Genomic DNA, 71,871 nt, shown 5'->3' on the forward strand with positions numbered 1-71,871 from the left:
TAATATGCTAGAATCAGTAAGAATAGAATAGACTAGACTAGACTAGACTAGACTAGAATAGAATAGAATAGAATAGAATAGAATAATCCTTTAATTGTCCCATAAGAGGAAATTTGGTTGTCATAGCAGCAGAAGAAAAGCACATATACAAACAGAACAGGACACAGAGCAGACACAATCACACACAATCTTTACTGAAAAAAATATTTACATCTTGGACAATAACTGTACAGTTATTAAGATTAAAGTACAGTTTAAAAAAACAAACAAAAAAAACTTGGGTCTGTTAAAAGTATAAATAAATGTCAGCTTAATAATGTAGTTTTCAAAAGTATGACTTCTTAATTGATGTACATATATGAGGAAAAAAATGGGATCAAGTCATGAGCCCTGTGGAACGCCCAAAAATTGGGAACTGTGTAAGCAGGCTGTTCTTCATAATTAGTCAAAGCTATTGCAGTCTTTAATTAGCAAGCACATTTTTTTCATTTCATTTTCATTGTGAATCAAACATAAAATAAACTTTTCACATATTTTTACTTTTATTTTTTTACTTTTATTTGTGAAAATGTGTAAAACTATTAATTTGGATGATTCTGCTTTGAATATTTAAAGAAACTGAACTTCCAAAGAGTGTACTTTTTGTCTCAAAATTTGAAAAAAAAAATAAAATATATATATATTTAATTAAAATGATATCCATTTACACGTGATTTTTTACAGCCGTTTCTTTTCTAAACATGACAGGTCATCTCGTATATATTTCAGACATATCTCCTCAGACCATCAGGCAAAGTACATTTGTACTACCTCAGACTGCTCTCACGTTGCCAGTATGTTTTCACTGTGTGTTATCCACAGCCATGTGTCTCAGGCGTCCCTGCCCCCTCAGTCCGACTCAGGCAGCGTGTGTGGCATGTGTTTTGGATTCGTGCCCAAGGCCTATACAGAGCACGGGAACAAGGGCCCCCTGTGTGCTCTGTTTTTCCACATTCCTCAGCCCTGACATCAGCCCAGTTCCAGGAAGGACGCTGAAATGACTGTGTGCGGGAAGAGGCCCCCTTGACCTCTGCAGTCTGGCTAGCGTACCCCGGTTTGGTGGAGGCCCCTATCATCCCAGCCAAAGCCCCCACAACAATGGAATCAAAGGGATGCTTTACATACCACATGTTGTTTTGCAGCAGAAGTTATATGGGTAGCCAGTGATCGTTAAGATGGATTATCCCCCCTTAGACTGCCATATGGAAATTTAGGACACATGCTGAATGTAAATATTATGCTTCACTAAAATGAAATATCAAACTAACTGAAAACTCATGGCTTGTTTTGTGTTTTAGTTTTTGGTAGTTTTGGCAATATTTTTCTTGGGTAGATACTATTGCCACTCTATCAGTGTCTGAGTTTCTTTTAATGTGAACAAATATGCATGCATACTGTAATATATCGGTTTGTTTTCTCAGCTGTTGTTCTTCTCATCGTAATCCTGCCCCTTTTTTGTGTATCCAATGAATGATCTTCACCTGTGGGGTTGTTAGCATCTCATTGGCTGATTTAAACTCCAGTTAGCTGCTAGAGGCCTCTTCAGAGGAGACAAAGAATGATGCTCTTTGTCCCCTTTTCACCAAAGGAGTGTTTTTTTGTATTTCTGCATTACTTGATGGAGTTTAAGCTTTTATTTGGAATGTATTTACAGAAATGTGAGATTACTTTAGCATAAGATTTGTTGAATGACCATTATTTAATTAAACAGTCATTTTGACCTATCCTTCCAGTATTTACTTCTCTCTGTCTCTTAAATATGCAGGACAAATACACAGACTGTAAATGACATTATTATTTCTTGAAATAAATATTTTTTGACAGTGCAAGATAAAAAGCATTATGATAATTCTTTTAAACTTGACCTTATGTTTGAAAAGTGTGAGATTTAAATAAAGTTTTGCTGGCACAGTTATTTTAATAGCCTTTTGACATCCTCCAACCTTTTAAGGTCGAATCACAGGTGAAAACATTTTTCAGCGTTAAACCCTTGTGATGAATTTAGAGGTTGTAGGTTTTAGACAGTTTATTATGCTGGTTTAGAGGTAGAAAGAAACGCTGCATGACTGTTGGCTTAGTGTATCTTTTACTGATGTTTAGTCATGGAAGAAAATAGTTCAAAAATCAGAGCTGATATCATTGCTAATTTGAGATATTTCCTATTGTCTGGCACTCCTTTATGTCTCATTCTACTGAAAAACTGACTTCACAATGAACAACTCACATCAAAGCTTTATAATGACAACATGAGTGGACAGAGACGTGATAGTATGGCTCAATATTCATATAACAAATAAGACAGAATTTATGTGTCCACAAGTGTAAATGGCTTTAAAGTCTTTTTTATATTAAAATGATATTGGCGAGTTGCCAGTACTACCTCTTAGTCTCCTAGTAGATACATCTACGGTATAGGGCTGCCACGATTAGTCGACTAGTCACGATTACGTCGACTATCAAAATCGTCGACGACTGATTTAATAGTCGACGCATCATTTGAAGCTTTGTAAGATCCCAAAAGATGCAGGAATAAGTAGTAGGATTTAAGAGTTTAATAACGGACTGAAACAGAAGATGGCAGCACTGCATGTACAAGGATGCCAGCTGCTGTTAAACCCCGAAGAAGAAGAAGTAGCTCTGTCTCAGAATTCATAGCGCAGCCCAGTTCAGTTTCCAACAATGGCGTCAGCTAGTTAGTTTTAATATTACTCTTATTATTCTTTCTGGGTCACAAAATAAACGTTTAACATATTTTCAGGCGAGAATGTAGCTGTGTAAACCTCAAATATCTGCTCAGTTTATCAAGACGCCACATATTTTCAAAAGTGCTCCGACGTTTTCGGAGTCGTCTGTTACCCACTAGCTCGATAGCTAGCCGGGGGCAAGGCTCAATAGAGCCCGTGAGAGCACAGGACTCCCGGCAAATCGTTTTCAAACCCACCGCCGTCTTTCGCTACTCAGGTTAAACATATATAAGTCACTTGATAACTTAAAAATGTTATTGTTTGGCTTTTTTCAGTATTTTATTTGTTCCTGAGTAAATCGGTTTGGCTGAGATTAAAGTTATAGTTTTTCACAGCTGAATAAACGTCAAGCAGACAACTGATTATCAGAAATGTGAGATGCTGAGAATATACTCCGGTGTCCTGTTATATTTTAGATAGCAAGGAGTTTATTAAACTTCACCGAAACAATCTGCAAATGTCATTAAAATTGAATAAACTATCATCTTGTCTTTATTTTTAGTTAGCACATACCTTAAACACTTAAAGCTGTAAGCTAATGATAGTTATATAAGAGCAGATGCTGCTGGTGCAATAAGCTGTACGTTTTACGTCCAATGGATGCACGATCTGACTAGTCGACTATCAAAATAATCGTTTGTGGCAGCCCTACTACGGTATCAGTTTCAAAATCCTACATCACCTCATTCTCAAATGATCACATTCATAATCATGCATGTCCACCTGCCCAGCCTTGTGACGACAACACCGGATCAGCCGTTTATAGCTGAGCACGTAAAAACACAGGCTCAGGTAAAACATAAAAAGGCATTTGTGTCTTCCTGTCCAGAGACATTTAGTGATCAAATTACACTCCCCCCTCGAACCTGCTCATACCGGTTTGTGGTAGTTCTTTCCTAGAGCCAGTATACTCTGGAAAATGGAAGGATTTAGATTTACTCGAGGTTTTTTCCATGAGCTCACAAAATGGCTCAGATGGGTTTAGTTTGGATAATGGTTATTTTGTTCCACAGTACACTGAGAATGAAATATTAACTCCAGAACCAAACTGTATGAAAAACAAAGTCATTGTTTAAAAAAGAATCGGTTAATTGTGCCAATAAACAGGACACAAAGTTCTTTCAGTACACAGTTTTCAGCACACATAATGTTTTATCTGAGGACAGGAAATGTAAAAGCATTCTGTAATCGGGCACAGAATGCTTTCAGTTCTGTTATTTATTTCTGGACTCAAAGCCAATGGCGTCGTCAGCTTCAAGTTTCCTGTCTGCTGTATTTCATCTCGACTGCTTCATACATGAAGTCATTCGATGAGGTTTTCGGGCTCACGGCCAGCTTCACCCACCAGATGCAGCCTTGTGTCGGGTTTCACATAAGCATAAGGCACAAGCATGTGAGTGAGTGAGTGTGTGTTCATGTTCATGTGTGTGGGTGCCTCAACAGAAAGGAGGGTGGAAGCTTGGGAGGAGGAGACATCAAAGCCTCGGGAAATCGGATCCCCTCTTTCAACATAGCAGGCCATGGGGTTTGGAGACAAAGGAAACGCGATCTGCCATGTGACTGTGAACGCCATGCATGCCTCCCCCAGTCTGGCTCCATTCAGCTTTTCACCCATTCAACTTTATCAGGCCCCACCACCACAGCGAGCATTTGGAACAAACTAAATTAAACTTTAGAGTAATGTTGTGGTTTGCATGTTTCTTTCTTTTGCTTTTTTTTGTTGTTTTTTTTAGCGAGAGCTTGGGTGCTTCTTTTTTTTTTTTTATCTTGGGAGGTTCTTTTGTTTGATGTGGCTACTACTTTTGCTTTCATTGTTACTCATGTAGAAGCATATTTGTTTACACTCACACCGTGGGGGCTTCCCACCCTTTTGGGGGGGAGGGGGGAAAGCAAGCCCCGTTATATAAAATTGAAGTTTATGTTTAATTATTTGTTTCAGGTTGGCATGATTAAAGCATGTCTTTTTTCATGTTTTTAAGCACGTGTTAGTAAACTTGAACAATAATTACTTACAACTACCGCACTGCGACACATTTCATAACAATTTACTTTCATCCATATTCATAAAACTACTCAATGCTTTCTGCTAAAGATTTTCAGCTTTCATGCTGTAGTCTCTCAGTCCAACAACTACAGTATTCCCTGCTATCTGTTCTTATGATTTTGTATTAACACAGACATGTCGTAAGTAGGGATGAACCAGTCCAGCTTTTCTAGTTTTGTTCTAATACAGATAACTTGGCTTCAGTTAAGATCAGTATCAGCTTGTGGGTGGGGGGGTATGACAAAGTCAAACATCAGAACTTCATTTGTTTCAGCATGTCTTGTATGACATGTCAACCAGCTGACTGCATTCTTAAAAGCCACTTTACCTTCAGAGTACAGGCTCACGCCCTTACCTCAGGTATTGTTAACATGTTCACAGGTGCTTGAGTAATACAGGAATTTGTTCCTCCTTGACTAATGTCTGGATGTTAGCTTGGTGTGCTCTCCTGCAGATCATTCCTTCCAAAACAGCACAGCAACATAATAAAGTGCTGGTGAGCAACTGCATTTGCAAAACGACAATATAAATAATTGCATTTCATTTAAAAATGAAGAAAAATCGGACTCATAAACTGTTGCAAAGAGCAAGTACCATCAGGAATGGAAAGGATTCATGACATGCAATGATGGGATTTTATTAAAAACGACTGCAAAAACATTAAATCTGTTTCGCTTTTATGGTAACTATTTCCACAGTGGTGAACCTTTTACTGAAAAGTCGACTAAGACCGAAAATTGTATAGGGATCTGAAAAACTCAACACCTATGTGTGTATTTTGGTGTGTCAGCGGCGCTTGAACAATCTTTATGTTTGCTTAATATGTCACCTGTATTTATGCAAAGTGTGATAAAGAACATCCGGACTGCATCCTTTGAACCCTGTGGGTCATAACTGCCACACCTCAAATGACACAGCATGTTCTCTGTTTAACCCCTTAAGTCTGTGTTGTTTCTCCTGACCCAAATGTAACTGAAAGAAAATACCCAAACTTAATCAGTAACAGCTCCTCAACTGTATAACCATTCTTGGAAAACAGACACTTGGGATACCAAATATTAAGAGATGGCCTAGTCTGACACTCAGGGTTTGTAGGGAAGGTCTGCTTAGAACAAGTAAACAGTGCTTAAAAGTATTCTGTTCCAGATTTACTAAAGAGGACCTTTCGATTCAGATAAATGTAAAAGCTTTTACATTACAACCATTTTCTTACAGCTATTGCTAACAAATGTGTAACATTTATTAATGGTGTACTTTCGTAAAAGTCATGTCATGCATGACAAAAAGTTCCTGGTTTGCTTTAAAAAAAGAACAATGATAAAAGCCAATATAAAAAACACTAACAGCAAGTGTTTGCTTTGAGTCAAAGTGAAAAAAAGAAAAGAGAAAAAAAAGGACCATATTATCCAAAGACTTCCCGACTTCACGCTATTGTTGAAGAGGCATTTCCGGCTCTGGTCAGTTTTCCTTATCAGTTTCCTTGCCCTTATTTGGAAGTTCCGGAAATTTCAACTTGTTCCCAACAGTTGATGTATAAATAAATTTTGTAAGAAGATGTAATAATCTACAATCTCTTTGTAGATTATTGTAGATTAGACAATAGAGTGATCAATACAGAGCATTACTGATCATAAAGCTGGTAGATATAGTCTACTCTGAAACAGCAACAGTACAAACATGATGACTACAGGTCTACATATAGATCCTATACTGTGTATATATTGTATAATGCTGTAAAAGGGATAACGAAGGCGAAGATGGGATGTTTTGGAAATAAGAAGAGAACCGAAAGTACATTTGAAAAGCATTTAAAAGCTGAGAAGAGCTAAAGACAAAAAGAAAACTAAAGTTAAACAACCCAATGTGGGCTAGGCTTTCACATTCCACATAATTACTATACAATCCTGAGTCCCTTTCAGTCATGTGGAGTGCTCGGCCTCACCCAATGCTTTATCTAATCTTTTTCCAACTTATATTATAATAGAGTTTAACCATTAACTCGTTTACATTATTTAGGTAGCTTTTAAGCAGATGCACAGATACTATTGCATAACATTTTATTTCTGCACAACAAAACAGCAGAGAATGTAACTCTCTAACTGCCTGGTATGGCTGAGATTGAATCAGTCTTAGTAGATGTTCTAGAGATCCTCGTGCAGTTTGGCGTTGCCTACGTGAAAAGCATGCAACACTGTTGTCAACAGCCTATGTATCTTTCCAGCTCCTGTGAGCATGCTCTGCACGTAGCACACTCACACAAGAGAGACTGGAGGCGGGGCGACAACACAGAAGAGCCTCTTTGTTTCACTGCACACGTGTCATTACGCCATCTAGTGGTGAAAAACACTGTATTTGCAGGAATCTGAGGTACGCGTATCCTCTTTTAAGTAAAAGAGGAACGAGGCATACTGTAGTTCTCGTCCTGTTTCCACTACCTGGCTGGCTATGAGAAGAAATCATTTAGACGTGTGAATGAGAGCAGAGCACACACAGGGAAATAACAGAGCGACGGATATTTGCAAGAGTTGGGAGCTGTGGCAGAAAGAAGGAAGAAAGTAAAAATGAAAGAAAAAACCCCTTTGTTGTTGAAAGTGAATGTCAAGGGGGAGCCCCTGCCTCTTCCTGTCAACGCGGGGCAACCCCCGCCTCTTTCACGTCTCCTAAAATTCAAATTAAATTCAGATTTAGTGACATGATGCAAATACAGTGTATCAATAGCAGGCTTCAAAAAGTCTATGTAAAATGTATAATTCACGAAGAAGTGTCTCACTTGTGTCATTTATTGCGAAGTAAAAGGTGCACATTCACTTAAAGGACAAGGTTAAAGTATTTTAGAAGCATAAAAAGCTTATTTCCCAAACTCTAGAAACATTTTTAGCTCAAAGTAGCAGCAAGCATCACTGCATTTGTTGGCACATGTAAAGCTTAGTATTATTAACTAAGAGTATAAACCTTAAAGCGGGGTAATATCAAAATTTCATACAAACTTGAGAACTGAGGTGTCATGAAACGAGTCATGTTTGATTTTGGAAAAAACAAACAACACCAAGGTTGATTTGGCTAATCCACGTGAGCTGCAGTTCCTGTTACTCAGAGCCCAGTAAGATTCCAGCGTCTCACACCTAATTTCACTTTTCCTGGTAAAACCCCAGCTGGTAAATCTTTGACTTCTGCCAAAATGTGATTGGGTCATCTTCGGGGGATCTCGTTCAGGCTGGCTTTTTTTTCTTTCTTTCTTTGTTTTGTTTTTTTTTTTAAATAGTTTTCTAAGTTAGCATGCACTTCCTCTTTGCTTGTGGTTGCAACCAAGTGCCATTAACTGGAAACACCCCCACACCACATGTACGACACACACACACACACACAGAAGAAAAACCTTTTGTTTGAAAGAATTCCACTGACCTAAACATCTGGAAGGAAATTTTCAGAAGTGATGCATTGTTTTGATTGTGTGGGCGAGGGGGCATCTGTAAACCAGAGAGCGCATAACATTTAAAAAAAAGTGTCAAGTTGAAAATGACAACAAGAAGGAAGCAGACCTTGAGGGGGAAGAACGTATAACACTTTGATTATACTGCGGCAGTAAAACATTGTTGATTACTATTGTGTGTATGGACTATAAAGCTCAAAACATTTTCAGCGCCACGTGAATGTGAATGCTAATGTTTGATCATTTATCATTGAACTGCAGTCAAATGTTGCAACAAGCTAAAGATAATGTTGTGGTGTTTCATCAGACTTCGGTGGAAATCTAATGCGAAACCGATAAGTCAGGTTGGTATTTAGCCAAGTAAAACACACACACACACACACACACACACACACACACACACACACACACACACACACACACACACACACACACACACACACACACACAGTATGCTAACAAGGGGAACAGGGGAACACAAAAATATGTCTTCTTGTTATTCCTTGTTGTGGTTAGTGTGGATAATCCCTATTCATGATTGTTGGCAGGTCAAAGGGACTATTTCTTTGCAGAATGTAGTCCCTATAAAAAGGATGAGATGAAAAAGAAAAGCCCAGTATCAGGTTTGGGACAGCAGACCAGTGCAACACATCCACTGGTGTTGGATTGGTGTTGATGCAGTTAAGTCCAAACCTGTGCTATACGCCAAGACAACCTGAAAGGGTACGTCAGAATAATAACCAGGGATTATATTTTGAGTGTAACCTGGAGCCCATCTAGTTTTGTGTTTTGAGTGAATTTACCCTTTTGACACAAGCACATTTTATTTGCTTGCACAGGCTGCAGGCGCAATAGATCACACCACGAGATCAAACAGACATCTGCACACTGAAGGTAAAAAACAGAACACAAACAGTTTGAGAACTCAGGTGTTTTTTGTTTGCACTCATAGATGATGCTGAGTTAATGCTGTGCTTGTTGTTGCTATGATTGGTATCTTTAAAGCGAGCGCGATGCAGTCAGTTGGGATTTCTGACATCTTTGGAATACAGAGAACTTGGAGTTACTCCTTTTATAACGACTAAGGATTGGTCATAGGGATGACTCTGCATGGATGTGCAGAAAAAAGTTACCATCATGACTTTGCAAAGTACTTGACCATAATGCAGAACTTTATAACAAAGTCATGTATCTTCACAACTGCTCTTTGCGTGACTTTTTAATTGCATTTTTAAAAACAGTGTTTGTTCTCATATATCGACACATATTACAGGCTATTGCCTAAACACCAAAAGCCATTGCCGAGTCCTGGCAGGCATCACAGAGAGAAACACAAAAAAGTGTTGAAGACTTTTTCACAAGCCCTCGAAAGGTGCTGGGCTGTATTTGCAATGGCATCTAGTGGTGAAAGAACAGGAGTGTGAAATGTATCTACAGTGAAGAGCACAATTTAAAAAAAAAGTGTTGTAGCTTGCAGATGTAAGATGATGGACTCTAAATTAAAGCAAAAATACTAAGAAAAAAATAGTAAAGGAGGGAAATCACGAGCTTCTTTTAATGGAATTCCCAAAGGGTTTTTTTGTTTTGTTTTTTCAGGGCAAACGGGGAGATCACAGTGGTTTTGGTGATTTCCCCTCCAGGGGAGAGTTTTTATCATATTGTTTTTTTACATAAATGACAAATCCAAAGCATTATTGTCAATAATGATGTTATGATGTGCAGCAATCGGGTCTTAGTTAACAAGGTCTTGAATATTCAGGCTCAATTCTATCTCAATTACGTCATAGTACTGTTACCGTATCACCCCCTGCTTTGGGGATTCCCATGATGTCACTTTTTTCCCACACATTTGTTTATTATTATTATTAATCTCTGGCTCTTTAGCCTGTCTTCCTCCCTTCACCCCAACTGGTTTCGTCAGGTGGCTGCCCTGAGCCTGGTTCTACTGGAGGTTTTTCTTTCCAACTGTGACCAAAGCAGGTGCTCAGCGGAGTTTATATGATTGCCAGTATTTTATCTGTGTTCGGTGTATTATTGGAGGGTCTTTACCTTACAATATAAAGCACCTTGAGGCAACTTTTGATTTGGTGCTATATTGAAATGAAACTGGAATCGAATCCATTGTTTACTCCATTCTATTCTTTTATAGAGTTCCAAGCCTTGTTGTGGTTCAGGGATTTGTGTGTTCCAGTAATCTGAGGAGCTACACTATATTGCCAAAGTGTGTTTATGGGATTTTTTTTTCTTTTACCATTCTTCCAGAAGTGCATTTGTGAGGTCAGACACTGATGTTGGGTGAAAAGGCCTGGTTCGCAGTCTCCGCTCTAATTAATCTCACAGCTTTTCTACTAGGTTGAGGTCAGGACTCTGTGCTGACCAGTCTAGTTCTTCCACACCAGACTCCCTCAGCCACGTCTTTCTGGACCTTGCTTTGTGCACTGGTGCGCAGTCATGTTGGAAGAGGAAGGAGCCATCCCCAAGCTGTTCGCACAAAGCTGGGAGCATGGAATTATTCAAAATGCCTTGGTATGAAATGGCATTAGGGGTTCCTTCCACTGACACTAAGGGGTCTAACGCCTGACAAACAACTCCATACTATAATCTCCCTTCCACGAAATGTTTCACTTGGCACAATGCAGTCAGACAAATACCGCTCTCCTGCAACCGACAAACCCAGACTTGTCTATCAGATTGCCAGATGGAAAAGTCTGATTCATCACTCTAGAGAACGTGTCTCCACTGCTTTAGAGTCCAGTGACATCGTGTTTTACAGCACTGCATCTGACACTTTGCATTTTGCTTGGTGATACAAGACTAGGATGCAGCTTTTAAGCCATGGAAAGCTTTTTTCATGAAGCTTTCTACGCTTTGTTCTTGAGCTAATCTGAAGGTCACATGAAGTTGGAGGTCTGTAGTGACGGATGCTTCAGAAAGTTCACTTGAGCATCTGCTGATCCCACTCTGTGATTTTACATGGTAATACCATTTCATGGTGAACTTTCCGTTGTTCCCTTATCACTTCCATTTTGTTATAATACTTTGTTATAAACCAGCTCACTGTGGAATATTTAGTAGTGAGGACATTTTATGATTATATTTGTTAGACAGGAAGCATCCTATCATGGTACCACACTGGAATTCACTGAGCTCCTGAGAGTGACTCAATCTTTCACAAATGTTTGTGGAAGCATTTTGCATGCCTAGGTGCTAGATCAGTGAATACTTTTGGCAATATAATGTATGTTGTTGGGGGACAATTCACCCCTGGTAGGGTCTCTCAAGTCTAATTGATCCTGGGTGGTGAGAGGCCAGACCAAGAGCAATTTTGGCAGCTCCTATTAGTTAAACATCAAGGGTCCAATTTACTCTGCCTGGGACAGTGTCGCCAGGCAGGCCCTTCTGGAGCCCTTTAATCTGAACATTGGCTGCTGTTCTCTTAAATTGTATTGCATTTGTGGGCCACTGGAGTAAAAGCTCTTTTGGCTGTCCCAAGATTTATTATTATTATTATTATTATTATTATTATTATTATTATTATTATTATTATTATTATTATTATTATTATTATTATTATTATTATTATTATTATTATTAAGTTTCATTTTATTTCAAGACAATGAAAAAAAACATAAACTGGATTAGAAAGTAACCAAACAACAGTCTTGTCATAGTCATTGTGCTTTTATGGAACATATTAGCTGTACATAAAAACAACAACAGCAACAACAAAAACTGTGTAAGATAAAAGCCTTAAATGGTCGAAAGATATATACGTCACATCTACTGATTCTAAAGTAAAAAACACTTTAATCAATTCTGCCCTCACAGGTCACTGTTACACAGTTATTGGGAAATGCAGTTATCTAAACAGTCACACGGAAACAGCTCAATGCATGTAGATATGGTCAAGACACCCTGAGAACGACCACACTGCTTCAAGTCAACAGGACGGTGCACAACAGTGACTCAGACAACCACTGGTTACAATTAAGGTAAGGAGCAAATCTGAACACACAAACTGTACCTTAAAACTAATGGACTACAGCAGCAATGTATTATAATAATGCATAGTAATAATACTGGATACCACTCCTGTTAATAAAGAACACAAAACTGAACATTTCTGCTGTGACATTCAGAATTTGGTGAAACATGAAAATAAAACATGAAAAAATGTTTTATATTTTGTCAATATGTATATATGAACCAAGGTCATAGATTTAGACAGGAACCTGTTGAATCTGTGCTATGAAGAATTAAAGCACTCCCGAAGACAAAAGAGGGTCCTGCTACTTTCAAGGTCTATCTGATTGTAGTGTAAAAGTGTATTTTGTGACACTTTGACTATTTTAAAAACATTATGTACAAATCTTTAATTATGTGTTCAATTTGAAGTCATTGCAATAAATGAATAGAAATACAATGATGTATATAATGTTTGCACTAAAACACTAACACATTCAGCGTCATTACCACTTGTTACCAACACCATCTAAAACCAATTCATGGCACAAATGTGAGAAGCATCTGTTGCTGAAACAAAAAATGATCTCAAATGATGCCAAAATGATGCTTTCTGAAGTACAATTCTTCACTTTATCAAAGCAAAAAATTTACAATGAAGCAATAATAAAACAGACAAAAGTGTGAAAAAGGTGCAGTTAATGTGAGCGTGTCATCTCATTTCTGATTGAAATGGCAGTTTTATTTTTATACCACATTTCATTAAAAGCAAACTTAACTCCAAGAACATGAATTGCCAACTGAAGTAAAAAAACAATAAAATATAATCAAACAAAACCAAAACACCTACTGAAATAAAAAAGGTTTGAAGTTTTACCGTTTTGATGTACATCTCAGCTCTGACCACTAGATGTCAGCCATCCTCCTTCTGCCCGCCGCTAAGTTTTAATTGAATGATGAATGTGGTTGATGCCCCACTTCAGTCACTCTCTCTTTCTGCTCTCTCGCCCCCCCTTTCTACGCGACTCTCTACCATCTCCGTCACACAGCCAAAATAATAAAATGCTGACTTCTCAAAGTGCTGTCAGTATGCCGGTCTCAGCATAGCAGCCCTGAAGCTTGACACACAGGAGAGAGGGGTGGGGGGGAGAAATAGGGGGTCGAGAGAGAGTGAGAGGAGGGAAAAAAGAGAAACAAGTTTCTCTGACAGCAGGCTCTGCCTTGCCCAGGGGCTTCAGCACTGCACTTCTGTGAAGGTAGGTGTGAGGCTGCTCTCTGTGTCTGTTTCAGTGAGTTTTTACTGGCATGTTGATTCACACTTTAATCTCTCTCTTTACCTCTTTGGGGGGCTTTCCTTCATCCACACTCTGTTGTGTCACTATGAGGTGTTTGTAAAATAGGAGAAAGGTGCTAGACAAATGGTATTGTCCAAAAATATGGTGTTTCTGTAAAAAAAAAAAGGTTTGTGGTTGATTTAACTATAAATCAGAAATGAGTGTTTTTTCTCCCAGATATAGCATCTAAAAGACATTCACTTAAATGAATCTATCAGTATGGTATTTGTAGGCTGCCCATCACTGTGTAAGTAATTTGTCACCGGGGATTTGGAGATGTTGTCTCAGGAGTCTGCAAAGTTTGGAAACCAGAAAAGGCTAAAGTTTACACGTGGCCTGCTCGTCCTCTCCATTTAACATCCATTAGTGCCTGATGTTTTACTATTATCACCGGGTCAGATTGTCTTTTGGGATTGAATGGTGTAATTATATTAAAAGCAGGGACCTTTCGTTTTATGTAGATGGGACCTTTTGGGTTTTTTGGCTCAGGTACAATGTTAGTGAAAGCCACAGTACGTCTTAAAAAATGAATTTCTTTAATGGAACCCCCAAGGAAAGTGGTTCTTAGGGTGCTCAAAATGGTGCTCTGACTTGGTCTCACGGAGCAACCCAAGCTGGGGAGGATTCACACAGCTGTAAGTAGCTGACTTGTGAAGCTAAAATTAAGCTGAAGGGTGATTTGGAATGTTACACTTGGTCGGTAAGACGTGGAGAAGATGGCTCGCTGTTGGTGACAAATCTTCTGAGCTCTCGGTGGCAGAACGAGGCCTTAGCCTGCTCACGAGCAAAAAGAAATAAACCTATTTCTGCTAACGTTACAGAAAATTGGATCTACCAAAAGAGCAAGGGAAACAGTGCAGTACAGTATTTGGAATCCCTTTAAAGTTTATTTATGTTCCAGGAAAGATAATGCACTGACACAGAAGCAGAGTGTAAATCATCTTGGAGCATTTATGAGTGCGTAACCTTTGTCACTATGAAATCGAGACGCTTGTAATGGTCTTTTACTTGTAAAATGCACTGTAACTCATCCCTGCTGCCTGCTTAAATGCAGTACTTTGACATCTATTCATTAGAACTCCTTGCAATTAAATTAAATATGATAAAAGTTATACGATGATAAAAGTTACCTTATAGTGAGTTATGGGTTTAATGCATTCACAATAAGTGCTTTTATCCTTCAGACCTCTAACAATCGTTGCTCCAAAATGAAGCTGCACCCATTTCTTTCTTCAAATAACTTCACAGAAGTTCAAGCATTGAAATCTCTCAATACTTGAGCTGCTGTAGACAACATAGTTATGAAAATGCTTAGAAACTCAATAGATGGCTTGAGATAGAAGGTTTGTAAGGGCAGGATTTTAACTGTTGCAGACACACACACTGACAGCTGCAGACACCACGGATGAGCAGTTGTTCTTATTCCACTTTTTACAGGTCTTCTTGGCATATGCCTGGAGACACTACATTGTGCCTGAGCAGTGCACAGTGTAGTGGAGTGTCTGCTCAAACAAGTTTGTGTGATCAAAACAAATTTATGTCACTTGGACCCAAGCGGGCATAGTTGTAGATGCAGAAACTGTAACACTGGCTTAATAGGTGCAGTCATCAAGGGGAGTGGAGACCAGGCGTCTGTTCCTGTTGAGGAAAACTCCGTGTGCTTATCAGTCTTAGCTGAAATTTGCCCCGTGAGCTCAGTTATTCTGACTGACTGGACTTTTGCTCCCTTTGAGCAAGTTATATGAAGTTGGCCTGCATAGGTGTGATCTAATCAAAGGATAGTGGGGGATATGTCAATAGCGACAGTCTTTGATTTACAGCTAAAATAACATTTAGTTTCTAGTTTTAATTTTTAGTAGGTAGAATTACTTGATACAAAAACAGTTTATACAAATGAGTCAAAGCAATGGGTTAAAAGGGACCTGGATTGAATGCTGCTTACAAAAGCAGTACTTATCTCAAGAGACCGTTTAAGGTAAAATGACACAGTCTTATCTGAAACAAAGGATCTAATTTATCTGAATTTGAAAAAAAAAACTTTTTCAGATCACAACAGAAAAAATATGACCCATTGGACTTTTTTGATTTCACAAAAGGTGAAAAAAAATGTATTTCAGTGAAACATCAATAACATGTAGCTGTACATTTATAGCCAGGCTTAGCTGAGGTCACGACTCCTATAACTAGAGCAGCTGCAGGTGCAGGACATGGTTGAGATTTTAACTGGAAAAAGAACAGTCCAGAGCCAGCTGGCAGCGGCAGGTGACGGTCGCTGCACTGCTCCACACCCACTTTGCTTTCTATCATGCAGAAACCCTGCTGGGACAGCTGGAGACAGATGCATGTGCACAAATGCACCATCTGTTTCCAATGTGGACAGGGGCTTCCTGGAATGTGTCAAAACACATCATTTGATCAGACTGTTAGTTTACCAGAGTGCTATTTTCTATAGTCTACCAAAGCTGACAGCAAGCAATTCCCTCAAAATTGTAAAGTTTTGACTCTGTTTTGTAGTTTTCATGTCTCGGTGGTAGTTTTGCCTTTTGATACTTTGAAGGTTAGCTTTCTGATTTGTCATTTTCCCGCTAATCTATCTTCCCTTTGTGATTAAGGGACCCTTCAAGCCTCTATAAGTTAAGAAAATATGTTCTTCGGCGCTGGCAGGTTGTTGGTATCCAGTTGTCTGAGCCCTCAATCTCAGCTCAAGTGTCAGAACAGCCATGTATTTAGCTCATCAATAAGTAAGGCTCAAAGGCTTGACAGCAGGCAAATCACATGAGCTGAGTTTGGCCAGAAACCAGTGTAATATCCAGTCCTTTCACTTTTTCACTTTAAAAAAAAGGGAAAAATGAATGATCTAGTTGGCCTCATTTTTTTTATGTCACAATGTTTTGGATTTATTACACTGCCGGCTTCAAATGAATGAGTCAGAATAACATAAATATATATGAATAGGTAAAAAATGACATTTATCAGGCATTGCAGATTACATCATTAGTTTTCTTTTTATTATAGAAAAAAGCCCCACAATGCATCTTTAAATTTACCAATTTATTGATTTGATTTGACAGATTACCAGACAGTGTTCTGTGAAAAAAAAGGCATTTTAAAAAAGGAGTTCACTGTAATGACTTTTATTGATCTGAAGTCACATTAAAGCATTTTTGTCTGCATCTGTGACATGATGGTCCAGCAAAAGACGAATGACTCTGTAGCTGACTGATATTTAGTGGTTTTTTTTATAGCTATGAGTCTAGTTTAAAGAGCTGGGGGAGCTTTACTGTCAAGAGACTGGTAAAACCTTTCATCCGTGGTAAAAAGTGAGTCTAAGTAGATTGATGCTCCACCTTGTCCTGTAAGCTGAATCTTTTAAATCTCCTCTATCTTCCTCAACACTCGTTTATGCGATCCAGTGTTTGCGTCCCTGGCTTTACACATTGGAGGCACACAGTGTTGATGAAAATAAAGATATACTTTAGTATATGTCTTTTTGTGGTGTACAATATAATTTAATGGCCTATATCTTGTTTAAAAAACTCTGTATTCATAGTTTTCACTCATATGTGTATACACAGTACTCAGTATTACACAGTCACATTATGTGTGGGGACTAGACTTTACTGTGGGCAGGAAAAGAAATCCCCACAATAAAGATTTAAAATTTTATGGGTAGAAACATGGCTTTTGGTTAGGTTAGGTCTGTGAAATTGATGTATGTCATTGTTTTGTCCTGTATGTGTATGCGTATTTGTGTGCTTGTGTGTGTGTTTGTGTGTGTCTGTCTGCCCTTTCTAATAAAATGTAACCTGATCAGTGACTCTAAGAACACAAACAAGCTTTCAGTCTCAGATGCTTTATGAAGAATAGAATAGAGTAGAATAGAATAGAATAGAGTAGAGTAGAGTAGAGTAGAATAGAATAGAATAGAATAGAATGCCCATTAATCGCAAAGTTATTTAGAGTTTCTGGAATAATGCAGAACAGTGCAGTTTAGTTTTATTTCCATGGTAACCTAGTTCCCATGGCGTCGTCAGGGAAACCAACTCATTTGGTTGTGTTGTGTCAGGACATTATTTTTTACTGACTTTCTAGAGAAACTCTGGTGACACAACAAACTCACAGGGCCTTACAAACAAACACAAGGTGTGCCTTTCCACCTCAGGCCGATGTCCTTATTCAACTTTTCATATCAGAAATTTTGTGTGTTAAATGTTTCAGCTTTTTCATGTGTTTGTGCTTTTGTTTTGAGAAAACAATGATCAAGAAAACAAGTGAAAATCTTAAAAGAGGATGTGGCTCATTTGTATGTTGTAAACCATTGTTATAAATAATTTATATTTTGATTCACAGCTTTTATTCTCAATTAAGTGGAAAGTTTCTCATTTCCAATAAAAATAGAAATGAGAAACTTGACATCTGCTGCACATATGCAGTCACTAATTTGGACCATCTTGAATGTGTTTCGACAAACTTTGTTTCAGTATAAATGAAAATAAAGAGCAAGAGCACCCTGAAACACAAAACCCCGCAACCACAATAGAGTTATTTGAGTGCTGGAAAAGTACACTTTTCAGATCACTTTGGATAGTGGAAAGTTACTCCGAATTATGCTGTCCTAATCCATCCTTGAGCACATGATTATGTTGTCATGCAAAAGAAGTGCCTGCTATAAAACACTTGGAGTTATAGATGTGAGTGGTTTCTGACATCACGCTAGCAGACTGCCTGCAAAATACAATATTGTATGACCTGATCTGCAATGGTTTTCGCTCTGTGACCAAGTTGGGGAAAAATTTGGAGTGAAAATGAAAACACTGGCCCTTTAACCTGATAGCTGTATTACTCATACTTTGACCCAGATGTATACATGTTCTATCACTGTGGTATTTTCGTGTTTGGGGAGCCCTGTGGTGTTGTATGTAGACCACGCTCTTTGTTATTTGAGGCTGGTGTGAATTAACTGTAATGTTTTAATGTGTCAAAAGCATAACTGTGTCACTGAGTTTTCATCCCTGGGTGCAGATATGTTTCGGGTGGGTCCACAACGGTATCAACGAGTGTCTGTCAATGATAAATAAGGGATTGCACTTTCCACTCCTCTCTTCTCTCCATTTGACTATTCTTAGTCACTGTGTGGTAAGCTGAGGGTTTAAAGTTACAAAGACCTCATTCTCGCTCTCAGTCTTTCGTTGCTTACACTTCTTCGTGTCGCTGAGTCTCTCCTGTTAAAACTGCAAAGCATCAGTGGGCTCTTCTGCTGCAGTTTGCTTTAAGGTGAAAATAAAGACTACGCAAGAATGTGATCTGGGGGCTGCTGTAGCATATTTCCACAGACACTGCTTTCCTGAGTATTGCAGATGTATTATTGGAAGCGCATCTATTATTATCATAATAGCATTATTGAAGCACTCTGGGTAGGGCAGCTGATAGGAGATCATGACGCAACTTGCCAAGGACAGTGGTTGACAAAATGCAAAGAAGGGGACCCCCTGTGGTCATTGACAGGTTTCCAAGAGGATCCCATATAAAATAAGAGCTGGGTGGTTTATCATTTACTTATATAGTCAGAAGATCTGCGGATTAAGCTTTATGACCATGAGCTGTAACATCCTCCGTTAGCATCTGGCTGAGGATTTCAAAAGCCTGTGTTTACACTGCAACATGTTTAATGTAGGCTATAGTAATACAGTACTCAGTCACTCCTTTGTCTTGCATGATTAATTGTCAAAGCTAAGCTTTTTACAATGAAACTGATATTATTGTAAGACCACAAGATAAGTAAAAGAGGGTTGGAAATAGGACACAGTAAAAGAAGCCATGGTACGACCGAAAAAAGATTTTAGATTAAAGAGAGTATAAAGATTGATTGTCCTCTCTTCCTTTTCCCCCTTTTTTATTGGCAGTGCCCTCTCACCCAGGGGTGCGCAGCAGTGTGTATGAGTGTGTGTGTGTATATGTGAGTCACAGCCTCAGGAACCATGTCAGACCCCAGGGACATTGATGAGGATGCCATCCTCAAAGGCCTTAGTGCCGCGGAGCTGGATCAGCTGGAGTATGAGCTGCAGGAGATGGACCCTGAGGTATGGATGATTTGACCTAAAACCTGCTTTTCCAGTGTCACGGGGCTTTAATAGCTGGTTCCTGACATTCAAGTCTTACCTTTGTGCCTAAAATCTACCCGACATCAGGAGTAGCTTGTTAACCATCAGACATGTGGGAAGTATGTGACATCTAAAGCAAGAACTACATTTTTTTTTACCCTACCAATGATTGACTTTGTTACTTGTAATTTTTTTACTAGCAGCAGAGTAAAAGCAAATGATGAAGCTTTAAAGCATACCTCTCAGTCAGTAAACTATAGTGTTGCCATATCAAACATTACCCAATTATAAAGATAAAATAACATGGTTCTACCATGCAGAAAGTGCATGGGTTACATTTCATTTTAGTGACTTCTTTCATAAAAGAAAAAGTTTTTAATGGGTCTCTCACTTATCACATTTGGGTAATAAATTCTGCTACTTCTCTGTTCAGATCATTTGATATACCTAAAACTTTCTACTAATTTAGTCTTATTTTCCCATAATATGATCCGATGTTCTCCCAGAATGCCATGCTGCCAGCTGGCTTTCGGCAACGAGATCAGACAAAGAAGACCCCGACGGGGCCATATGACCGTGACGCCCTGATGAAGCACCTGGAGAAGCAGGCCCTGGAGCACGAGGACAGGGAGGACCTGGTGCCCTTCACCGGTGAAAAGAAAGGTGGGAAAGCAGATTCTTTGTCTAAGGATTTATGTAGGTGTCCCGTTACATAATATGCAGCAAGTCATTTAATTTTGTTTTCGGGCTAAAGTTTGAACATACAGTAAAAATCTATCTAAGCACTTTCAATATCTTCCCTTTCAATTGGGTATAGTTAGTCACTAATATCAACAATAGAATTTGCAATAAATGGAAACTAGTGATGCAAAAAGCAGATGTTCTTGGGATTCACCACTGAAATTGTGAAGATAAATGAGCACAAAAAAGAGCTGAGAAAGCACCGTGTAGGATTAAGTGAAACCTGCGTTTATTAAAGCTCCATTTGTGATATGTTTTGGGAAAAATCATACAAATAAAGCTTTTATGAGAAGTGAAATTATTAGATAGATAACTTCATTAAGAAATATATTTATAAACAAACATCAGATATTTTGTAGTTTTTTTTAACTACCTTTTTTGGCTTTTGCTACCCTTTTGCCTGCCTTTGTCTTCTTATTTATCATCTTTTTCTTTCTGTATCTAGGAAAGCCTTTTGTGGCCAAGGAAGCACCAGAGATCCCCCTGCATGAGCAGGTGATCCTGGAACCAGAGCTAGAGGAGGCCTTGAAAAATGCCACTGATGCAGAGATGTGCGATATTGCAGGTAAGATTTACTATTGCTACTGTTTACTATTACTACTAATTGTTTTAATAGCAATGGCAGCACTATACTTATGCAGTATATATACTATATACATTGGTTTTTTACAAGTGCAACTTAGTAAACAGTGCGCTTTTATGACAGGCTTTATCAGGCTGCAGATAATTCCAAAATCTATATTTAGTCTGTATTTCAGGAGCTAAACATCTAACGATCCTACAGGTAATCACAGGTAAAAGGGAACTGCAACTATTACTCTGATCACAAGTTCTTAGAAAAAAAACCTATGTATCCATCCATCACCTTATCCAGTGGAGGCTTGCAGGGAAGTTGGAGAGGTCGGGTGCATACTGGACAGGGTGGCAGTTTATCCCAGGATGCACAAAAGACAAAACATAACAGCAATCTCAAATTTAAAGAATAGTGCTTTAGTTTGTTCTCTCCCTAATACTGTAATGAGGGGAACCAGTGTTGCCTTCTTGAATCAGATACATACAATAGGAGACAGATTTCTCAGTCAGATCTGCTCATCGTGTCCAGTGAACAGATCTGACTGAGAAATCAAGGAACAGTGCATGCTCAGCAACTTGTGAAGTAAAGCATACGCTGCTTTATCATTCATTCCAACTGTAATGAGGACTATAATTTATAAAATGAACATTGTTTTTATTTGATAAGATTTGGAACTAGAGACTGAGACCGTAAACTTGTTAGGGAAATGTTTACTGAGATCACAGACAAAGGAGCTGAAGGGTCATTTTCTCATAGACGTCTACATAACCAAAGATCTTTTTGAAGCCAGAGCCATTGCCCTCTTTTACTTTTGTGAGAGATGAAATGGGTAAAATAAAGTGTTAAATGTGAATATTAGCAGTGGTTCTATCCCAGTAAGCCGTACTAATGAGCCGGCATTCATAACACCAAGACCCCGACTCACCTATGACATGCAAAAATGTCTGTAATTACATCTTTTTTTGTGTGATGTCATCTGTTTGTCCTCATGCAATTTCCCACCAGTTGGTGCTTATTAACCAACAATGACATGCACAGCATACTGTGACCTTGGTGTTTTCATCACAGCGGCTTTGACCCACATAGTTCTATTATACAGATCCATTCTCTTTCTACTGCTAGCTTTATATTGTTTCCCTCAACACTGAGACAGCTCGGTTAATGACATGGCCAAACATGTGACGGGGTCCAATTCCCCACGCTCAGCAACACAAAAATAAATAGGTCTGGCTCCAGGCCACCGAAGGAAGGGTGGAGTGGACATGGGGATGGTGGAGGCAAAGATATTGTATCTGTTTAAAACATACTGTGTTTGCAGATAAAGCCTCAGTTTTCCATGTTTCCAGAAACTTGAAATTAAAGTTCACACTTGTTGGATTGCTTTGTTCTTGAATAATAAAATCATTTAAGAGGTGATTTTGACATTTTTTAATGTACTAATGCATCTTAGGTTAGTAGTAGTGGTAAACAGCCAAACTAAAGAAAATGTAGTGACAGTATGACAACTGCAGCTTTGTCAAAGTTAACAGTATCCTGTGCAATGCCCTTTCTGGGTTTCTTAAATGTCAGAGAGAAATCAAAACCCTTACAGCCTTCCTCAGTGAGTTACATTGCTCATCAGTAATTGGACAAGACCTATTTGGGAGAGCTGCTTTGCAAATGCAGAAAAATGAAAACGGAAAACCTTAGATTTTCTAAAATCCTCTACACACCATTAATCCTAAATGCTGGATGGTATTTTAGGCAAAGTCAAACTGAAACATAAAACATGCTTTATTGAGTGTGAAACCCTGAACAGGCGGTTAGACTCCCCTGATGTGCCAAACAGGCAGGCAGGCATCCGGAAAGGCATAGTAGGGGAACATGTTTGTCCAGCACCATGAGTCTGACAGAGAGACCGCCGTTTTAAGCTTGGATAGAGTCCAGATGGGGATTAAACCTCGGTTAGCCTCTGTCAGTCTATTGTTGGGGCTTTCTGGCAAACAGACTGAAGGGAGTGAATAGCCTGGCTGGCATGTCCAACAAATCACTTAAGGATTTTGATTTATATAAGACAATAGCAGTTTATTTTAATTGGTTTAAATTGATCTTGTCTTGATTTATTGAGATTTATCTCAGTTTATTTAAAAGAATTCCAGCATTAATTTTTTTTAGGTTGTTGTTAGCGTATTTAGCCACTTTAGGATGGCATGGGTGTCCATGGCAAATACTCCCCTTAACCGCTACACACACACACACACACACACACACACACACACACACACACACACACACACACACAAGGACCTTCCCATGGTTAGAAACACTCCAACATTGAATGAGGAGGTTGGTGGGAAGGTGCTATGCAGGGAGGTGTTGCTGTCACAGCAGTTGGTTTGTCAGAGACTTTGGACCTGGCAGGTTTTGACAAGAGCAAAAAAAAAAACAAAACACAAAACTTGAAGTCTGCCTCCTCCTGGTTGTAAAGAGTAACAGCAGTAGAAAAAGAAGCCCAGATTCAACAGCTGTAGAAGGTATTCATTTGTAAATATTTTATATAAGTGTAAGTCCTATTTTTTTGCGTAAGTTCTATTTTTTTTCTAGTTCACATGAATATAATAATGAAGACAACAGTAATTTTATCCAATGATAAACTGCAGAAATTGGGGGAAAAAATTATCACAGTATATTGTCACCTAATCTTCAAACTACTAAAACTACCGTGAATATTATGATACTATAATATTACAGTGCATATTAAACACAATAAAATAACACAATACTAACTCCTGCACTAATATGCAGATTGTGTGGTTCTTATTTAATATTTTATTATTTCCAGTTTGGGTTCCTCTTTGCTACATTTCAGCAGTAAATGCTACTTTGACATTACTACTCTAATATCACGGGTATTCTTTGTATTTTGAAATGGTCTTTATAGCATTTATGATCAGCTCATGTTGCTATACAGTTAAGCTTAGAGGTATAACATGTAAAAGCAGTAGAATATCTTTTTACATCACAATTTTAGCATATGTTAGCAGTTACTGTAAAACAACAAAGGTATAAATAATTATTTTTAACATCTAACGCTGAACACAATTATTGTGCATCACGTGAATGTCTTGGTTTTATTGTCCTGCAGTGTTATTGTTTTTGTTTTGCTGAGGTGTCAGCTGTTTAAGAAAATCAAAATGCAATACACCCGTCCTGCACTACCACATCAAACAGCTGACAGACATGGGTCAGCATATTGCTGATTGTGACCACTGGCAACCTCCATAACAAACCTAAAAACAGGAAAACAAAAAAGCCGGTGGACACTGAACTATAACTTCAACTTAATGCAACAGGAATGATGCAAAGACAGTTAGTGTTACTTAAGAAAAGCAGTACTTCCTTCACCTTTTCTAAATACTTGCTATTGATGTATTTTTAGGATTAGTTTGACCTGACAGATACTTTAGGTGCCCCTATATAGAGTCTTCTCTTCTTCTAACTTCGTGTGGTCACAAATTAACACTGTCTCAATGTCAGCTATAATAACACTAAGAATTCTAGAGGCCCACAGCTTGACCCTGAAAGTTGTGTATTGTGCAGGGTATCTTTACTTCCTTGGGGGCCCCTCGAAAGTGTAAGACTAGAGGTCCCCACAGAACTCAGACAACAGTTTCCTTATCTCATCAAACACCTGTGCACACACACATAGACACACACAGGAGATGAAGGAAAAGGAAAAACTAACTGTGGCACTTTAGGTTTTGTCCTCGCCACAGAAACATTTTTTCCTAGCAAAGCAATATTAACAAACTTGCCTTTGGTATATCAGTACAGGGACACAGGACACACCATTTAAACTAGCTAAAAAAATAAGTCTAACAGGGGCACAACTCTCTGATTTTATTCAAATAGTATAGATATTTTTATCTGAATGTATTCATGGTGATTGTTTTCCTGTATTTACAGCTATCCTTGGAATGTACACGCTGATGAGTAACAAGCAGTACTACGATGCTCTGGGCACCACAGGCACCATCGCCAACACCGAGGGCATCAACAGTATGTCTGAAAGCCAAAGACATTCATGAGCTACTGCTTATACTCACACAGACAGACGTTAAAATGAAATGCAGACAGACATGTGACAGTACTGTATGTTTTATTGTGTACCGTTTACACTGTAGCCTCAGTTGTGATCATTTATCTCCTTCAGGCGTTGTGAAAGCAGATCCCTTCAAGGTCTTCCCTGAAGAACCTCCAAACCCCACCAATGTGGAGGAAACCCTGGAGAGAATTCACAACAATGATAGCAGCCTGACTGAAGTCAACCTTAACAACATTAAGGTCAGCTCATTGGAACGTCACAATTATGGAAAAATTATGCACAGATAAAAAAAAATTGTCAAAAGGAACTTGAAGCTGGACTCAGAGTCCTTAAACTCCCAAACAAGATTAATTTCCCATATGACAACAAATATTACACAATCGTTTCAGTGAACCAGCTCATGTCATTTGCTATACTGATCCTTGGCTGCAAAACCCAGATCTGCAAGCTTATCAAGTATTCCTTGTTTGTGAACTGAACATCCCCGTATTTTCCTTGCAGGACATTCCCATCCCAACACTAAAAGAGATCTTTGAAGCGATGAAAGGAAACTCTCACGTGGAGTTTCTGAGCATCGCTGCAACCCGAAGCAACGACCCTGTGGCATATGTGAGTAAATTACCCACTGTAATTATCAACTGCTTGCCAATGACAGCAAATTTCCTCAAAGTTTAAATTTTATAATAATATAATATATAATATAATAATAATTTTTATGGTATGTATTTCTTTGATATAAAAATCTTAGAAATGTCTTACAGTTTATATCTCATTCTAGCTATAGATCTGTTTGTTTACTGAATGACTCTTGATTGAGGGTATTAGAGGATATTTATTTGTAGTGTAAAATATCAACTTAAGGTACTGTTGTACCTCTACTGTGTTATTATTTAGGTATTTGTCACTCAAGCCTGTCACGCCTGCAACTTGTTCAAAATGCAGCCGCAAGGCTCCTGACGGGTACTAGAAAGAGAGAGAATATTACCCCAGTCCTCGCATCTCTACATTGGCTACCAGTTAAACATAGAATCGATTTGAAGGTTTTATTATTTGTTTTTTAAGCCCTCCATGGTTTGGCTCCAGGTTACATTTCAGATCTTCTTAGCATGCACTTACCCACTCGATCTCTGCGCTCCTCCAGTCAGATGGTTTTATCACTTCCACGCTCCCAGCTCAAATCTAGAGGTGACAGGGCTTTCTCCATTGCCGCCCCAAGACTCTGGAATAGTCTTCCCCCCTTCATAAAATTCTCTTCATCCTTGGAAGTCTTTAAATCGAATCTCAAGACCTACTTATTTTCCAAGGTTTTTGGATCTCTTTAATATCACATGTCTTACAATTCTTTTTTTTTAAAAAATGTTTTCTTTCTATTTTAATTCTTTTATTATATTATCCCTCTGTTCAGCACTTTGGCCGACACTTGATGTCTTTTAAATGTGCTATATAAATAAAGATGACTTGACTTGACTATTATTGTTTCACATAAAAAGAGATTAATTGCAATGACTGAAGTTTTCCTTCAGATTCTATAAAGATCTCCTTTTCCTTTTCTTTGTCACCTGATCTTCAGATGCACTATGGTAAACTAAACTCTGCCACCTGACTATAAAAAATATTTTTAAGTCCTTAAAATGTGGAAGAAAAATATAGTTTCAATGTGCGTTTCTATCTGTGTTTCTAGGCATGTGGTGAGATGCTGCAGGAGAACACCAGCTTACAGAGTCTTAACATCGAGTCTAACTTCATCACTGCAGACGGCATGATGGCGATCATCAAAGCAATGGCTAATAACGCCACACTGATTGAGTTCAAGATTGACAACCAGGTTAGAAACAAATTATTGGACATGCTGTGCATCTACAGCTGATAATTTGCAAGCCACTTTAACACTCACCTGTAGAATAATTTAAGCCTGGCACACAAACGTACCATTTGTGTGCAAAACAATGCCAACAACTACAGTTTTACAGACATTAAATTGTAATTTTGTACCAAAAAAGCGATTCCAAAAGAGCTATTAGCCGAAGACTTGGCATATTTCAGCATGATGTGCAGTGTAATCTAAAAAAAAGAAAGAAATTTAATTGAAAAACACAATGAAACAAGGAATGACCTTCCCAGAGGCTGGACCTGAACATTACTGAAGCAGTGTGGGATCATCTTGGCAGAGGAGCTTTAAATGTCCTTCAAGAAGCCTGGAGAACTGTTCCTGAAGACTATTTTTAAAAAATTACAAGTCTGCCTAAAAGAAGAAAAATGGTGGTAACACCAACTATTAATTTTCAAGCTCATTAGAACTGTGCAGACTTTGCCATTTCCATCAATGCATGCATTTCCCATTTTCATGGTAACATCTAAAAAAAAAAGACTTATGCACAGCAACCAAAACAAGACATCCTAATTTTTATTGTCCAAGTATGAAATAACTGAGTTAATACTCATACCCAATGACATGCTTTCTTACTGCTTTCAAATTTAATTCACAATGGAAATTTAGGACTCAGTGCTTGATTGTGTTATCCTTTCATGTATCATATAGCGACAAAAACTTGGAGACTCAGTTGAGATGGAGATTGCCTCCATGTTGGAGAACAACTCCAGTATCCTGAGATTTGGCTACCACTTCACCCAGCAGGGTCCCCGAGCCAGAGCCGCCATGGCCATCACACGAAACAATGACATGAGTAAGAAACCTGAATCCATGGTCAGATAGTCTTGAAATATTCATGTACAATACAAGGAATCATTTAAAGTGTTATTGGATTGTGCAACAGAATATGAAATCGGCATCTTCTCTCTTTTACATAGTTCGTCAGCAAAGATTAAGATGAACACGACAAGGGGTGAGCAGAAGAGCAACCATTAGCCCCTCGGAGCCTGCAAAAACAGATGACTCTTGTCACTGTGGGGCAGCAGAGCTGAATGAATTCTCCCAAATTAATTCTGGTCACTGTGCCTGGGGGAAACCATGTCTAACATCCATGTTCAACCATTCATTTCATTTACTGCAGCAAGAGTTTTGTAGGTTGCTGAATTTCTCATAAAGGCATGTATAGATCACAAGCACAACCTGAAGTGTCTTTTTTGTGCTTTTAGTTTATGCGTCACCAACATCAACCCAAACAAATAGTTAACTACTTTCATTCACTAACTCAATGTGGTGCTATATCATCTGTGGGAGAGGGGGGAGAAATCTGTAAATACTTTAAATAAAAATATATATTCGATTATTTTTTGTAATTGTTTGGTAAGTTTAATTTTATTGTTTCTAATTCTTATTGCACACATAAATATTATACTCGACTAATATTGTTTTAAATGCACCAAGAAAAAAAATCATATAGTTTGGCACATTTAAGGAGACTATCTACAGGTTGTGAGTTGGATTTACATAAAGTAAGTAAAGTAATTGTCTTAAAGTAATCTGTATTTGAACCACTGATACTGGACAAACTGCTGTTTACAAAAGTGACAGTATTTTTTTTTCCAAATTGTGTCCATCAAATAATTGCCATCTTGTAAACAATGAATTAACATCCGTGATTAACCACCTTTTTTTGGAAAACTGAGTTCAATTTAGACTCAAGAACAGAAGAAAAACAAAGTCCTTGACATCTATATGGGAAGGCTTTGGGACTCCAACGAACCACAGTGAGAGCCATTATCCCCAAATGGACCAAACTTAGAACAATGGTGAACCGTACCAGAAATTGCCAACCTACCAAAATGACTCCAAGAGGACATCAAGAACTCATCCTGGAGGTCACGAAGGAACCCAGCATAACATCTAAAGAACCAAAAGCCTCCCTTATGATTGAACAATAACAAAGAGAGTGGGCAAAAATGGTATCCATTGGAGAGTTCCAAAGAGAGAAATCACAGCTGACCAAAAAGAACACAAAGGCTCATCTCATATTTTCCCCCAAAAAACATCTTGATGATCTCCAAGACTTTGGTGAAAATGTTGGGGGACTGATGAGACAAAGCTGAACTTTCTGGAAGGCTTGAGTGGGGTAAATCTGGCACAAAGCTAACAGCATTTCATAAAAAAACAACAGCAAACCAACAGTCAAACCTGGTGGTGGCAGTGTGATGGTTTGGGGCTTGCACTTTAGAGAATTAGTGAATCAGAATATCAGAATGTCTGGCCATCATTTCATGACCTGAAGCATCAAGCCCACTTAGGCAGCAAAACTGAGTCGTTAAACAGGTTCATGCAGGAAAACTCTCCAGTGTGACTGCATGAAAACTATTCTGCAAAGAACAGCAGACCAAAATTCTTCATCCCTTCAATTCAAAATTCCTTACAAAAGCTTGGTTGCAGTTTTTGCCGTCATGGGTGGCACAACCAGTTATGAGGTGTAGGGGGCAAGTAGGTTTGGATAACTCTTTTCCCCTTAATAACTGAAATGATCTTTAAAAACTGCATTTTACAGGTTATCTTCGTCTAATATTAAAAGTTACTTGATGATCTGAAACATTTAAGAAATCAGAAGGGGTGCAAATAGTTTTTTATAGCACTATACATAATTGTAACTGTTACAATCATAATCTCATTTTCTGTGACAAATATTATATGAAATTATTTCCTAAAACTAACACATACAGCATTTTAGGTACCCGCCCCCCAAAACCCTTGATTTAATAAATCACAGCACTTTAATCTCTTACAGTTTCTTCTGATCTTTACACTTCCTCCAGGCACCTGAGCTATTTTTACATCCCACCCGGCCCAACGCAAATGTGAAACGGATCCTAGCCCACTGAGCTTGAGTTACCTTGTTCCAAATATAAGAACTAACTTTAAGAGGGTTGCACCCTAATGCACCCACAGAAATTTATGAGCAGAAACAGCTGCTAACCTCTCAGGATCTTCACAGCATTGCTTGCATCCCTGCCTTCCACCTCTCGTTTCATTAATCCATTTCTTGAAAGACTTCTCACCTAATGTCAAGTTTGACGAGACCACATATGCTTTTTAGATTTCTCAAAGGTCACATTTTAAAACTGCAAGCTTCACTGACATTTGGCTTTGTGTAAAACTTTCAAGTCAGTGTTGCCTTACCACATCTATTCTGAGAGTTTCTCTTCCACTTCTTAGTTTCCAGTAAAACACGGATGTATTTTTGGACTGTAACACTGTCACAAATGTATTCACCACATTGTATTTATGCTTCTACTGTTTCGTAAACAGTAATACTGAAATATGAGATTTGAATTTGTCTTAAAACGCTCTAACATACTTCCAAATCCCTACAAAGACGTTTTAAGACCGTGGTGACGCTCTTAACTCCAAACTAATGAAGTGAGTGAGCTTCTGAAACATATTAGCCATGTCATCAGAAACTAACCCATGTTAAGTCCCTTTGCCCCCTTCCACTGACCCTGATGTTATCCAATTTATACCAACTGTGCTGAGAGGAGCTATAAACGAACGCACAGATTAGCACCAATACAGCCAATCTGCTGCTGATTTATAGGAAAGCTGGCTGAGAATTGATCGTATCGGACAGAGCTCACTGAACTCAAATGGAAAGGACACAATGAACAAGAAAAGGGTAATGAAAATAGCCACAATAATTATAAAGGTCAGGAGAAGTTCAGCTGAAAATTGTTGCCCGAGCTTTTAAACCCGCTTCTTTCATTCTAGAGGAGCCATGAAAAAGATGTAAGGCTAATGTCACTGAGGGTGACACAGTCTATCCAGTCTTTCCAGATGTTTCATGTTCAGGCAGGATGTTTTTGCAAAAGAACATTCTGGTGATCATAAATGAGAATGACTTTCCTATAAAACTAATTTCATTTAATGAACACAAACCCCCAACATCATTACAATAACAAGTTGTAAAAAACAGAGCTATCGCATATGTTGGGATAACGTTTTGTGAGTGATCCACCACAAAAGAAGAAAGTTGCTCAACAGTCCAGGATGACTTTTTCAGTCTTAATCTTTATGTCTTTACAGCTAAGGCAGATGTTTTAATGTATAAATTCTATACAGATTTTAAAAATGGTCTGAATTTCTGCCAGATAATCAGGCAAATGCCAATTTGAGTATTTTCCAACTTCTTAATAACATGAAGTGTTTGGTCAGTCGTATCGAATATGAATATTTCCAAAATCACCTTTGCCAGAATTCTGATGTTATCTTAATCTGCTTGTGCAAGTAGAGAAACAAACATACAGCAGACAAAAGAGCCAAATCTTAACACATCTTCGGGACAAACTTGCTCTTCCCACATGAAGAAGCACAACCTGTCGGGTGGAGGGGTGGGTGGGGGGGGTCACAAGCAGAGGTCACATTACACAAATCTTTTCAACAGATTGGAGGAGCGGTGTTGGATTTTAATGTAACAAAAAAAAAAAAAATTTCACACACAACATTTTAAGGAAAAGTGCCGGTAACATGAGCGGTTTGTCTCTTTCACAGGTGTAAATGATTTCAGAATCTTCCATTCGGGACTCTTTATGGGTGTAGAGGGATTTCCTCCCTGATAAGTAAGCTGTTAGGGATTATAAGTACTCAAATTCAGAGACCATTGGTTAATTCTTGTCACTTTCCTGCAACTCAATGCTTTTCAGGGTGGACTACGATAAGCCAACAAAGGTTCAGCCTTAAGCATAAAATATAACTGGATATGAAAAGTTGCCACTTGAATAAAGACTGACTCTGTAGCAACTTCTATTGATTACATCCTGGATGGAAGAAATAGTTAGACGCTGAACACTCAGTAGCTTTAAAAAAAACAAAACATAAAAAGGCTGATGAACAGAATAAATCTGTTAAATATTTTTTTCACATTGAGCTGTCTGTTTTATGCAGCACTGTGCCTCGTGAACGTACCACTATGGTACAGGTTTTATCTGTGCGTCCACACCATCTGGTGCTCTCATTTATTTGCAGGCGCTGGGGCAAGGCTAAGCGGCTCTTCCTCATCTGAATCAAACTCGACATTCTCGTCTTTAACCCACTTGCCGCTGTGGTCTTGCAGCCACCCGTCACTATGATAAAAGAACAACAACAACAAAAATAGATGAAATGCACTGAAAATCGAATAGTGACCTACATGCAGATGTGATAAAAGTAGTGAAAATGTACAACATTAGAAAGTGAAAGTCCCACAACATTTAGGCACCTTTTCAGTTTGAGATAGTGCTCCAGCTCCCTCTTCCTCTGAGCAGTAATGGGTTCAGCCTCCTGTCTCTCTGCAGCCTGACATTCGGCAGTATCTTTTGATGGATGTGGCTCGTTATTGGCTACAAAAGGAGTTGAAGCAAAATCATGACCGAGGTTTGCTAAAAATAAAGGCTGACAATAAAACATTTTCTCTAGCAGACCTTACCTGTTAAACAGATAGTAGAGTTGCTTTGTGACGTGTTCACTGAAATGCCAGACTCCCAGCACGCAGATGTCATGTTGTCACTGGGGTTTGAGCTGGCACTTGGTGTCACTTTTTCAGATTTTGTACTTAAAAAGAATGACAAATCATTTAAATTGTGTTTTTTCATTGTATGGCTTTAAATACAGACAACAACTCTCATACCAAGTAATCACTCACCTGGTTTTTCTATGACAGCTGTTATATGGTACAGTTTTCAGCAAAGCATGATGGGTGAGCTTCCGTGTTTGTGCTAGTAATGGGGCTGAACTGGAGGGCTCCTGAAATCACAACAAGAGTAGCTCATATTTTCCACCATTACACAACGACACTGAATTGTTTAGTAAGGTGTAATTTGTTAGGGTCATATGGTAGTCACACGGGCACCACATAAGTGATTTAACAGGAGACAACATGGAATAACAATGTCATGCAGTAATGAAAGATTACATCTGTTGAGCTCGTGATGTTTTTCCTGTGATGATTCATTGACCGTCTGCTGGCAGAATGACCCAGCTGGTTCTCATCTGTTGTTGCTTTGTTAAACACACAGCTTTTTTCTGTTGGCTATGAGAGACTTGTAACCTTGACAGAGAATGCATGATTAACAGTTACCGACCTGCCTTTTTTCTTCTGCCTGGACATAGTTTTCATGTTGCCGTTTTGTTATTTCAGTCTTCAGCCGTGCTTTCTTGCCATAAAATGCTTTTAGCCCTGAGTAGAACACACAACAAACAATTGGGTTTACTAAAAAGTCAATGTAAAATGAACCAAACCTGAAAAAAAGTCACACTCGTTTCCCTTTGAAGTACAGCAAGTTTGGTATATATAATGAAGACATGCAAAACTTTACCTTCATACTGTAGAAATTAAACTGGTATTGAAATGTAGGTAAAAACAACACTTTTTATATGCTGTAACTTATCTAACATACATGTTATACGGTGATACCCTTATTCAAAATACACTTTCCGGCATTTTTTCAAGTGAATCATCAGAAAATAAAGAAAACCTCCAGGGTACAAATGCTTGTCTTTGACTGTTTGTGTAAGAGACAACAGACAGAGTTTTGCTTTTCCGAATGAGAAAAGTTGAATATTTTAAAAAAAAAAAAAAAAAAGGTGGAGGTGAAGAAAAATTAGATAGTTGTACAAGACTCTGATACTTAAAGAGTACAATTTGTTTGACAGCCATTTAAAGTGATGGAAAAACTAACATAAATTCAAAAGCATAGAATTTTTACTTATCCCTATGTACTTGTAAATATGCAGTTTTAGCGTAAAAAAGTGCTACAATGTATCATCGTTTGGGTTTTTAATTCTTCCAAATAATGAGGGGATATCAAATCCAGATAATTTGAAAAGCAAAACTACTCTTTGTGACGCAGCATTAGAAAAGACACACAAAAACAGCTTACCAATGATGCAATCCAAAAACTACTGAACTTTCCAATATTTCAACTCTTTGTTATCTTTACTTGATTATCTACAAATGCAATGCATAATTTCCCCCTAGCTGCTGCTTTTGAGCTTTATTGAGTGTATTCATTTACTCATCTCATGTTGGGTTCTCAACTGCTGCATCAAATTACAACACAGGTCTTGTTTTGACTGTTGTTTTGCCTGATGACTTCATTGGCATTTTACTGAGGACACAACTACTGACCAGCACATCTCTTTCTTTGATCCTCAGTTATGTAGCTTCTCCCTCTCACAAGTAGCTTTTCAGTCTTCAGTGTTGTATTTTCTTTTAGTTTTCAGCAGATTCTATTAAATATGCATAGTTTATGCATCTGTATTCCTCTGATTTTGTGTAGCATATGTAGCAAGGATGGCATATTAACCTGCACTTCACAGCATCTCAGATGATAGCACGACCTCATAAAAGTGCCCCTCCTGCAGCACTGACTTTAGAAATGCAGAGCCATTTAAAATATGGGGCACTGTCTCAATAAATAGGGCGAAAGACAAGGGATAGAAATGCTGTGCAGATAGCTAACCCTTGATACAGTGCGTCTTAATAAGACTGGGGGCGAAACTTCAGGTCCCCTGGGTCCCCAAATTGCTTTAAATAACTTTACAGGTTCAAGGTGCTCACCGTCTAGATGCCTCTTTCCTTTTCTGTGGACTGCCAACATGTCGACTGTATCAAACACAGGACGGTAAGAACACACAAGGCAAGTGTACCTATAAGATAAGGGGATACATTAAATGTAATGCCATTAGCTACATAAGTTTGTCTTTCCCAAACATATCAATGTTTTGAAGTTCACCTCACCTTCCGTTTTTCATAAGAGCAGCCTCATCTTCTGGAATAAAATTAGATAAGAGGTCTGCCACACGACGTTTCTGTAAAACGAAGTGAATAACGTTAGATAGTATGTAAGTATTACTATATTTTTTCCCCCAAAGAAATAACTACAATATGTTGTTAGCTTAAAGATGCTAACACTAGCTGCATGTGTGCTCTTAGCTGAAGTCTCTGTTATTAAGCCAACATAAAATGCTGCAAATTGATCCATACCTTAAGGAGATTTAGCTGGCTTTTATCATTACCTTCTCTTTTAAAAGACATAACTGTTATGATCGATAATCTAAAAACTAATCTGAATAGCAGCGTAGCTTCTTGGCTATAATATATAAGCTAATAGCAATGCTGCATTCATGGACAAACGGAAGATAGGAAATATAGACCCCCCTCCCTTACGTGCTCAGCTTTGAGGTGGATAATTGTTTTGGCTATCAAAACTACAACGATATCTGCTTGTTTTTATAACATAAAGTCCGCATAGTCATTTGAAAGCTCGATTTGTGGCTATAGTTTACATTTGCTAAATTTGCGAAAAAAACTCTGTCAACTTAATATAAAACGCACATTTTCCCCCTACAGTCTTTAATGCAACACGTTGTGGCGAATCAGTGAACACGGCAGCCATGGCAACATATGGTTGTAGACAGCTGACTGCAAGAGTTTTGAAAACAAGTTTTTCAGCGACTTTTAGCAGTGTATTTGACAGATAAGGTACGTTATATTTGTAATCCAAGAAACTTTCTATAGAGTTTAAACGGCTGTCATTTGGGAGAAAATATTGAACGCTTCGAAAAATAACGCGCGACATTAATTAAGTTGATAGCCTTAGCTAGCAGGCTAACTAAGCTGCTAGTTTGATAGTTATGGGCTAAAGCGGAAATTATTGTGAAGATGTTATCAGCAGTGAAGTTCGCTGGTAAGCGCATTTTAGGCCCACATGGTTGTTTACCACGCGAAAAAAGAACAATATAAGTGTTTTACGACAATGTCAGGGGAGCGAGCTCCACTACCAGCCGGAGGGGACGGCCTACTCCGAGGGAACCGCACAAGATCTTACGGCAGTTTGATCCGATCTCCGCTGTCCCCGGTGCACCAGAGACGCATTGAACATATAATTCAGCCGGGAGAGACACTGCAAGGCCTGGCGCTGAAGTATGGAGTGTCTGTGAGTATGACTGTGTTGATTTGACTCTGAGACTGAATTAGTTAAAGTATTCATTTTTTTGCGCCTTTAACAGTTCATATTAAGCTTATGTTGAAATTTACTTGTTGCGATATGATGTCTTCTAACTGAATACTTGATTTGCCAATACTGAAAAGTAAATGTGGGTGAATATTCACTTTTCTTATAGTCGTTGTTTTATTTTCATATTTATTGCGGTAGGTTATCTCAGTGGTTTAACAAAACGTTCAACTACATAATTAAATTGTTTATTCAGCTGTTAGGGCATACTCTGAAAAAGTGTTTGCCTTAAAATGGCATTTATTTATTTGGTTTCCTGTCTGCCTACTGATCTCGGTAAAAGTGAGACTTGATTTAGCCAAGTCTAATACTAATTAACAAAAGGTTGACAAGGACATCTTCTCTTTCAGATGGAGCAAATCAAAAGAGCAAACAGGCTTTACACCAATGACTCAATATTCCTGAAGAAGTCTTTGACAATCCCTGTGATATCAGACCTGGATGACTGCAGTAATGGGTTGGATGTGGCAGAAGAGGATGGCAACAAAGGCAGTGCTAACTCTGCTTCACTTCACAATGGACACATAGGGAGTTCCTCTGAGAAAAAGCAAGAAGACAGAAAAGATCTCACTCCAGGGGATTTTTTGAAAAGGTTGGATGACTTGATAAGCCAGTCCAAGCAGGCTGCAGTCAAAGGATGCCAGGAAGCAGAGAAAAGGTATAACTGTGCCTGTCGCTGGTTGCTCTTTTCTTTGCACAGTTGTTGTCCAGTCAGGGTCATTTATAGCATTACAGAGACAGGTTAATATTGGAACATATTACTGCATGAGAAATGGTCAGTGGCAGTGTAATTTGCAAATATTGTACCTTCACTGTGTAAATAATGTTGAGGTCATGGTCAAATATAATGCATTTTGATGCTAAGCATAGATATACATGGATAGTATCTGATAGTCAGATTAGCCTAGGTTGTCATGTCAAGTATAGTCATCCACCTTTCTGGCCTTCTTAATATTTGATCAACCACTCACAATGTGGCTGTTCAAAAGATTCCCAATGCTTAAATGGTAAATGGCCTGTATTTGTATAGCGCTTTACTTGGTCCTAAGGACCCCAAAGCGCTTTACACTATACACAGTCATCCACCCATTCACACACACATTCACATACTGGTGATGGCAAGCTACATTGTAGCCACAGCCACCCTGGGGTGCACTGACAGAGGCGAGGCTGCCTGACACTGGCGCCACCGGGCCCTCTGACCACCACCAGTAGGCAACGAGTGAAGTGTCTTGCCCAAGGACACAACAACCGAGACTGTCGGAGCCGGGGCTCGAACCAGCAACCTTCCGATTACAGGACGAACGCCCAACTCTTGAGCCACGATCGCCCCAATAGCTGCTTAATAGTTGCTTTAAATGCAGTTTCTAATGGCCTGGTGATAGTACCAGTGCAACAGCAATATTTTTTTAAGAATACCAATGAATTTAGCCTAAGATCAGTACACTCTGAATGACTTGCTCTGTTATATATATTTATGTTATTTGCCAGGTTTGCTGCACTAGAAGCAACTTGCAACAACAGGACATCAGATTGCCGGCCGCTTACGAGGTCACAGAGTGTCATTTCATCTTCCAGGATGGCAGTACAGGGGACACTACCACTCACTGTCACCAAACTGACCAGGAAACTGAGAGACAAGGAAGATGAGATCTTTGAACTGTGACATGTCTGTCACTCAGAACATTAATGGAGCTTTCCCAGGGAGCCGTGATGCGCTGTTTGATCTCCAGAATAACGGAGCGTTACGGATAAAGGAATGAAAAGGAATCCCCGGTGATCCCGCTGCTACTTAAAGTATAAAAGTGTTTTCACACTTCCATTTAAAATTTTATATTGCACAATTGTAGACTTGTTATTTATTTGGTGAGACATACTGTAGGTTGTGAGAAGCTTCATATGACTATTCACATCTGGGAAGTTGGAAACTTGAAATTTGAAGAATTAAAAATCAATCATATTTATAGTCAGATGATCATATGGTCAACACAAAAAGGGTTTGTGTGTAACTGCCTCATATTTTCAGACTTGTAACGTTAGGAAATGGAATCTAAAACACAAGTTGTGTTTACTGTAATAAGGATGATGACAATGAACTGGTTAGAATGATGGTTTTTCTATCAATGCTGAAAATGCAAGAAAAAAAATGTTGAAGGCTTTAGAATATTTGATAGCAATAATTGTATTGTTGAGGTTATATTTCTAATGTCTTTTCAATTTTGTATTGTTTGTTTTAAAATACATATTTTTATCCCATGTTAAATTAGATTTGTTCACATTACTGCTAACAAATATTTATTTTAGTATAACATGTAGATTTAGCTGTTTTGGGAGATTTAATGTCCAATTGGAGTTGATTTTTATCTGTTTTAACTGCCATATAAGACCAACGAATAGCCGGTAGGCCAATGAATTTAAACATTTTTTTAAGCCCTACTGTGATCCAAAAATCGTGAATTATAGATTGGATGTTCAAGCAGTCATGAGTAAAGAGTCTGTCTTTTTGTTGAGCTAAACATGTTTTTAAAATACAGTCATGGTCGCAGTAATTGTGCACTCTGGGGTCATTATCTTTATTTTTGGCTTGATTGTTGTCTGGACACCTCAGTAAATACAGTTTGTTGCTGCAGAAGCATCATCTTAACCACCAGATGGCAGTGATGTACTATAGTGGTATTGTTCCCAGGCCTAACTTGCTTATGCATCGGTCCAGCTGATTCATATCAGTGATTATAATGCATAATATCAGTAGTTCTGAATAATACATTTCAAAGTCACAAATATTAGATGATACTTTGTGTGCTAGTAAAATAATCAATGCAGAATATATCTGTTTAATTTCAAGTTTGTTTTCTCTGGACACTGTCTGAATAGAAGATTAGCATCACTTACATAATATATATTTATGCCCCCAAAATATCAAAAACTTGAATGACTCCACAAAGCTTTTTTTGTATCCCTCATGTTCTTTGAGAACTGTGGGAAAGCAGGTTGGTTCTCAAATGACTTGTTTTAGGTCGCCAGTCCTCAGTAACAGAAAAACAAGCAGTTCAGAGTCCTAGTTGAGTCTGTCTGTTGATCTCCCAGTGTCTGTTTGAAATTTAGTTCTGATGTCATATTGTCCCATCCTCCACTAGTTTATTCAGTCCTTTACAGATCTTGGTGAGGTTGGGTCTGAAGGGCCCATCTGGGTTGTACAGTTGGGTCAGGAGCTGTGGGTCGGAGTAATGGTTGAAGACATGGTTGATGCGACCATGAGATTTAGTGGTGAGGTGGGTGTTGACCAGTTTCAGCAGCAGATCCCTGCAGCTGGTCAGGATGTCTGCCATCACTGTTTTTTCAAAGGTAAAGTCCACCTGCATCAGACAAGACATGCATTCATGTTAGGTATTTCATACAAGTCAAATTGTATAATATCTTACCGTGAAGTAGCAGGATATGATGTATGAATATTCTACCAGGTTTAAAGACTTCTTAGAGATTGCATATATTTGTTATTTTGCGTCATTAATCTTCTTGCATATTCAATTTTAATCCCAATACAGAAGTTTCAATATCAACTTATTGTTCTCTCACATTACCAAAGCAGAGAAACAAGCACTTGATTATGTGGAACTGAAATAAAACAAGCGACCCTTTAAAGCAACGTCTGAGCCACGCGTTGATGCATAAGAGAATCCTATTCAACAGTGAATTAACCTGGACGTTTTGATGCCATGTGATTAATATATTTATTTATTTATAAATTGGAAATATTAACACAACTGCAAATTGCATTTATTGTGGAAAAACTAAGGCCAGAAACCTCTTGAAGTTGCCTGATTTTCCAGCCTTGAAGTTCATGCTGTGCACAAAACATTTTCCCCATTTGAGAGTAATTGGCATTCTTTTGCAATTGGAGCTAGAAAACATGTGCATTAGCACAAATTTCTTTCAGGTGATGTATGCTTACTCATACATCATGCATTAAAAATTTAAAGTTGGGAAGCGTACCTCATAGAAACTGATAGCTGTCATTGCTCCCTGGTGGAGCTTCTTCTTAAAGTCTTGGGCCACTGCCAGCTCTTCTGTGCTGAAGCGGTTGTTCCTGAAAAGGACGCCAATCTTGACTGCAATCTTGATGAGGTCTTTGATGACTTTCTGAGCCTCTGATTTATTTCCCAAGTAGTCTCTGGAGACCCGGTACAGTTCATCTAGGATCTCACTGGTGGTGTCATCAATGAACATTTGTACAGAGCTTTTTGTGGCCATGCTGCTGAGGATTTTCTTCTGTGCCTTCATGGCCATGTCCTTGGCATTGAACGCATCCATTGTTGCCTGAATTATAAAGAAAATGAATTTAATTTTTCATTTTAATGTCTGTTCCGATAAAGTTATTATACAACTATTCAATTGTTTTAATATCCACATAAACTTTTTACAGCTCAGTTTGAGCGCATTTAAATTTGTGTATAGACAAAAAATTTTATAATTATACCTGCAGAAAGAAAGCAGTGAAAAGAAATAAAATATTCATACTTTATGCTCATAAATAGCCCAACAGGATATCATTACACAGTGTGTAGTTCTCTCAGCTATAGAGGCAGAATGTTCAACATTTACAGTTTCAGCTTCCTGTGATTAAACTGATTGGTAACCATTTTCAGTTTGAAAGTTTGAATTTGTCTCTTCAGGCAGATTTCCTGTCACTACCCATACCCATCACAGTAAATCGACAGCAAATCCTTTTGGTAGGCAAGTAAAGACTAGATTGCACAACAAGGTCTCGTTTAAACCTGAAAGGAGAAGACAAACAAGTACACTCTTAAAAGAAAACAGTTTTTCTTTCTGCCCTTGATTTTTCTGCCACAAAATCTTCAAAAAACAGCAGTTCCAGTTGAGTAGTTGGAGAATGAGTACTGACTACAAGGTTTAACTGTTGGAAAGGGAAGAGAAACATGTTTTACAGCAAAGTGGCGAGTCTTCCCTCATTACTTTTTAACTTTCAGATTATCATCCACTGACCCTTCTTACACATCATAAAACTCCATCTTAGTGTCAATATTAGTAACAGTTCAAGCCTTTTATTTGGCATCTTAAAATTAGAAGCATACATCGACACAAACACTGAACATGTAGTGTGTTAAATTCTGAAGCAATGCCTTCATGTTATGTTAGTTACAGTGTTTGTTTTGATATCTGACATGTACTTACATTGCCAAAAGGGAAAACTACCATGGAGAAGCCTCCACAGAGGCACTTAATTTTTCCCCTGGGATTCTAACCACACCTAACATCCATCACAGAACACCCCCCCCTCGGGAAGTCATCAGCATGCATACAGCACACTATGACAGAACTACAAAATCCACAGTTTTATCTTTGATTGTCAACACAGTTTGGATTAATTCTTTTTTAATTCCATCTAATTTCCCTCTAATCTCTAACATGGAAGCAAGCAGATATGAAGTGGATCACTCGCAGAGGAAAACTACATTTGAATGTGATTTCTCTCTGTTCTTGTTAGAGTGTTACAAAGAGTGGGCAAGCAAAATAAGATTTAATTCCCACATCACCAAAAGAACAAAGATTGAAAGTATCACAGCAATAAGACTCTTACAATAGATGAAGCAAACAAGTGTGTTTGTAGAATATTAATGCTAAATAGATAAGCTCTAGCCTTATATCTCCAGTTCCAGAAACACGGCAGCTTAAGTATGAGCCTAAATGCTTAGCTTCTGCTTCATATTAATCCATGTTTTATGAGTAACACAGAATCAACAGATATGCAGTATCTTTAGCAAACATCAGTGCCACCGAGGCAGCTGTGCATTCTCTCCTACTTCCTGTGTCACTTAGTATTGTCACATGTGCAGAATCTCAAAGTCTAAACAGGTCTCCAGTTAATAAGACTGTTTCTGAACCTCTTTCTGAGTCCTTTTCTGCACTAAACCTGACTTGTGGCCTGTATGGACAAGTATATGAGGGGTGCAGGGAGGCTGCATAGCTCAAGCATGTCCGCGCCTGCTTTTTTCACATTGCATCAGTGCTAGAACAAGAACAGGAAGTGAGCACCCTGAATCCACACGCTACCTCAATTTTTCTAACTGGGTCTACCTTTGAGTGGAACGTCGAAACAGGATGTGAACACTATTTATTAAGAGCATATTTTCTGTAAGCTGTCAGCTATCAACAACTGTAACTCCTGTGATGCATTTCTTTCCTCCCTGTTTATTGTTATTAGCAACATCATTAAAAATATGATGTTCGAGTCGCCCAGTGCCAGCGATGCACAGTCAGCAGTGTGAGCAAATGACTCCACCATTCGCTCATGAATGAAAAAGTGATCGAGTCACATTAACGATCATATCATGCAAATAAGTAGCACTCGCTGTGATTCTCCCCATCACTGTTATGCATCCCACTCCCAGCTCCAAAATTCATTATAAGCAAACAGACTTTTATAGCATATCTCTAGTAGGGTTCATTTTACATGCACAACCATTAATTTCAAACAAGTGTCACATTTCTAATAGCTCCCTTTGTTACAAAAGCTTTGGGGTCCCTGTGGGGAATTCAAAAACATTCATAAGATTAATTTCCCATAACAGTGATAATGAAAGTAGAGCAGTGTGACAGCTATTTCAGTTTCATACTTCAGTCTCATTTATTTGCTAAAAAGACTACTGGGATCGGAAGGATGTGCACTGTGCGCAGTCATCAGCCAGTATTCCACACAGTGAAACTCCCACAGCACGAGACAGGTCGCTGCTTGGCCTTTTGTGCATCAGCATTGTTTATTTTATGCAGCGCTGTCAGGGGGTTGAGGCTGTTTGGGTAACACTGGAACATTTCGATGCTACAGCAGCATATTGCCATAAAACCAGTGTTTTGTAATGGACATCATTCAGTCGATCATGTCGAGGATGCGCTCAATGTCGAGCTGCAATTTTCTGGTACAAATGGATAGAAGAGGGCCTTTGAGCATTTATCAGTTTGTTGTTGACATCCACAGGGAGTGACTCCATTATATGTTCAAGTGTTTGTTTCCCTCCCAACTGCCTGAAACTGCATGCTGTGTGAGATCTAATGCTGGAAGGAAAAGCACAAAAATGCAGAAGTAGAACTATCAGAGCAGAGATGGCCTTAATCCGTTTCAGTGCTGCTGTAACATCCAGGCAGTGCAGAATCTTTAAATGGTAGGTTAATGGACAGTCAAAGAGAGTTGTCCTTATTGGTGGAGTCATCCAGGCAGGCAGGAGAGGTAAATATTTAGCATTCCTCAGATGACTCAAGCATTAAGCCCGAGTGTTTTTGTGTTTGTTCGTGTTTCTACATGCTCTTAGTTGCAAGGATGACAGAGTGTATGGCCAAGCGAAAGTCATTTTCCTGCAGTTTTTGTCTGCAACTTTTTAGCAATAAAAGATAGCGCTTTGTTTGATGTTTCGTGTGTACTTACGTGGTTGCATCTTTGTTTATTCTAATGTTTTTGTGTTATGAAAATAGATCTGCTCGCACGCCCCCTTTGACTGAGCCAATCTAAATGTTTGTAATGTTCCTAGAGTGCAGCTGAGCATTATCTATGAAATCCTCACTGTTTCTCATACCAGCCCTGAGATTTCTATACTGGATTGTAGCTTCTGGGACCTAAAGGAATGTATGTTCCCTTTAGTTGCCTTTTTTCATACTGAACACTGAGAATATTCCGGGGACAGCCCAGAGATACGAGTCTGTCATGCCATTTTTAGAAAGGTCATCATTGATTGGTGGTAGTTGCATTAGTACCTGATGATATTCTGGACAACCTGAGACAATAACAGCATAAAAAATAGGAGAAGTTTCTGTGTCCTTACTCAGCAGGTTTTTGTAATAGATCAGTATCTTGCTGAATGAAATGTCACTTCCGTTGTATGTTTTGAACTGTGGGTAATTGTTGTAGTTTGTGATCCTGTTTTTCAATTATATAAATGTATAAGTATATATATAAAGTGTTTTATACAGGTTTCTAAGAATTAATTTTGCTTTATATTATTGTTTATACATTAACCAAGTATACCATACTTTTGTTTCAGTAAAGATGACTGCTTTATAGGTTTAGGTTAAACGAGGAAGCGTTTTGAAATCCTCTTAAAGCAGATATTGCAGTTTCTCTTTCAACATTGCACAACTTAGCAGAGTTGTTCAAGCCTGCCACACATCTGTACTGCCTCAAAAGGGAAGCGAAACAGAGCCGTTGGGCACTGGCGAGGAGTCATCAGCAAAGGCCCTCAGCGTTGTATTTGTCCCTTGAATGTGCGCGGCCATGAGAGCTATGTTGCAAGCTTTCACTGTCTTTGGCTTGGACTTAACGTGCTTCAAATCAAAGTAGGCCAAAGAAGAACAAAAGTTCACTGCCTTGAGATTTGAGTTGAGCAACTCTCAGCCTGTGCAAACAAAAAAAAATGAGAGCTCTACATCTGTGCCTGTCACTGTACTTGTCCCAGCATGACTGTGAGCATACATGCATATCTTCCAACTCGTGTTCAAGATGGGGAAGTGAAGTCACACAGTTTCCAGTCATCCCTCTTCTTAGCTAACCTCTGTTGGAAACCATTAATTAATACTCTTCATTTTTACGAGATTAAAGAAATGGAGAGACCACAGATATCTAGTCCCAGAGGTTGTTTTTTTTACTGGCATATGAACACAGCAGAAGTCTCTTACCTGTGTGTGCGTGCTGAGTCCCCCTCCCTCCTTGTCTGTGTCAGATGTCTGCCTTTGCTCTGTGTATCAAGTTGACAGCACAGGCTGGTCAATTTAACGGGATCCCTTCATCTTAACTACGAACAGAACCAAAACCTAAAAAGAGCCCTCCTGCAGCGCTTCTGTCAGTGCTTGCCACCCTTTTCTTAAGATAATGTTGAGTTGCACTTCCTTGAGGAACTAAATTGCTGTGACACACCCCTTAGTGTGTGTGTATGTCTCTCTCTCCCTCGCTCTCTCTTCCTCTCTCTCTCTCTCTCTTGCTTTTTCTCTCTCTATACGCTATCATGTGTTTCCCTCTGAAATTCAAATTCAAACTCTTCCAAACCACTGTATTTCTCTCTTAGCCTCGCTCTTCACAATTTGGCGCTCTGAATCTGCATGTCTCTTTCCCTGCTCCTCTCTGTATTGCTGACGCTGTGCCTCTGCTTGTTCTGACTAGTGAAAAACCCAGAAAGAATTTACGAATAATCCAGTGATGCAGCCCATTGAAAGGGGAGAGGCTTAACTCTTTTTTTTACTGCCGTTCACCTTCGCTGGAATGTGGCTCCTGTCAGTTCTGCTGCGCGCCATGTCCCTCCCCGCGTGTCTCTTTTTGAAGGTAGAATCAAAACAATGAGTAGCCAGAAGTGTGTCTGACGTACACAAACAGTCAGAGATCACTAACTGTTCTACAGCTTTGTTTTAATGTTTAAAGATTGTGTAGAAACACAGCACCGACGTGATAATTAACAAAGTTAAAGCTTTATATTAGTTCCTTTCTTGAGTTGTTTAATAATGTTGTAGTAAAGTTGTAAGTTGTCCTTTTTTAAAAATTTTAAATCTTTACACTAACATTTTAATTACAAGCTAACTTAGCGCACTGTCGCTGAAATGTTTTCCGTTGTTAAACATAGACTTCATACAATAATCCCCATTATTCATTGTTATGAGATTACAATAAAAACTAAAGTCCAAAAGTGTCGCTCCCCTGAATGAACTTTTGTTCAATCAGTGGCCATAAAACTCATAAAGTCTTATCTGAATCGGAGGCATGCAAATACACATAAAGGTCTCAATAAGTCTCAGCAGTTACAGCAAATGTCTGCGAAACTGAGGTTGTGAATTCAACGATTCGTTTAGAATCAGGAAGTGTCCCCTGCCTCTTGAACTGTGTGTTTATCTATATATTTTTTTTTTCTGAATGACAACCAGCTGTGCTGAAAGACTTTTGGCCAAGGCCCGTGCCATTCAAAAAGACATGTCCACTAAGCATTTGCAAATGGTAATTGTTGTCAGATGTTGAGGTTACAAGTCGCACTGAGACCCAGCTGGACTAAGAGGAGTGCCTGGACAGGATGCAGCCCACCAGTATCCGATCGAGCACACCTGCCTCTTTGTTTTGCCACCTACCCTGCCCTTCTGCAAGAAATTAACATGAGTAAAGTCGTGGTAAACTTTTCTGCAATTGCAGAATGAGGTCTGTCGCCTTGGCAACAGACAGGAAGTAGTGCTTAAGCGGTTTCCTGATGGCTTCCTCTTTATCATGTAATGACATCTCACAAGGAAACATCAGCAGGGAGTACTCAGCTGTATATCTGCGAGTGAGAGTTTACACCCTTGCCTATGTTTGTGCATATGAGCGAGTGTGTTTTTGTGAAGGAACGCGCACGCGGTGAAATTGAGTTCTTAACTCTCTCACCTTCATACTGTACACATCTGACGCATGCACCTCTTTCGGTCATGAGATAATGTGAGCATCTTAAATTATGTCTGTTATGTTTCATTAAAAGATCACAGGAACCTTCAAAGCCTCCAACTTTGCACACACACACACATGCAGGCACTCACATAATGGCAGTGTGTTATCACCAGATGACTAAGACAAGAATAACCACCGAGGTCAGAAAATTGGACCTGAAGATTTGGAGTCTGAATTGGATGGAGGATTTGGTGAGCTTAGGTGCTTTCTGCACTCATGCTGGCTTTGTGTTATACGGTGAACAAATGCTGTTTCAGGTGAGGCTAGAGGTGTGATATGGTCTTTCTGAAGGTAACAGAGAATCAGTTTTTAAACCCTTACAGCTCAGCTTTTTTTTTTTTTTAGCTGTGAAGAACGTCAATGATCCAAAAAATAACTAGGTCATGGTCTCTAATTCATTTATTTGTTGCTGTGTGTCTAGTGCATCACCTCCTAGTGGTTGTTAAAATTAATGCCATCTGTTTACAGATAACACCTGAACAGCAGTTGTTTATCATTATCCTTTTGCAATCTCGTGCTTTTTTAGACACACCTTTTTAATGTCCTTACAATTTCAAGAATCTTGTAAGTTTTGGAAAACTACAGCAGCAGCTTATTATCACCACTTAAACTGTATTTTGTAATTCAGATAAACTTTTAGTTGTCCACAGTGTAGACTTTGTCTAATAGAGGTTGAATATTTGCTTATTTCAATGAAATTCTTCTTTTTTTTTATATGAATGTTATCAAGTGATATAAGAAATTGCCTAATTTTTAGGAATTTATGCCTGTGTAAATTGAGGTCACCTCATTATCATACTTAGAAATCAGGATTGAGAGTTCACAAACATTCTAAGTCAAGAACACATTAGATGTGTATTTCTGTAGGTCAGTATTTTATCAAATCATCACGTAGGTGTCACTGCCGTGTCATTGTCGTTTCCAAAACAGAATTATTTGAGGTTGTAAATGCAGTTGTTTAAAAAATAAACACAGTCAGCAAAAGAAAATTTTAATCACAAACAGGAAGAAGAAAGTCTATGATAGATTTTTCATATACTTGGACAAAACAGGATAAACAAGTTGACTTCTGATTGTATCTATTGTTGATTAATCAGGCTTCCATTTCTGTATAATCTCGCACCTCTTTGATATCTAGTAATATCACTGTACTATTAGCAGTGACTTCATAAATTGTTTACTGATATAAACTATGCTGGTCACTACCTGTAGTACAAGTTTTAGGTTCTCTGCTTCTGTATATGCCTGCTGTTCTCGCATGTAGAGGAAATTGGACTTCCTCTTTTTTGAGAAAAAAAACCCCATAAGGCAGGCATGTTGTGAAACCTGCACAGTCTCATTATTTAGAATAGTAACAAACCTATAAAACAAGACAATGTCATTACAATTCTGTTCATTAGTAATAATTTTTCTCTTGTCCCTCATTGACGTGAAAAGATATAATTTTTTTATTTGTTTTAATCGCACTACAACACTGCTTATAGGATGCAGCAGGCAAAACTGAACAGAAGTGGGTTGGCGGGCAGTTTGGCGTAGTCCTGTTTGAAGCTGTTTCTCTTGTTATTGAGTAAAGGACCAGGGTTCTCCAGCCTATCAGCAAGGGAAGAGGACTCTGACATTATTGAGGTTTCGTCACTTGTTCTTCGCCTTTTTGGCTTCCTCCTTCGCTTGAAGTTTTGCTGAAGTTGTGGGGGGCTCATTAGCAGCTTTTCGTGTAGGCAAGGTGTTGCAGGGAAGGTAAATTGGGCTTGGTTTACCTTCTTATTGCGCCTCATTGCCATTAATGTGCAGACTACAGGCCATGTGCTTAGGATTGGTGCTAGTGCAGTTATACATTAGTTGAATTCACAGATACAACATAGAAAATGTTCAGAAATGCTACGGCTTAAAGCAGGCTTTGGTACATCTGATCACACGGACAATAGTTTGGGAAAAAAAGTCTTATTTTCTTACAACATCTCTCCTTCAATTTTCCCTCAAAAATAAAATGTGTGCATTTCTAATCCACTCTTTCAACAAATTGTTGCTTATTTTTAAGATAAACCTTGGGAAACAAGGGAAACATCACTGAGTAAAAAGTGCAGTTATGTTGCTCAAGTTAATGAATCGTTCCCCTTCTTTTTTCATTGTTTCAGGCCCAATGTGAGGGTAAGTTGTGTTCTTGGTAGGCAGTATTGCTCCTTCCAATAGACAAAAGCACCTTAAGTGCCTTCCAGTTTGCTTTCTGTCTCATACTGCAGGGGGCAATGAGCACAACTCTGACTAAATCAACAGGGGGCATCCTGAGTCCACACTGTGTGAAGAAGATAAGTGATTCTTTGGTGCTGACTGCTCTGCTTTTCTCTACTCACCCATTAGAGCTCATCAGAGTCTTTCTGTTCACTGCTGTAGTGCAGCTCTGCTGGGGGCTTGAATGATAGATCTTTCTTTCCTTTAAGCCAGTAGTTTTTCATGTTTACCCTGGAAAAATGTGGAAGATATATTATTTGATTAAAAAAAAAAAGAATTTTGGAATGAATATTTCATGCAATATCTCAGAGAGTGGCTTAAGATAGGGGGCATTTTTTAGGAATACATAACAGCAATGTTCCCCTGAATTTTGCACCTAAATTAAATTGCTAACAACTGCAGTTACAACAACAGAAAGTGTGTAAAGTTGTAATCAAAATGTTCATCTCGATGCTTTCTGGGAGGATAAGAATGCTTTTTTTGTCCGACGCATGACCAATAGCAAAAAGATATGTATGCTTGGCTTCTACTCACTTTTACAACAATTTTGCCCTTAGCCTCAGTTATATAGGGTTCATGCTCCAAGTGTTCTTTGGTGGTCTAATGTATGTGGATCTGCATGCCCTGCTCAGACAGTCACACAAACACAAAACTAAGCTAAAGCTGGCTATTGAGATATAAGGCCTATTTGTTCTGAAATATCTTTTTCTTGCAGTTTACTGAACTCGTAAATGACAGTTCTTTTACTTGCCTTGTGGGAATGTATAGCGAGGAAATTATGTCTGCACAAATGGCTTCCTTTTTTTCCTTTTCTTTTCATCAAGAGCAGATTTCATACACAACATGACATCAACTTCTATTATTGTAAGTAATTGAAAGGAAATGAAGTGAAAAGCATGTTGCATCAACCAAAAAGCAACACGCACAGTGGCATCATTACACGGAAAATGGTTTTCTATTCTAAACTATATGAAATTTGACTGCATGAAGTCATGAATATTATTACCGTTTTCATTTATATTTTTGCTGTTGCTTATTTGGAACATTTTGCAGGACAGTTGGTTATTAACAAAGTTATTGTTGTCACCACTCCACTGCTCTCCATCCTTGAGGCTGTGTTAACAGTGTCACCATGCAGACAGTAGCAAGGCATCTTCAGACCCGCAATGCCAGCCACCCCCATACTCGAATGAATACCTTTAGTGTAGTTATTGTTGACATATGAGAAGAGGTTTACTTTTATTTCTCTAGCTTCCACCCATAGTTTAAGCAATTAATTCAAAATTAATTCACATTAATAAAAAACTCACCCATTCTTTCTTTGAAGGTGCAGTAATTTTAAATGTTTGCTATTGTTAACATAGCCATGATACATGTTTAATTACAATTAATAAGTGTCTCCAACTGCAAATTTTCTGCCAGTTGAAAAACAAAGTTTTCATTATAGCAGTGCTTCCTTCAGATGTTTAAAATCTAGAATATTAAAATTGAGCCAATAATGATCTACAATAATCCATCTCAGTACATGCTAGGATAGGCTTCACGAGAAGCTGATCAGAATAAGCTGTTTACAGAGTAGATGTACAGTTTAGTACAGTGATATTTTAACTTAGCTTTGTGTATATGTCACACCCCAGTGCCTTTTCTTTTTGTTACAGATGGTAGGAAAACACATAAAATAGCTGTTCTGTTGCGTAGTATAGTACATTAGTCATGCATTGTTTAATGTTCCTTTAAATCGAAGCATTTAGTTGCAATTTTCACAGCTTGAACTCTGGCTGCCTCATGGTTTCATGTCATAAAGTCTAATAATGGCCTGCATTTGTATTTGTATAGCGCTTTACTCAGTCCCTAAGGACCTCAAAGTGCTTTACACTACATTCAGTCATTCACCCATTCACACACACATTCACACACTGGCAATGGCAAGCTACATTGTAGAGACAGCTGCCCTGGGGCGCACTGATATTTTTACGAATTCTTAAATCCAGTCAACAATAACAACAGATTAAAAAAAGGAAGGCAATCCATATCCCCCGTTTGCCCTAATGATGTCAGGGACCAAATCAAAATAGAGACCCTTTGTGATCTGTGTATTTGAAAAAAGATGCATCTGTTAAATTTCTGTCTCTCAAAATTTCTGTTTTTGAACTGTTGCTTGAACATCGCTGAATAGCTGAGTAGATAAAATGCCAAAACCAAGACTGTTTGAAGTGCAAGGATCAATCCGCTGAATCCTTTCAAGAAGTATAGTTAATTCTAAACCATCACCAACATATGAACAGCAATTTTTAAACCACAAACATCCAAATAATCTGGGTGCCTTACGACTTTGAAGCCACCAAAGCTCCAGCCAGTTATACTGTTTCATCAACTCTGATTTGGATGTCCCGGCGGAAGGATCTTTAATATGGTCGATGTAGCTCCATGTCCAGGGCCACATCGCAGATATGGTGAGCATGGAAGGTGCTCTTGTTAGGCGCACCTGCAACCACCATGTAAGCATCATTATTGTTTCCACCTGGACAGAAAGTGGAAATTCAAAGTGAAAATATAATTCTTTCTCTTGGCCAACAAATGCCAGAATGTGTTTTATGCTTTATTTTAAAACTAAAATATATCGAATAAAACAAACAAACAAACAAACAAAACTCGGTGTATAAATAAAGTCAGTAGGTATTTTAAAGTATTTCTAATTCATTAAATATTCATTTCATTTAATAACTCAGAAATGTTTCATTTTTTAAATTATGTATTTATTCACATAAGTGATATTTTCATTTTCCTTTATCAAATGAAGTGTTTCCACCTTTGCCCCATGTCAGCTGGAATAGGCATACATGGATGGATCTGTTTCCACAGAATTGCATGCTGAACAGGGAAAAGGCCAAATGTAACAATCATCAGTTTTTCTTTTATTTTCCAGAAATAACAACCAGACTCCCACACACTGTTCAACTTGCAATAAATATTTATATGTTCTGCAAATAAATATATTTCTCTGTTAGCAACCTGAGATGTGTTTCCTTCCCTTTCCTATTTGTTTTTCTTATCATGTAAATGTGCTAAAATATATTTGTCATATTCTGAAATATGAAAATAGGCTTCAGACAGACCCTAAAAACTGCATATGTCAGATAATTTGGTCCAGAGTAATATACAAATACAATTGTTTGTGTCGCTTTCTTGGACTGACTTTGTAGACATTGTGTTTAAAATGTCAAAGACAATGTAGATCTAATTAACATGTCTACCACCTGCATGGGTGTAATGGGGATACAGATCTCGCTAAACTTAACTATGTCCATGAACAGGACAATCGCATCTTGGAAGACCCGGGACACAAGACGTGTATTTCAAATGATGACAAACCTGCACTGTTGCTGTTGCACTTGCCAGGAAAAAGTGCATTTAATTCATAAAGTGTTCTTCTGACACCTGAGTTCTTTTGTGAATTAATAAAAAGTTACTTTAGATGCAAGATGGGCTTTCCCTGTGCATGACTTGGGTGCTTTGGTGATCATTTCTTAATAACTAGAACAGCAGGACTTTCAAATTACAAGAAAAGTCTATGACCTCAATTTCCCTCTTGACCATTTTTTTAATAGCATAATATTTTTATATGTAGTTCAGACCAAGCATTTTTTTTTCTACCTGGCATGTCTCCAGAGCAGTGATTCCCTTTCTGAGGTGGTCAGCAACGACTTTACAGTACAGCCCTAAATCGCATCTCTTCTTCTCTTCGTCCAGCTCCTTGAGAATTTCCTAAAGCTGAGTAAATTTTTGTTGCTCTTACAGGATGAGAAATGGGACACAAGGGTCTATAGTTACAGTCTCACCTCTTTTAAAGCTCAAAAATCCCTCTTTGCATTTTCTAATCCTCTTAATCCACATCTTTCCTGCATGACTGAAGTGGATTTAATGGGTGAAATCAATAGGGTAGCAAAGCTTTTCACCTGAGTTCACTTGGTCAGGTTGCTTTATGGAGAGCTGGCATTATTTTGTGCACTTAGTGTATCATTCTACAAAATCACTGATGCTTTAAGCCATACAAGCCTTTTACTTTTTATAAGGTTATATGAGCTACCTCAAACTCCCTTTCAAATGCAGTATTGTTTGGTTCTCACTGTTGAAGAAAAGTCAGCACTGTTGGCATAATGTGCTCTCTCTCCCTCTCTCGAAGGAATGGGCATTCAGGGTATTTTCTTCACCTGATCCAGGGCCAGCTGCAGCTCTGCTGATTGCTGTGTTCAAGCCAAAATCAGCTGTTCTAGAATCATGCAGGTTCAGATCGTTCACATAAACACCCATTTTTAGCATGTCCTCCGCAGTCTCTATACTACAAGAATAAAGAAAGAAAATGAGGCAGTGATTGGGAAGCACGCAATTTAGTATCAAATGTCAGCACATTAGGCTAAAATGTGGAAGTTCTGTTTTTTCCCCTGTTGCACAACAGAAATAGTCCATTTTCTGTTCTGTTCTGAATGTTATTACTTTTTTCTGATAAGCTGATTTTAATAAAACCATTTCATTGTAAGGAAATCAAAGGAATATGCTGTCCTGAATGATCTTAAACAGTTAAACAGTGTCAAAGCAAATTAAGACCACAAATAGGAGGAAATCAGAATGTAAATTTGATACTAAGAGAGCTTGAAAAGACATTTTACCTCTTATCTAAGAGACTTCATAGGATCTAAAACTGACTGAGAGTCTGCTTGGGCCTATCACCAAGATGCCAAGATGTGAAAGATCTGTAAGATAATCATAAATGTGAACACTGGGTTCCTCAAAAGAGTATCCTTTCTCTTTGAAGTGCAGGTGTACAGTGGAGTCTTGTTCTGTTGAGGTTGCTCTGCTGTGCCTTAATTTGTGGAGTGGTTGTGAGCAGGGCTAATATACTTTGTACTCTCCCTCACTTTGATAAGTCTCTTCGAGCACTCGGGGACATGAAGTCTACATTCTAATCTTCTATTTCTGGTCTTGATTTGTTGATGATGTTGTGTGATCCTTCAGGTAAAGAGAGCCTCAATTTATATGTTTTTAATAGTTAGAAGACAAAAAAAATCTACTATAATGATTAAACATGATGTAGGCGGATCCATATTGGTGCAATAAGCTACAGACTAACATGATTGTCTGATTGACCCTCTATATGGCCAGTCAGACATGATTAGACTGAATATACCCAGTTTTTCTTGCAGCTTGTGTTAGGTCTCTATTATTAAGGATGTGCCTAAATGTCTAGTCCTGAATCAGTATCATCAGTCACTATTGTCACAGTATGCCTTGGTCTTACATGGGTGTTCCTAGGAAGATGAGAATCCCACTAGGGGACTTAATCTGGCTTTTCAGGTGTAGAGGCTTCTTAGGAGGCTCCCACATGTCTTCAGAGATGGTCTCACTACACTTGCCTGAATATCATTTAAGAGAGTTTTTTGGTTTTTTTTAATAAAATTAATTTAAAAATATTTTCATTAAGATAATTAAAGAGGGACAGTGATAGATTGGTTTTCCCAAAACAGCTATTTATTTACAATCCTACTGATAAGCACAGGAAAAGTACAATAAATATATCAAAAATGCTTCTGAGCTAGAAATGTAAGATATGCTGGGTTTTTGTCTTTTCAAGACGTAACAAAGGCTGTTTGAAAAGGGTAAAATGTTCTGACCAGATACAGTGTGGAATGCCAACAATTTGATGTCCTCGCCTACGGAGTTGGCAGAGCTGTTCTACTGAGTGAGAAAACTGCTGTGCTCTTGGTCTACCCTTCATTTCCTCCACTGCCTTTGGCTCTGATGGAGGGTGAGAAATGGAAACTGTGAGAGGATAGGTGGCCGAATGAACCAGGAAAAGTTAACTATGCAAAATTAACAACGTGTCAAGATGCAAATCCAAATCACACAGTTGGGCAATAGCCGAATAACGCTGGCCGGCAAGAGGATAAAATAAAGGGGATATCCTCTCGAAATAATTATACACAGCATTGTGCTTCAGATTAATTTCCTTATTTCATTTCCTCTAATCCCCTTTTATTCTAGTGATGAATATTTGAGACATATTACTCAGTCTGTACTGGGTCTACAAGGTTTGCATAAGGGTCTCTTATGTACTGAAAGTTTATCTATTTCTTTCTACATTTTTAAACTTGATGGGGACTTTTATTTCCATCAGGTTGTGATCCCATTTATTAAAAATGTTTTTAATACACCACGAACTTGAAATTGAAATGACAAGCAAAAGAAAAAAAAAATGACATGGCAAGACCAGTACCCCTTCCTTCTCCTCTTTTTGCTTCGTCAAACTCCTTCTTTTCCTCGTCTTCCTCCGTACTGAGTTTCAGGATATTTATCTTCTGCTTGCTTTCCACCACAGATTTCGACAAAAGCTCAAACACGCTGTTCAAATGGGCATAGATCAGCAAGTAGAAACAAGTAAGAAGATACATTTTTGTTAAGTATATTCAATAGTGACGATAAAACAAGAAGGTGGGGATTTAAACTAAATTTGAATTATGACAAATGACTCCTGCCAAACTCACATTATTCCAGCTGAACTCCACATTGGTCTGACCAGAGTGAACTCTTCATTGACTTTCTTGCCTTGGGGGTTGGCGAAGATCTCTTTGAAGCCTTTACCGATGCAGTACATGTTCATATTGGTCATATTAAGATTTTGTTTCTTCCCAGTAGACCAAGTAGTGAGCAAATGATTTGGATAAAGTGCTAGTTTACTGTTTCAGAAACATTAGCTCGAGGAACAGTTCTAGAATAATAAGGTTGACAATGTCCATGTGAAGCCTAATATGACATTCACTTATATACCTCTTTTAACTCCCAAGATGTGTCTAAATGGATATTGCATAGGCACTTAGACTCTATTAAAAGTTGGTGGACAATTTTCTTCAACTTAATACAGAGCAAACAGGAGTCCTTGTTTGTGGCCCTGACAGATTTGTGCCTAAGGTAATGGAAACTTTAGATTCCTTTGTCACTGTTGCTAAATCTTCTATCAGGAACCTGGGGACTTTTGACTCAGCCTTCACTTTGGATACTCACATGAAATCTGTGGTTTGCTCTTTGTTGTCACTCAAGAAATGTTGCCAGGTTAAGTTCTACTGTTTCACGGTCTGAATACAAAATTATTATTCATGCCTTTATTTCACCACATCTGGATTATTGTAATTCAGTGTTCACTTGTGTTGGAACGTCTGCTGCGAGGCCTCTCACTACTCACATTTCACACTGTTGCATTGCACTATTGTTGTGGTGGCTGACCATTAACTTCAGAGTCCGCTTTAAGATTCTGGTTTTGACTTTTAGAGCTCTGCATGGGCAAACACCAGTGTACATCAGTAAACTTTTACATCCATTCATCCCCAGCAGGTCCCCAAGGTCATGTGATCAGGGCCTGCTGGGTGTGCAGCATACAGGCCTGAGAACTAAAGGAGACAGAGTTTGTGCAACAGTGGCCCCCATAATCTGGAACGCTCTCCTACTGAGACTGAAATCTGTGGACTTGGTAATCTGTTTTTTTTAAAAGCAGCTAAAAACTCATTTTATTAAACTTGCTTATGGTTCGTTTTTGTCTTTATGGTTTCAGATAATATGACAAAGTGTTATAAAGCACTTTGTCATATTTATCATGAACAGTGCTATAAAAATAACATAATATCCCAATTCACATGTTATATGTTCTATGGTTGTACAAGCTAAAACAGAATAAACATTCTCAAAAGAAGTCCTTGTCAGAATTAATGGCCTCAAATGGATTGACATTTCAGTTCGTTTCAGGGTCCCCAGTTAAATATTTTTGGAAATTGATCAGTGGAAAAAAAATGTATAATGCCAATGATTCAACCATCCGTCTTTGCTGTAAATGTGTGGGTCCATTTTTGCTCTTTCCAAAAATGCTGGCCTTTAGACTGAAATGATCCTCTGCAGAGAGTTTAAAAAAAAAAATCCTGTTCTGTCTGGCAGCTTTTGCAATCAGAGTTGTGATCTGAATGCACTGTGGTGCCAAACACATTTTTCTTTTCCAAGAACAGCTATATAAAATCTTTATAGCTTCCTCTTGTTCATGTGAATCGTTTATCTGTTTATTTAGTAATTTCTACTTGGGTAATTTTAGTTATTATATGTTATAGTATGACAATGTCTAAAGCAGAAAAGGCAGGGGGGTAAAAGGAAGAGGGGGTGGGGATTTAGGGAGAATCTAAAAAAAAAGGATAGAGTACAAATATAATGCATAAATTATCACCAACTGCTACACCTTCACGAAAAAACAAACATACAATACCTGGAACACAACAATTTGAAAATGCACCCATCTGTAAATTAACAGTCTTCTTGTAGTGTGAGTGTTTGTGTTTGTGTGTGTGAGAGAAGCAGAGTGCCTGTGTATGTGTCTTTGTCACAAATGTACTTGTAATGAGTAATGAGGGTGGGAAGCTGCAATAATAGGGATTTATTTTTCCCAGTATGATGGATTTCAGTTGCCGAATTTCAAGAAATTTACCTTTGCTGATTCTAGATTTTGATACAAATTCTTCAAATACAATAAACTTTCCATCTTGTACAACATGTTCTAGATTCTTTTAACCTTTTCTCTTGCCACAATGAAAAACTTATTATATTCTTATTCTGATAAATATCTAGATTGTTCCAAATGGGTGTTAGTTCACATGGATAAGTGATACATATTTATTTATTTTTTTAGAATTCCCACCAGGCTGTCAGAGAAATGTTTAATAGTGGGGCTAATGAAAGGCAGACTTGGAAGTTTTACATTTCCACAGAATGCTTGTTCTAGGCCCAGCCAAGAGCTGTCAAGATCTTGGTTTAAAACACTTTGAAACATATAGCAATCTATTGGATAGGAAGTGGTGATTAAAAATTTGATAGTTCTAGACCACCATTGTGTTTTGGTTTTTTGTAGAGTTTTTAGGCTTATCTGTGATGGTTTGATTTTCCATAAAAGTTCCAAATGTTTGAATCTAGTGATCTAAACCAAATAAGAGAGGGTTTATTAGGGATCAGTGAAAATAAGTAGTTTATTTTCAGCAGAATCATCATTTTCATGGTCTCAGCTCTTCCCATGAGTGATATAAGTAAAGTTCTCCAACGTGTGAGATCATCCTCTACTGTTTTTAATAAAGGAATATGATTCAACTGTACCAGGTCTGAGACCTTGGTGGAAAAGTTAATACAGAGATATCTAATGTTACCTGACTGTAGTGAAGTGGTGGTGGTGTTTTGAAAATTATAATTCAAAGGTAAAACTGTTGACTTACTCCAGTTGATCAAGTAGTCCGATATGGATGAGAACTTATTCATAAGTGCGATTGTCTTTATAAGCGAGGTTTGTGAGTTCCTGAGTAAATGTAATACATCATCAGCATATAGGCTTATCTTATGGTCTGTATTTTCAGTCCTTTGATATCTACACCTTCTTAGATTACTGCTGCTAATGGTTTGATAAAAATAACAAAGAGGGAGGTGAAAGTATCTGTGCCCTTCTGTAGGTTGAAGCTTTGTGAAGTAAGATCATTTGTCCTAACACAAGCATTTGGAGTGCTGTACAGCGTTTTAATCCTGTATATGAAGAATGAACTAAATCCGAATTTATGTTTTCCAGTTTACCCAGTCAAATGCTTCCTCTGCATCTGAGGAGACAACTGTGGTTTCAGATATCTTGATGGAACAATAATCTATTATATATATTAGTCTGTGTATTATTCGATGAGTGTCTGCCTTTAATCAAACCTGTTTGATCAGGTTGTGTTATGAATGGAGTGATTGTTTTTTCTAATTTTCTCTCAAGGACTTTGCAAAGTATTTTAAGTATTTTAGTCTGTGTTTATAAGAGATACTGGGCTGGATGGGAACGCAGGATTCTTGCTTGGTTTAAGAAGTAGACTAATGATGGCAGAGTTCATGTTTGGAGATAGAATCTGGTGTTTGTTCTGAATTTGAGTGACCATTTTGAAAAAAGTAGGTGTCAGCATAGGCCATGAATCTTTGTAAAACTCTGCTGAAAAAACACCTGGAGGGGCTTTATTGATTGGGAGATACTGTAGGGTTTCATAGATTTCAGAGACTGAAAGAGGTGAATCCAGAGCCACAATCTGTTCATCATTTAGTTTTGGTAGATTTATATTGTTAAGAAATTCTGCGACATCAGTGTTGGAGGGATTAATCTGTGATGAGTATAAAGCATCATAAAATTCTTTAAAAGATTTGTTTCTTTGTTGTGGATCATGAGTAATGTTTTCCTACTAGCATCTCCAACGTTCTCCCAAAGCAAACTGTCCATAAGATGTTTTGTTCTTCTGTTAATTATTTCATTTAATACTACTTTTAGTTTTCTCAGGTTATTAATTACGTTCTTGTGGTGAGGCAGCATAGGCAGATTCTAGTGATTATATTTTCTGTTCTAGTTCTAATACAAGCATTTTTCCCTTCTTTTTCTTATATGAACAGTAAGATAATATTTTGCCTGCCATTACTACTTTTCCTGCTCCCCATAAAACACATGGTGATATTCCTGGCAGGTCATTATTATTTAAATACATTGCCCATTCCTTTTTGAAATAAATTAATGAAATCTTGTTCCAATAATGATGTATTAAATCTCCAGTTCATTACTGGTGGTGTGACTCTTTTCTCTGTCAGAGAGATAGATATCGGTGCATGATTGTTGATAATGATAGGATGAATCTGAGTGTCTGTGATATCCGTCAAAATGACACTGCTAACTAAAAACTAGTGTAAGTGAGACAGTGAGTGGTGTACTGGTGAAAAGGTGTAATCCCTGAGAGTGGGGTGATGTTGATATGAGCGCCAAGCATCGCAAAGACCAAATCACTTATGTATTGTTTAAGAATATCTGTTGACTGCCAGTTCCTTTGACTCACTCCCATTATAAGTGTGGTGTTAAAGTGATCCAAGGGAAGAAAAGAAGGAAATGATCCTCTGCAGAGACTTTTTTTTTATTACATACTCTTAATGAATTAAGAGCAACACAATAACAAGATCTAGGCGATAGATATTTATCTTCAGGAAGCTAATCAAACACATGAAATAAGCTATTTGCTCTGGAAGAAACATGCATGACATATTCAAAACTTGTTACATTATTTCCATTTAATTGCATCTGTGCATGTAAACACCAGAGCAAGTCCCATTTCATGTAAGCCAATCTGAAATCACAAGTAAATGTGGAAGAAAAGAAATGCGTACAAGTAACTGCAGACAATACTGACAGAATCATGCAGGTTTCACTAGGTTGCATAATTCATATTTGTTCCGTTGTGAATCCTATCTTTACCCAGAGTCCCATCCCAATAAACACTTATCTAGATGCAGTAACCACTTGGTCTCTAAGTGCAAACACAAACACTGCCTGGTGTCTCATTGAAGAAGATGATATCTTTTGCAAGCTCAACAAACTGACATAGGGTCAAGGTCAGGCATACAGTAGCTGGACTGATAGTTCAAAGTCTGAGTACCTACCACATATGTCATTTTCTCAGTTTCCTCCTAAGAGAGGATTTCTACTTCAATATCTGTGTTGTAGAATTGTCGTGACTTAGGAGAGCTGCCCTGCTGCAATCAAACAAGCGCATGCTGCTCATGAATGTGTAGAGGTCAACTTTGTGCACAGGAAATTAAGTTACAATCGGCTTGCGTAACCTTAATTTATGAGCTGTCTGTAGTAGGTTTATATTTAGTTTTATTTTAAATGAAGGACTGAATAGGTTAAACCTTTCTGTTTCAACAACTGTGCTCATTCATTTGTTGACAAAAGGTTTTTCTCTCCATTTCCTTAAAATTACTATACATATACTCTTTGAAGTAGTTTGGCCAGATTAAAAGCAGTGCTTTTTTAATATACTACAGCAGCTATAGTATACAGTACACATGTACACACTTTGTATGTATACTATAGCTACTGTAGAGTGTTAAAAAACACCACTTTTGTGTTTTTGGCACAAATTGGCCAAAATACTTCAAAGCAACTTTTATTGTTAAAGAACTTTATTTTTCTTACTTGATCACACTTAGACCTGTTAGACTAAACCCTTTCCCAGCATGCAATAAAAAAGAAAGTCACACAAACACAGGAGAGATGTAAGCATTGCATTACAGATAGGTCTAGGGTTTGGGGTCAAACCAATTTCCTGTTGCTCTGGTAAACCATTTTGCACACCCGCTGTTTACCCCATCATGTTTCTTGTTACCTTTGACAAACAGGGTGAAGCCCTTGCGGGTGCTGCGGTAGTGCAGCATGAGGCTCGTCTCACAGTCCTCCTCCACACAGAAACTTGGTGGCTGCAGCTTGGGGAAGCAAGTTGTCAAACTTATTGATGAAATCATGCACATTTCTCCCCAAAACCTAAAAAAAAATGGTCCCGCAGTTATTCATAAGCAGTAAAATAGAATGTTGTTTGTATAATTTAAATAACATTTAATGTAAAGGTTTTTTTTCATGTTGCCACAAAACGTAGTAGTTTGTAATCTGTTCCTACTCTGTGCTGTTTCTACACACTCAACATTGGGGTTGAAGATCACAATTCAACCCCACTATTGCTATATAAGGTACTTATATACAAGATTTTTTTTCCCCCTATATTACCTTGCAGGAATAAGTTGTCACTGTATAAAAGAGAGAATACCCTTTTTTGGGCAGCATCATTAGTTTTCTGTCCAGAATTTGATTATTTCTGTTTAAGTACAGAAATCCAAGATATTGTGAAGATTGTTCCTAAACCAAGCAATCATCACAATATACTGTGGCATGAAAAACAAAAACGACTGATGTCTCAGAAACTTGAGGTTGGGTCAGCTCTCAGTCTCCATAAAATAAAAAATTCCAGGGCATGCAGTTCATATTGAGTCCACATGTATTCATTGATTAGAACAAGATAATATCCTTTTTACCTGTGATGCACACAACAGTCATGGAAACTCGGGCAGCTTCTCCAGACTCCAGCTACATCTAGGAAAGGATGTCAGGGAAAGTATTAAACAAAAAACTGCTATAGCTGTGCACACCCACTGCTGCTTTGTTTTACACGTACTGTAAAATTTTATTGTTATGGAAAATACAAGCCACTGAAGATGCATCGCTAGGTAATCAACCAGTGTGTAATGCTTGTAACCCATCAGTTATCGACAATAAAATCCATAAAATGCAGACAAAAAACTCTACAAAGCATGAAAAAGTGCAAAGACAAGTCCCCTTACCTACATTCACTTAGTGCTGTATTACCCAAGTCTCTCCGACTGTGCCTGCCAGCATTACCCAGTAGGGCTGCCACCAGGGTTTTAATAGTTTTGCAATTTTCATTAGTTTTTATTTTTATTTAGTTTTGACTTCAGATTTTCAATTTTATATCAGTTTTAGTTAGTTTTTACCAATTGTTTGCTAGTTTAGTTTAGTTTTTATGTTTTGAAAATCCTTAGTTTCAGTTTAGTTTTGATTAGTTTCAGTTATAGTTTTAGTTGTGTTTGCAATAATTAAGTGTAACAAAATCCCAGTTTCATCATATCAGTCATTCTCTTCTGCTTATCCTTGGGTATGTTGCTATTCCAGCTACCATACCCTGCACCCTGGACAGGTCGCCTGTCTGTCGCAGGGCTAACATGCAGAGACAGACAACTCACATTCCCACCTATGGGTTCTTTAAATAAATAAATAAAGGCAGATGAACAACCATTGATACCAGGCAACTATAAAACGTATATCTTGGCCCCAATGAGACTATTAACTCTTGCAGCACCGGGTGTTCGTAATTTTGGTTCAAGTGAATTGATTGGACTCTGGCGCTTTCTTCCGACTTTTCCTGACATGATTCTGCGCGTGGATGGAGCAGCAACACAGACGACTCGACTAACGTACTGCCACCTGCTGGCATAATGAGACACAGTAAGAAAAAAATCTGTAAACTAAACTTCATTTTCACCCTTGACTCTTGTATGACATGCACACATCAATGAAAACTAAACACATTTTTGCTATAAATTCAGTTAATTTTAGTTAGTTTTGTGAACACTCATTCCAGTTTTAGTTAGTTTTCCTTTTTTTGTTTTTATTTTTATTTCCGTTAACGAAAATGTTTTTTCACTTCTAGTTTTCGTTATTTCGTTAGTTTTCGTTAACGATAATAACCTTGGCTGCCACAAACGATTACTTTGATAGTCGACTAGTCACCGATTATTTTTGTGATTAGTCGACTAATCAGATCATCATCCATTGGACGTAAAACGTACAGCTTATTGCACCAGCATGCATTTGCTCTTATATAACTATCATTAGCTTTAAGTGTTTAAGGTATGTGCTAACTAAAAATAAAGACAAGATGATAGTTTATTAAATTTTAATGAAATTTTCAGATTGTTTCGGTTTAATAAACTCCTTGCTATCTAAAATATAACCGGACACCAGCGTATATTCTGGAGCATCTCACACTTCTGATAATCAGCTGTCTGCTTGATGTTTATTCAGCTGTGTAAAAACTATAACTTTAATCTCAGCCAAACCGATTTACTCAGGAACAAATGAAACACGGAACAATAACATTTTTAAGTTATCTAAGTGACTTATATATCATGTTTAACCTGAGTAGCGAAAGACTGGTGTTCTCATGGGCTCTAGTGAGGCTAGCCCCCGGCTAGCTATCGAGCTAGTGGGTAACAGACGTCTCCGAAAACGTCGGAGCGCTTTTGAAAATATGTGGTGTCTTGATAAACTGAGCAGATATTTGAGGTTTACACAGCTACATTCTCGTCTGAAAATATGCTAAACGTTTATTTTGTGACCCAGAAAGATTAATAAGAGTAACATTAAAACTAACTAGCTGCCGCAATTGTTGGAAACTGAGCTGGGCCGCGCTATGAATTCTGGGACAGAGCTACTTCTTCTTTGGGGTTTAACGGCAGCTGGCATCCTTGAACATGCAGTGCTGCCATCTTCTGTTTCAGTCCGTTATTACACTCTTAAATCCTACTACTTATTCCTGCGTCTTTTGGGATCTTACAAAGCTTCAAAACGACACGTCAACTATTAAATTAGTCGTCGACAATTTTGATAGCCCTATTACCCAGTGCTGAGAGTTTCCACCTGTAGCTGACGTGTGCTCTCCCCTGACTCCTGGCTGCCAGGTCAACAGATGACCTCATCCAACATAGTAACACCAAGGCATGTTCAATAAAAAAATAAGAAAGTTTAATTTGTGAGGCATTTGTTAAGAAAGAGGTCTGTGGCTGGTTGTGACTGGTTATGGGAATCCCTTAAAAAAAGAAGCTCAGTTACCATCTTAGTTCACAGTGTCAGGCTCATTATCCGAAATTAGCTTGTACTCTTTTGCAAAAACTCATTAGGGCTACAGGTTGTTTGACTAATTTGCATAATTACAGTCAGGTGCACATTAAACTGACAGGCATTGTGTTGAGATTGGCATTTGAAAGGTTTTGTTGCTTTGTGAAGTGTAGCTAAATGGATCCATTCAAAACATCCGGGCCTCCTGTTAAGGCCGCTATTATCTACCCCTTGATCAGTGAAGGTTAAAATTTGACAAACATTTGTGTTTTGACTCATATCATGATGACTGTTTTGACCACCAGAAAGTACTTTTGCATTTGAAAAGAGTATTTTGTCATACCGGAATAGGCATATATGATAAGTGAAGCTTTATTTAAAAAAACAAAAACAAAACAAAAAAAACCCCTGTCAGCTAGTGGGGCTTACTCAGTTTCTAAGATGAGGTAAATATTTAAACATACCCACAAGGGGGCACTGTTACAACATCTTTTATTTATTACTGGCTCTTCTTCTGCTTCCACTGGCAGAGATTAAAAACTAAAAAATGTGTGGCTGTGGCCTTTTGGTAAGGCCAGACAGCGAAGATCAAGCATTCTGTCATTTTCTGACATTTGTGGCCTTTTATATTTGGCCTGTTGCAAAATATACAGACCTAGTTCAAAATATCCTTTTACTCCATGAAAAGACCGGTTTTAGTCATGAACAAAGAGAAATACGTTTTTTACTTTAACTTTTTTAATATTTAAATCTCGACCTGGAAGGTTGAAAGGCTTACTCCTATCATGTGGAGGTCTAATTAAGAAAACACTTTGAGCCATCTAGCCACCGCTTTCCACCGCACCTACTCTCCACCAGGCAACCAAAAGGGTGATGACAGCTAACCTGTAATACCTGCTCTGAGCGATAATGAGGCACTCTCTGTTCCATTTATTGTATGGCTTCCTGCCCCGTTCCCTGCCTCTTTCTTCCAAGCTGTCCCCTATATTCTACATGCTGCCTTCTGTCTTTAATGGCCTCTAGTGCAGCTTTTGCCACACTCTGGTCTGGGAGGTCTGCTGCTGCCTCTTAGCCTGGGAACAGAGGGAGATAACAATGTGCTGATGGTGCCAACCACAACTCCACACAGATGCTGCGAGAGCTTTCATTAAAGATGACATGACTCATCTTCTTTTGCTTCACCAATATTACACCCCGCCTTCCTTCCGTTCCCACAAAGACAGAGGTACCGCTGTTTCAAAAGGTGTCCATTCATACCATTTTTCAAACGCTAACAGGGAGCCAAGGAACACCTCTCTCCTATTGTTTGATGTGAACAACAGAAACACACACAGCAACACACTTACACAAATGGGCACCCAGCCCTGTTTTTCCTATTACTCCACCGCATGCACCGGCCGTATCTTTTTCACTCTTACTCATATATGTTTCTTTTCTGTCCTTGCTGGTTATCTGGGCTGGCTGAGGCTGATAACTCCCCTAACAGAGCGGGGATCCAATCTTTGGAGAGAATCGGGGTCACTGGAGGAAGCCATGCATAGTTGGGCTTATTCAGCTACGGCAAAAAGATAGCGGTTTATATAAGTTTTATATCATCGAGGCACGAAACGAGTTCACCATTCAAATAAGATACATTGATTAAAGCATCAGCACAAAGCACAATCGGGTTATTGGAGCATTTCAGCAGACTCGGGCGATGGAGTTATCGGGTGACAAACTCGCACCATAAACTGCTGCTTATATTTTATAACCAGCAGCCCTTCAAGATAAAATTACACATCCCTTTGCTGTAGCAGGGCTTTGACTGCACTAAAGCTGCAGGTATGAATCCTGCGATGTGACAAAATGGAAATCTCTGCCTCTGTGGAGGAGCTGTAACTGCTGTGACCCTGTGGTGGAATACTTAATGGGAGTCTATCTGTATCCCAGCCGTCCTATCTCTCAATCCACTGAACCATGCCCCCCACACCTACCCCTTTCTCCCCCGCATGCACACACACACGCGCGTGCACACACACCTCCCACTGCAAACGAATATTCCATATTTATCCTGCACAATCCCATGATACCACAATCTTATTGGTTTTACTGTAGACACAGCAGGAGCTGCTCCATAAGGCGACGCTAGCTGAATGCTAACAATGTCGAAGCATCTTATTGTGACTTTATGCAGCAACCAAGGTCCTCACTTTTGCTGTATTTATAGCTCCTCTGTGAGTTCTTCCCCGTCTTCCCTCCCTCTCTTTTCAGTTTCACCTGTCAGCATCTCTATCTTTCCCCCGTACTCTTTACTTCACCTGATACTTTTCCCTCTCTCTCTCTTTTTTACTATTTCTACAAAGAGCAACTCTCAGTCTCCTCCAACACCAGCTGTCTCCAGCTTTCCACCATCATTTAAGGCAGCGTTTCCAGATTATTGCTGTGATTCATCAAATAAGGTGACGTGAAAACGTGTTTTCCGTCTCCTTGATTCCTTAGTTTTTTTGCACATTTGTCACACTTCAGATCCATCCATCCATCCATCCATTCGCTTCCGCTTATCCTTTTCAGGGTCGCGGGGGGCGCTGGAGCCTATCCCAGCTGTCATAGGGCGAGAGGCAGGACGTTTCTCATACAACACACTTCAGATCATCAGACAAATGTAAATATTAGACAAAAACAACCAAAGGAAATCCAAAATGTAGTTGGGTTGGAAAGTGTAGCTTTTTTTCCTTTCATAAGAAATGATTTCATTTATTAAAGGGAAAAAAGATCACCAAACTTGTTTCACCTTTGGCACAAAGAACTACAATCAAGAATTTGCTTTTACTGGCAATGGTTTTTTTTTTTCATATCACTGTGAGGGATTTTTGTCCCAGTCTTCTCTGCAGAATTATTTTAATTCAACCACATTTGAGGGTTTTCAAGCATGAAAGGTCCAGACTTGATTAGGTAACTCCAGAAGCTTTATTTTGTGTTTTTCTTAGCCATTTAGAGGTGGACTTGCTAGTGTGTTTCAGATGTTTGTCCTACTACATAACCCAAGTGTGCTTGAACTTCAGCACACTTCACGGTCCTTCATGGTTTTCTTTTAGAGAGCAGAATTGTGAATTTGTTTTGGTCCCTAAAGCAGCCTAAGAATATCACTCTAACACCACCATGTTTGACTGTTGGTATGACAATCTTTTTATGAAATGGTATGTTGCTTTTATGCCAGGTGTAACGGAACTCTAAAAAGTTAACAGATTGTCTTGTCAATCCATAGAATATTCTCTCAAATGTCTTCAGGTTATCAGGATGTTTTGGGGTTTCGTGCTGTTTTTGATCAGCAGTGTTTTTTTTCTTTGAAATCTCTCATTTTCCTCAGTCTCTTTCTTATTGTTTAATCATGAACACTGACTTTAATTGATGCGAGTGAGGCCTGAAGTTCTTTAGATGTCATTCTGGGTTCTTTTCTGACTTCACTGATAAATTGTTGACGCTCTCTTGAAGTAATTTTGGTAGGCTGACCATTCCTGGGAAGTTTCATCAATGTTCCAGTTGTTCTGCACTTGTCGATAATGGCTCTAACTGTGGATTGCTGGAGTCCCAGAACCTTAGAAATGTCTTTTTAACTGCTTCCAACCTGGAAGGTGGTTAATGACTTTGTTTCTCAGCTGCTTCTTTAGATTGTGTGCTTTTGGAAATCATTTAACCAACTTTAATTTATCAGACAGGCTCTATTTAAGTGTTTTCTTGGTTTAACATATCTAGTAGTAACCCCCCGTCTGCGTCACTCTGCATTAATTTAACTGAATCTTCCTTTAACATTTAAAAGCATGTGGTGTGAGGATGTTTTTACGCCTATTTCTGTGTGCCATTGCGAGGTGAAGGTAACGGCACCTGACCAAACGCTGCTCATATTCACTCAGTCTCTCTATAGGCCCTTTCAACTGCAACCAATGGAAATACAGTGCTCTTGGAGGTGTAAAAATAGTGTCAAATCCTAACAAAGGCAATTCTAAAACTAGAGATAGGAGAAAGGGAAGTGCGTAGGGGGGGTGCTATTCGGAAAGAAAGAGAATTCAGAGTTCCGCAGTCTGCATATAAATATTCTATTAACTTCAGCCGGCTCCATAACGGTATGGCTCTGCGGTTTTTTATTCAGTGCCTAGAATTTGAAATGAAATTATTGTGGAGGTGGAGGTAGAGAGGGAAGTATTGGTGGTGAAATAGCCGCTTCCTTTCTTCCAATTTTCTCTTCTTCCCTCTTTCGCCCCTTCTCCTTATCACGGGTGACACTAATCCAATTTCAGCTCTGCTTGTGACAGCTCTAACGTGGTTTGGTGTACCGATTCCACCCGCCTTATGCACCCACATAAACACATAAGTGGTTCATGCACACTTTGAAAGGTCACATACAGTATCTACACAATGCACACACTTAGGGATACATATATGCCCAGGTGTGCACTTTACAATGCATACACACAAAATCTCACACACAAGACTTACCAAAATGAGACTGGAAACTCATTCTAAAGACAGCTACAGTAGTAGCTCTCCAGGCCAAACTGTCCTTTTCCACCCACTCATAAAAAGAGTAAGAAGGGTAAATCATCATCATCAGACACTAGTCGATGGATTTGAGATTTGCTAATGCTAGAAGCCTTTACCTGCTTCGAGACTACAAATCAAAAAGCTTCCTTAATCAAAAATAATTTCAAGAAACAAAAATCTCCACAATAACATGCCTTTCCAAAAACTGTTACTTAGTTTCTCTTAATAATGCACAGGCTTCATTCAATATTGGAAGAACTGATCCTTTAAACCCCACTATATTACTGTGATAGAGCAAAACTCAAGGTTCACTTGCTGCTGAAAGCTTGAGCAATATCTAAGTAAATGACAAAATGCTATAGTATTGTATTGTGGCAGTAATATAATTCCAGAGTTGAGTGTTTGCTTTACTTTCCAACCACATTCTGCCATATTACTAAGAATTCATTAAGTGGAAAAATACACTCCAATTTTGTTAAGCAGATTTAGACATTGTTTCAGTCTTTCTTTTACTCTCAGCACGAAACATGGCTGTATTGCATCAGCCTCTTGGGGATACTGCTGGTAGAGAAATTAGTCTCCGTGCGCCTTCCATGATGGATTTCTCCCTCTTTGATTATTGAATCTTGGTGCAGAATTGTGAGATTAAGGAATAAGTCCATGGCTCTTTGATTCAGAGTGACTGACACCAACGGCTGACATTAACCGATGGTATAGAAATTGCATTATAGTTGCTGGAAATGAGAAAATTGCACTCCCATACAACAAACTCGGTACGAAATGCAGCACGACACCAAAAATGTTCTTTAAAGGTCTGGTACAAATATTACTGCTCAATAGAAACTCAGAATTGGGTTGTGAACTGTTAATTAAAATCTGTAGATTTTTTAACACACAAACACAAGGCAGCAGTTTTTATTTACCTCAAGAATATATTGCATCACTTCACAAGTGTAGGCCAATTTTATAGGCCTCAACTTTTTATTTGTCTTATGTCCAGATTTCTGGCAACCCAAGATTGAGGGACCTCCAGTGGCCGTCATATCATCAGTGAATTATGACTTTTCTCCATCAGAGATATGGCTTTAAGTAGTATGACATTGTTCTTGAGCTGCTAAGCCTTGAATAAAGGATGGTAAACTTCATGAAGCAGGAATATGTGGGAATGGGAAGGAAAGTTTAGTATCCATCCATCCATCCATTCGCTTCCGCTTATCCTTTTCAGGGTCGCGGGGGGCGCTGGAGCCTATCCCAGCTGTCATAGGGCGAGAGGCGGGGTACACCCTGGACAGGTCGCCAGTCTGTCGCAGGGCTAACACACAGGGACAGACAACCATTCGCACTCACTTTCATTCACACATTCACACCTAGTGACAATTTGGAATATCCAATTAACCTATCCCCATAAGCTGCATGTCTTTGGACGGTGGGAGGAAGCCGGAGTACCCGGAGGGAACCCACGCAAACACGGGGAGAACATGCAAACTCCACACAGAAAGACCCCGGCCTGATGTTGGAATTGAACTCAGGACCTTCTTGCTGTGCGGCAACAGTGCTAACCACCGTGCCGCCGGAAAGTTTAGTATTTCTATACAAACAATCATATTGAATATTTCTTAACTTAAGACAAGTTAACAGCAGTTCTGAAATCATAGTTACTCTGTCTGTTTTTGTATCATATTTACTTAAGCTGGCTTGTTTAATATGGTTTTTAACAGGGATATTACTGGATTGGATTTTTCCTCCAAATTAGCAAAACAAGCCAGTGATCTGTATTTGGTAAATTTAGTCAAGTCTGTGTGCAAAGGCAGCATTTCACCAGAGTTAAAGCATTTTCTTCCAGACAAGAAATTCAATTGTTACTGGAGTAACTTGAGTTTGCAAACAGATGCTACAGCTCCGTGTTGATTTCACATCTAGATTGTATTATTAGTAAGCAGGAGGCATTGCATGCACAGAGTGGGTGAAGTAAGGACACTGACTGGGGAGGGTGGCGGCATGGTATTTAATTCAGATTATGACTATCAGTACTTTATGCATTTGCTCCATTTATCTGTTTTCTGTCTGTGGGTTTCTGCATTAACTGACTTTTATATGTAATTTACTGCTCAGCCATCTGCCCACATTGATTTTTATGGTCCAAACAGCCCACACTGGAATGAATGACACTGAAAAGCAGATAATTGAGCACATTGTAAGTAATGCTGGCATCAATTCTGTTTTGATTTTATGCTAAAAATAGGTAGTGACTTCACATGCAATTTCATAAATGACAACCATTTGGCACATTGCATTTTATATTATTCGTACAGATCAGTTCACAATTATGATTTGTGTATTCTTGTTTTGCAGGATTCAAAAGTGGAAACAGACAGTTCCAGTCGTGGAAGTTTTTCTGCCCCTGTGAAGTGGCAGGCAAAGAGTACGCACTGAGAGAGTGGTTGTGAGGTAAACAAAAGTTTTGCATTTTATTTTGGTAACTTGAACAAGTGCTGAAGACAGCAGTTCTTCTCTTACCTGGTATTGTTGCAGTGACCACACAGCACAGGAAACAGGAGACAACAACTTAAAGATGATAAACCTTCAGTGCTTTCCTTCATCTCCTTTTGTAGTTTATTGTTGCCACATCAATGCACATACACAGTGGCACACACACACACCTTTCCACACATCATTGAGCATCCCATTTCCTATTCCTATCCCCCATGTTTCCACTGAGAGTCCTTTGACAGTTGTCATCATCCCGAACGTCTTTAAGAGTAGCACATTTATTTTTTGCGTGGCTGGGTATTGGCGTCTAAATAGGAGGCAAGGTCACGGAGTGTTTGTGTAGATGGTCCCCAGAGGATACACTGACAAAACAAATGATGGTGAGACAAAAAGTCAACATCAGTTTCCAGCAAGAGGGGTAATTGCATTGCAAAGAAGTAATTTAAAACAGGGTCATAGCCCGGCTGCTGTAGGCCCCTTTACGTTTGTGCATGTGCAGTCGTGTTGTATTTTGTTACATGCACACACGGGCCTCCAGTGGTGCAGCGGTTCAGTCAGCAGTGAGTGTCGTAAATCATTCACACAACAATGCGGCAGAGGCTTGGAGATCACGGCTGAAGTATTGTTTACACTGAAATAATGGCTGAACTTCAATCTCAGTTTTAACCACATTCGTCACTAACTGTCATTTAGCACAGCCTGAAACCTAAGAATTCTTACTTGCAGGTTGATGATAATGGTAATGAAATGCTTTGTGGGTAATAATGGGTCATGCTTACTACCCAGCCACTCTGTTGTTATTTCAGAGATAATACTATATTATTCAATAATAATTGAATAATACTTGACTGGTCAACTCTTTTTACT

The 71,871-nt window shown here is 38.5% G+C and overlaps 4 protein-coding genes across 5 annotated transcripts; 2 read left to right on the top strand and 2 right to left on the bottom strand.

Annotated features, from left to right (window-relative positions):
• The first annotated feature begins 12,139 nt into the window (after positions 1–12,139).
• tmod4 (tropomodulin 4 (muscle)) lies at positions 12,140–28,284 on the top strand. 2 transcript variants are annotated; one of them, XM_035908190.2, is made up of 10 exons: positions 12,140–12,249; positions 19,458–19,634; positions 20,162–20,318; positions 20,842–20,961; positions 24,916–25,008; positions 25,163–25,293; positions 25,556–25,663; positions 26,736–26,879; positions 27,594–27,738; positions 27,863–28,284. In XM_035908190.2, exons 2-10 carry the CDS (start codon positions 19,533–19,535, stop codon positions 27,883–27,885), a joined length of 1,023 nt encoding a protein of 340 aa, XP_035764083.2. In that variant the 5' UTR covers positions 12,140–12,249; positions 19,458–19,532; the 3' UTR covers positions 27,886–28,284. The 2 variants fall into 2 exon arrangements, with proteins under 2 accessions (XP_035764083.2, XP_006791866.2); XM_006791803.3 differs by lacking the exon at positions 12,140–12,249 and adding an exon at positions 13,307–13,476.
• Positions 28,285–30,790: 2,506 nt separating this feature from the next.
• On the bottom strand, positions 30,791–35,096 carry scnm1 (sodium channel modifier 1). The gene is made up of 8 exons (XM_006791806.3): positions 34,957–35,096; positions 34,711–34,781; positions 34,531–34,619; positions 33,053–33,147; positions 32,614–32,714; positions 32,398–32,522; positions 32,191–32,311; positions 30,791–32,056 (listed from the first exon to the last, which is right to left on the bottom strand). The coding sequence occupies exons 1-8, from the start codon at positions 35,005–35,007 to the stop codon at positions 31,945–31,947; spliced, it is 765 nt and encodes a 254-aa protein (XP_006791869.2). The 5' UTR covers positions 35,008–35,096; the 3' UTR covers positions 30,791–31,944.
• A 167-nt stretch (positions 35,097–35,263) lies between these two features.
• Positions 35,264–39,112, top strand: lysmd1 (LysM, putative peptidoglycan-binding, domain containing 1). Its single transcript, XM_006791805.3, has 3 exons — positions 35,264–35,908; positions 36,337–36,644; positions 37,478–39,112. The coding sequence occupies exons 1-3, from the start codon at positions 35,681–35,683 to the stop codon at positions 37,650–37,652; spliced, it is 711 nt and encodes a 236-aa protein (XP_006791868.1). The 5' UTR covers positions 35,264–35,680; the 3' UTR covers positions 37,653–39,112.
• Positions 38,517–45,141, bottom strand: tnfaip8l2b (tumor necrosis factor, alpha-induced protein 8-like 2b). Its single transcript, XM_006791804.3, has 3 exons — positions 44,669–45,141; positions 39,980–40,303; positions 38,517–39,342 (listed from the first exon to the last, which is right to left on the bottom strand). The coding sequence occupies exons 2-3, from the start codon at positions 40,295–40,297 to the stop codon at positions 39,100–39,102; spliced, it is 561 nt and encodes a 186-aa protein (XP_006791867.1). The 5' UTR covers positions 40,298–40,303; positions 44,669–45,141; the 3' UTR covers positions 38,517–39,099.
• Between the last annotated feature and the right edge of the window lie 26,730 nt (positions 45,142–71,871).

The sequence above is a fragment of the Neolamprologus brichardi genome, chromosome 11 (genome assembly GCF_056152115.1).
Source record: "Neolamprologus brichardi isolate AB-2024 chromosome 11, ASM5615211v1, whole genome shotgun sequence".
In the NCBI taxonomy this organism is placed as follows: domain Eukaryota; kingdom Metazoa; phylum Chordata; class Actinopteri; order Cichliformes; family Cichlidae; genus Neolamprologus; species Neolamprologus brichardi.

Excerpts from the sequence above, each read along its gene's own strand:
- tmod4 (XM_035908190.2), top strand. The coding sequence starts at position 19,533 with ATGTCAGACCCCAGGGACATTGATGAGGATGCCATCCTCAAAGGCCTT. Across the intron at positions 20,962-24,915 it reads AGAGATGTGCGATATTGCAG|CTATCCTTGGAATGTACACG; the intron begins GTAAGATTTACT and ends CTGTATTTACAG. Across the intron at positions 25,664-26,735 it reads GCAACGACCCTGTGGCATAT|GCATGTGGTGAGATGCTGCA; the intron begins GTGAGTAAATTA and ends CTGTGTTTCTAG.
- scnm1 (XM_006791806.3), bottom strand. The coding sequence starts at position 35,007 with ATGTCTTTTAAAAGAGAAGGTAATGATAAAAGCCAGCTAAATCTCCTT. Across the intron at positions 32,715-33,052 it reads AGGCAGAAGAAAAAAGGCAG|GAGCCCTCCAGTTCAGCCCC; the intron begins GTCGGTAACTGT and ends TTGTGATTTCAG. Across the intron at positions 32,523-32,613 it reads AGCTGTCATAGAAAAACCAG|TACAAAATCTGAAAAAGTGA; the intron begins GTGAGTGATTAC and ends ATTCTTTTTAAG.
- lysmd1 (XM_006791805.3), top strand. The coding sequence starts at position 35,681 with ATGGTTGTTTACCACGCGAAAAAAGAACAATATAAGTGTTTTACGACA. Across the intron at positions 35,909-36,336 it reads CGCTGAAGTATGGAGTGTCT|ATGGAGCAAATCAAAAGAGC; the intron begins GTGAGTATGACT and ends CTTCTCTTTCAG. Across the intron at positions 36,645-37,477 it reads TGCCAGGAAGCAGAGAAAAG|GTTTGCTGCACTAGAAGCAA; the intron begins GTATAACTGTGC and ends GTTATTTGCCAG.
- tnfaip8l2b (XM_006791804.3), bottom strand. The coding sequence starts at position 40,297 with ATGGATGCGTTCAATGCCAAGGACATGGCCATGAAGGCACAGAAGAAA. Across the intron at positions 39,343-39,979 it reads CAGCTATCAGTTTCTATGAG|GTGGACTTTACCTTTGAAAA; the intron begins GTACGCTTCCCA and ends TGTCTGATGCAG.